The sequence below is a fragment of the Mytilus galloprovincialis genome, chromosome 6, assembly GCF_965363235.1.
Source record: "Mytilus galloprovincialis chromosome 6, xbMytGall1.hap1.1, whole genome shotgun sequence".
Taxonomy (NCBI): domain Eukaryota; kingdom Metazoa; phylum Mollusca; class Bivalvia; order Mytilida; family Mytilidae; genus Mytilus; species Mytilus galloprovincialis.
In genome coordinates, this window is record NC_134843.1 from 64,739,728 (window position 1) to 64,800,675 (window position 60,948).

The 60,948-nt window shown below is 31.8% G+C and overlaps 1 protein-coding gene across 4 annotated transcripts; it reads right to left on the bottom strand.

Moving 5' to 3' along the window:
• Positions 1-15,741: 15,741 nt before the first annotated feature.
• Positions 15,742-50,070, bottom strand: LOC143080110 (hemocyte protein-glutamine gamma-glutamyltransferase-like). Of its 4 annotated transcripts, none has more exons than XM_076255792.1 (16): positions 49,774-50,070; positions 35,315-35,527; positions 31,361-31,573; positions 28,514-28,771; positions 27,803-27,921; positions 26,503-26,610; positions 24,775-24,949; positions 22,897-23,035; positions 21,574-21,677; positions 20,769-20,931; positions 20,247-20,359; positions 19,572-19,654; positions 18,587-18,788; positions 17,662-17,822; positions 16,936-17,072; positions 15,742-16,069 (listed from the first exon to the last, which is right to left on the bottom strand). In XM_076255792.1, exons 2-16 carry the CDS (start codon positions 35,511-35,513, stop codon positions 15,928-15,930), a joined length of 2,316 nt encoding a protein of 771 aa, XP_076111907.1. In that variant the 5' UTR covers positions 35,514-35,527; positions 49,774-50,070; the 3' UTR covers positions 15,742-15,927. The 4 variants fall into 4 exon arrangements, with proteins under 4 accessions (XP_076111907.1, XP_076111906.1, XP_076111908.1 ...); XM_076255791.1 differs by lacking the exon at positions 49,774-50,070 and adding an exon at positions 38,014-38,160; XM_076255793.1 differs by lacking the exon at positions 49,774-50,070 and adding an exon at positions 37,266-37,381.
• Positions 50,071-60,948: the final 10,878 nt, after the last annotated feature.

Consider the following 60,948-nt stretch of genomic DNA (forward strand, 5'->3'; position numbering starts at 1 on the left):
TTGAAAAGCATGATAAATGCAGAGAATGTAACGACATCCTGCTTAGAGTTTAAAATTTAAACATAAACGATACGATATTCTTGTAACGGCGTTTTACTTGCTATGATCCAAGCTAAAACTACATTAAAGTTTATATCTATATATATAATGGAAGCACTTTTTTTTTTGCAGATACGCTTATCAACTGTCAATTTAATTGATAATGTCACCCATTATTACATGCATCTTGTTTGTGTTGATGTGTCGTGCAAGTAATGGTACCGGTAAGACTGTATTTTAATCATGTTCACGATTTTTAGCTACAAAATGTCAATTAATTTATGTTCGAAAGCTGATGGCGTTTTATTTTTAATAATCATAATAAATCGGCCTTAAAGAAAATAAAACTGTTTTCTATCAATTTCGGGTATACAAGGCGCTTTTGTGTTTACAATTATCAGAAAGGCTGTAACTCAATCATTTAAAAGCTATAAATGAAAAAGCCATCAGCAAATTTAGACACGCACGACCAAACAGGACCCAGCACATATCAACATGTCTCGAAACTCATTTAGGGTCCTTCTCCGATAGTCAACGTTTACTGCTGAGCAAATATTCTGTAATCATTGATTGATACCACAAAGTCGATATTTAAATATCTAATTAAAACGCTTGACAGAATTATATAATTCGTTAGTCAGCTAACTAAAAAAAATAATTTCTATGAATTAAACGCTTACTGTAAATAGTATAACTTAAAAGGATGTTTCAAGTTCTGTCAAGATTGATACGTTATAAAACAACTGGACTAGACAATTTTAGGAAACGTTCTTGATTGTAGTTGTTTCTTGTTTTTTAATTCGTATAAATTATAAACACAAGAATATTAAAAATCCTAAATTTACAGATCTTTTAAACATTGATAAAAAAAAAAATGTTTCATTTTATATAGAATATGAAGTACAACTGTTAATATCAATTCCAACAGAAATTGTCTACTGCAAATAAAACTAGAGGCTCTAAAGAGCCTGTGTCGCTCACCTTGGTCTATGTGAATATTAAACAAAGGAAGCAGATGGATTCATGACAAAATTGTGTTTTGGTGATGGTGATGTGTTTGTACATCTTACTTTACTGAACATTCTTGCTGCTTACAATTATCTCTATCTATAATGAACTTGGCCCAGTAGTTTCAGTGGAAAATGTTAGTTAAAATTTACAGATTTTATGAAAATTGTTAAAAATTGACTATAAAGGACAAGAACTCTTTAGGGGTCAATTGACCATTTCCGTCTGTTCAGGGAGAGCAACCCAACAACAGGTTGTCAGATTCATCTGAAAATTTCAGGGCAGATAGATCTTGACCTGATAAACAATTTTACCCCATGTCAGATTTGCTTTAAAGGCTGCGGTTTCAGAGTTATAAGCCAAAATCTACATTTCACCCCTATGTTCTATTTTAGCCATGGCGGCCATCTTGGTTGGTTGGCCGGGTCACCGGACACAATTTTTAAACTAAATACCCCAATGATAATTGTGGCCAAGTTTGGAATAATTTGGCCCAGTAGTTTCAGAGGAGAAGATTTTTGTAAAAGATAACTAAGATTTACGAAAAATGGTTAAAAATTGACTATAAAGGGCAATAACTACTAAAGGGTTCAACTGACCATTTCGTTCATGTTAACGTATTTGTAAATCTTACTTTGCTGAACATTATTGCTGTTTACAGTTTATCTCTATCTATAATAATATTCAAGATAATAACCAAAAACAGCAAAATTTCCTTAAAAATACCAAGTCAGGGGCAGCAACCCAACAACAGGTTGTCCGATTCATCTGAAAATTTCAAGGCAGATAGATCTTGACCTGATAAACTCTTTTAACCCTGTCAGATTTGCTCTAAATGCTTTGGTTTTTGAGTTATAAGCCAAAAACTGCATTTTACCCCTATGTTCTATTTTTAGCCATGGCGGCCATCTTGGTTGGTTGGCCGGGTCACGCCACACATATTTTAAACTAGATACCCCAAAATTGATTGTGGCCAAGTTTGGATTAATTTGGCCCAATAGTTTCAGAGGAGAAGATTTTTGTAAAAGATTTCCAAGAATTACGAAAAATGGTTAAAAGTTGACTATAAAGGTCAATAACTCCTAAAGGGGTCAACTGACCATTTTGGTGATGTTGACTTATTTGTAAATCTAACTTTGCTGAACATTATTGCTGTTTACAGTTTATCTCTATCTATAATAATATTCAAGATAATAACCAAAAACAGCAAAAATTCCCTAAAATTATCAATTCAGGGGCAGCAACCAAACAACGGGTTGTCGGATTCATCTGAAAATTTGAGGGCAGAAAGATCTTAACCTGATTAACAATTTTACCCCTGTTAGATTTGCTCTAAATGCTTTGGTTTTTGAGTTATGAGCCAAAAACTGCATTTTACCCCTATGTTCTATTTTTAGCCATGGCGGCCATCTTGGTTGGTTGGACGGGTCACGCCACACATTTTTTAAACTAGATACCCCAATAATGATTGTGGCCAAGTTTGGTTTAATTTGGCTCTGTGGTTTCAGAGAAGATTTTTGTAAAAGTTAACGACGACGGACGACGACGACGGACGACGGACGACGACGACGACGACGGACGACGGACGACGGACGCCAAGTGATGGGAAAAACTCACTTGGCCCTTCGGGCCAGGTGAGCTAAAAAGCATTCCATTTGAAATCTATAATACGTTATAGTTGTTTATCAAATTCTATATCACATTAAAAAAACAAATCTATATCACATAAGATTTTTATAAACATAAGTTGGAAAAATTTGACAGAATTAAGTGATGCAGCCAATACAAAATGTGCCTTTGTATCAACAAAACACGTATGGTAAATATTCAGAAATTATAATTATTTACATTGAACATTACAAAGTACGATAGAGAGTTTTATTCTAAAAAACTGTATGTGCGCATATTTTTATGTGTATATTGTACTTTTTTTACGATTTATAAATCTTTTTTCAGCTGGATTTACAGCAACATTACCTTTAGGTTTTACACCAGTGTCGATAGGAAGTAAAGTAAGATACAATCAGATCCTTCTAAATAAAGGCGGAGAGTATACCTCGGGTCTTTTTACGGTTAATACGAAAGGTCTTTACCACGTGTCTGTTTCCATGATGTTAGGCCGTGTAACCTCTCACACTACTCTAAAAAAAGAATGGACAAACTTTGGTATGGCTATACACTAATAATGAATATGATATGGCTTCCCAAAGTATCAACATTGAACTGATAGTAGGAGACGTGATATGTGTTCAATTAAACACTGGGTCGAACCTGTTTAGTGTTTATAACACTTTCAGTGCAGTTTGTATAGGCCAAGGTAGAGGAAGTGGATAATAAAATTGGGCTACACTTACAGGTGAAGATATAGTAAGCTAAACTATGTTACGTTTGAAACGAAACAAATGTAATCAATGAATGCTAATAAATACATGTACACTTTTCCATTTTGTTATTGTTGGACTTTTTTTAATGAGTAATACATGTATATATTCTACTCCGCGACTTTAGAAAGTCAATGTTTTGAATATATAGAAAGTCAATAGTTTTGAATATACCATGTCCTCATTTTTATTTTAAATTGTGAAGGTGAAGGAATTTGAAAATATCCGAAAAGTCCGAAACATAAAATTGTCATTCCCCCCCCCCCCCCCAAAAAAAATAATAATTGCAATGTTGATATGAATGTAGTTAAATGAGTTCTTCCAATTAAATATAGTCCATTATATAGTTACTTCCAATTTTTGCTAGATTAAATATTGCTTGAAATGTTTACATTTGTAAATTGTTTATTGGAGAAATCACAATTTATTGTTGAAATGTTTAGAAGATAAAGGTAATCATTTTCAAGATTTGCAGAATTTATCATATTAATACTACCCATCTCTGTTTTTGTATGAACGCCTATTCATACTGCATTTCAATAGACATGAACATAAATAAAGGCAATAACGATATACCGCTGTTCGAAATTCATAAATCGACCGAGAAAAAAAAAACAAATCCGGTTTACAAACTAAAACTGAGGGAAACACATTAAATATAAGAGGAGAAAAACGACACAACAGAAACACAACATTAAAATGTAACACACACAGAAACGAACTATAATATAACAATGGCCATTTCCTGACTTGGTACAGGACATTATAAAATAAATGGTGGGTTAAACCTTGTTTTGTGGCATGCCAAACCTACCGCTTTTATGGCAATGTTGACTATAACATTATAATGACATTATTTCATGATAGGACTACAATACAAATAAATAGGAAAACATATAGGACAGAGAAACACACGAATAATAGCTAACAAAAGGTGACAGGTTTAAAATTTAAAACGCCAGACGCGCGTTTCGTCCACACAAGACTAACCAGTGACGCTCTGATGAAAAAAGTTCGAAATTCGAAGAGCATTGAGGACCAAAAGTTCCAAAAATTTTTATAAAATGACTATATAATGGATATAAATGATAAAACAGGTGACTAACTATAAAATAAAAACAAATAGATAAATAACCTTAACCACTATATAAAAATTCGCAACCGCTTTAGCCAAATCGATAAACGCATACATTTAAGTGACGTCACATTTGAAGTTCTAAAAATTTCCCCATAACAGGATAGAATTAGGATAGAATTCAAGATTAGGTTTGTAATGTTGACATAACATTTATTAATAACAGTAAAAATTACAATACGAATTAATTTCAAATTGTAATAGTAATTAGATAATTAATTTATTATCTAGCTATGTCGGCATTTCTTCTAAATCAAACTGTAAACCAAATATATCGTATAAATTTTGTTGAGCCAAACTAAAATCTAATAATAAATGAACTGGATGATTAATTATCTTTACCATAACACACGAATACAACAGAAAAAAAATAAAATTTACAACTACAAACGATAAGACATTTGACAAAATCCGATGAGAATAACAAATATTGCATCAAAACTAAATACATGAATTTCAAATAGAAAAGGAACGTGGCACGTCTTATAGCAATGCGAATTCACACTCAGCAAAACAGTCACAATCGGGAATAACTCACGTTCAGTAATTAAAAGATCAGACGATGTAATGACAAACCACAATCTAACACGTTGTAAAAATGTCCTTAGTTAGTTTGGACAAAGACACATCGTATGGATCAACCAATTTGTGATGTTGTCCGTAAAATTTACGAAGTGTCATTTTTAATCTGTCTTCCACATGACTTTGTTGGAGCAGTTTCTGCGTAAGGAGCACACTCCTGTATACGAAGTCCGTATAGTGTGAACATGCACGAGCATAACGTATCAATTTGGATATGGAGACACCATACGAAGGGGCAGAGGGTTTGTTACTCACAAGGAAGCTATTCAACCAAGAGTTCCAAATGGTAAAGTTGAAATCATCTCCTATCGAGAGTTGGTGGACCGTTTTAACAAAACCAGACTGGTTATCAGAATCAAAACAAGGTGAAATCTTGACAAATCTTGAAATCTAAAAATGTATTTTCCAATGTCCTCACATTCTGATAGATTATTAATTAATTAATCGTTCTTCAAATCTAAAAAGTACCACCGAATATTTCTACTTCCTCAATCAATTTCATAATATTTTTGATTGATCAATTGTTTTTTCTTTTTGTTTTTCGCGGTTTTTGAAATCATGCCAAATTAATTGAGAAATTGTAAAAATATTGGAAGTCTAAAATGATAATTTTGAGATTGAATATAAAAACAGATTTGTTATGATTGCCAACGAAACAATTATTTTCCAGAGACAAGGCGATTAACCATTTGTTTCATTAAAAGGTATTGACGGCAATCTACTTAAGCAAGATATTTTTTTCCAAATCAGCCTTACTGGCATAAGTAGTTTGGTAAGAGAAAATAGAATTGTAGATTTGTTAATCATACTTTTACTTTTAATCACTTTGATTGCCAATGTGACATATATCCACCAAAGGTCAATTAAAGTGGAAGTCAGTAATTAAAGGCAAACGTACGACCTTCAACAATAAGAAACATGCATACCGTTTAATAGGTGTTCGTTCTAATTAAAAAGATAAGACTTATTACCACGTTTGACTGAATGCTATTGTAAAGGTCTAAAAACAGCTTTCAAGTTCATCCACTGACAGATATATCACTTTTGAAAAGACTCCCCACCCTAAATTATCCCTAAGTACTCTCGGTAACCATATATAAGAACCTTACACAGCTTAAATTAATTTAATAAAGGGCAGGTCATATTTTTTTTTACGTATTTGTATTTCAATCGAAAAATTACACATGGGTTTATGCCATGATTTATTCCTAGTTGATTCTAAACGTTTAGTGGCAAATATTTCATTACAGAGCAAGAAACGTGTTTATTCCGAACCAAATACCTCCTTCGACGCTTACTGTTCTTGCCATTATGAATCACTGTTCAACTAGTCAATCAGTTTCCTGGATTCAACTAAAAACAATCAATTGAAATCGAGCCATCACAATCATGAGCATATGCAAAATTTCTTACACTTCTGGCCGGAATTTAATGAAATCTCTACAAACTTTATTATAAATAGAATACATATCACGATGCTTGTTTCGAAAGTTTAGTTTGTTGAGAAAATATTTCGGTAGTTTTGATATTACATGGCAAACATTATACGCCTTAATTACCCTATATCAAGATTTGCTTTATATTTTTTTTTACTAGAACACTATTACTTAACATGTTGCATTAAAAAAAAGAACTTGAAATAAAATCGGTATTCCTTTTGCATTGATTTAACGATATAGTTACTATTGATAAAATTGAAAATGGAAATGAGGAATGTGTCAAAAAGACAACAACCCGACCATAGAACAGACAACAGCAGAAGGTCACCAATAGGTCTTCAGTGCAGCGAGAAATTTCCGCATCCGGAGGCGTTCTTCTTCAGCTGACCCCTAAACAAATATCTTTACTAGTTCAGTCATAATGGACGTCATATTAAACTCCGAATTATATTCAAGAAACTGAAATAAAAATCATACAAGACTAACAAAGGCCAGGGGTTCCTGACTTTGAACAGGCGCACAATTTAGGCGGGGTTAAACATGTTTTTTTTAGATCTCAACACTCCCCTATACCTCTAGCCAATGTAGAAAAATAAACACATAACAATACGCACAGTAAAATCCAGTGCAAGAGAAGTACGAGTTCGATGTCAAATGAGGTAACAAAAGAAAATAAAACAAAATGACAATAATACATAAATAACAACAGACTACTAACAGTTACTGACATGCCAGGTCCAGACCACAAATGAACTGATTGAAAAATTATGTCTACATCATATGTATATCAGGCAAAGTCCCTCCCATAAGGGGTTTAGTATTATTTCATCATAAAATATATGAGAAGAACATAACCCGTGTCATGCCAACAACTGGTTCTAATATAAATGTTTTAATTCCGATGCAAAGACCCTATAAGTGAATCAATATTGAAGCCAACATATGCAATCTTTAATGACCTGGTATACATGTACTTTTCTTTCTTTTATACTTTGACGTACTGTGGTTCTATTTTCGATCTCTTGTTTATTCTATTTTAGGATCATTTTTTCTCTCTCTTGTAATTCAATTGAGAAAAATCTGATTCAATCAACAAACTAAAAAAACGTTTGTATGTTCTTAAAGAAAATTGTGTATTCAACGTTACCCACAAGCCACCTTCAACAGGAGACATAGATTTTTTTTAAATACACTTCAGCGTTGTTAACACTCCTGGAAGTATCCAACATTTAACTAAGCGTACATGTTGTTTTGTCTTGTAAATAAACTCATCATAGATACAAGGATTAAAATTGTTTCTATGCCAAACGCGCGTTTCGTCTACAAAAGACTCATCAGTGACCCCTCGAATCCAAAAAAAAGTTTAAAAAACCAAATAAAGTATAAAGTTGAAGAGCATTGACAAAATTCCTAAAAGTTTTGCAAAATACAGGTAAGGTAATCTTTCGTAATATTCTTTCTAAATAGCTACAGTTCCAACTTAGTCTAAGAAAGATTTTCCTCCATGATAGGTACCCGACCAATCACGACTACAACTCCTTTATCATCGGTCTGAAATTTCATGTTATACATAGAAAAACATATTAAATGCAAAAATCGTTTACTTGAGATCATAAGACAAGCATGTTAAAACCAAGACAAAGCCCTTTAAAAAGTGTGCTCAGCGACCTAACAATGGGTTCATTTCGTTAGAATATTTCACGGCTGATACATCCTGACCTATTGCACATTTTTACTGCGGTGCAGATTTGATTTAAATACTTTTAGTTTGGGAGATGTGGTGGTAATTTTTGTTGATGGACCCAATCTTTGGATACTATTTAAAAGCTAAGGAACATACATTCAGTTCAAATTTGAAGGTATTTAGACCAATTGTTGCAGAGGAGAAAATTCTTGGAATAGTTTTCGACGACGACGACGTCAACGGACGACTTCAGACGTCAAGTGATTGCATAAGTTCACATAAGGCTCTTCGGACCCAAGTGAGCATAACAAGTTTTGCATGAAATATCAAAATATATGAACTCGATGAAATCAGAAAAGTTTACTAATTGTAAGAACATGAGAAGCATGTGATTACTTTTTTTTTTTTTGCCTTTTAATTCGAATTCGAATTGTTCAATGTCACGAAATATCGTTCAAGATATAAGTTAAAATGGTACTGACATAACTAGAATAATCAAAAATGATGGGTGACGAAGTGAGTAACGTAACACTGTCACATAATGGCGACAAAGGACATGACTTAGATTTGATTTTATTAAGGAAACAATAGCTGTTCAATGTTTATGAAAAGAAATTTACCCAAAATAAAACACTGTCAAAATATTAATTAGAATTTGACATATGGCTATGCATTTTCTATTGAACATACTTGTCCTCATATTTGCATATTTTTTCATTAATCTAGACTGGTAAAGTTCTGTTATACATTTCATATGCACGTTTTAGATGTGTTTGAGTATTGAACTTTGCCCTTTGTTAAAAAAACAGAAGATACCAGAGGGACATTCAACTCATAGATCGAAAATAAACTGACAACGCAATGGCAAATTAGACAAAGACAAACAGGTAAATAATAATAGACACAACATAGAAAACTAAAGAATAAGCAACACGAACCCCACCAAAAATTAGTGGTGATCTCAGGTGCTCCGGAAGGGGAAGCAGATCCTGCTCCACATGTAGCACTTGTCGTGTTGCTGATGTTATAACAAATCCGGTAAATAGTCTAATTCGGTAGGTCACATTCATGAAAGGGAAGGGGATTGTAGTTACGACGTAAGGAAAATATCCGATATCATTTGTGAATAAGACAATAACAATCAAAACCAAGGGGTAAACAAAGACTCACAAAGCAAAGGACATTTACATCAACAGTAGAAATAATAAATAAGAAACAACACGAACTCCACTAAAAACCGCGAATAACATATATATTGAAATTAAATGGCGAATATGTAACAAAAGAAACTGAACAGAATGACAATAATTCATAAATTACAAACGACAATTAGCAGTTACAGGCATGCCAGATCTATACCTCAGTTAAACTGATTTAAAGATTATGTCTTCATCATATAAAATCGTAAAAGTAATAGATGATTTTATATTCTGATAAAGAACTGAACTTTGTGCAATGATTGAAGAATCAATTGCAAAATGTTTCCTAGAAATAACATAATATGTATATTTGGGGATTGATAGAATATGAAGAAACTTACTTCTCTCTGCAAAAAGATAAGTTCTAAAACAGTGGAATATATGCAGAATAAATCACTTCAACTTATTAAAAATGGGCACATTTTTGGGATGGCGTTACAAAACTATGTATGTACAACCATGTAAGGAGCCAAAATGAAATCCTAATAAATTGAAACATAGTTCCAATGAATATACCTGTGAAAAACTTGAATGCCTGCCGCGTTATGTATGCTAACAGCAACAAACCAAAGACACAGTTACAATCGACTCTCCGTGTTGATTACTATGGATTCATTATTATTCGTTTGATGCCAATTTTCGTTTTTTTCGTGGGTACAGTTGAACCACGAATTTGAATTTTCAACGAAATACAAATTTCTATAAAGTTGTATTCGAACTTTGGTGGAACCACGAAATCATTCATCCACGAAAATTCAGGATTTCTGCAATCCACAGAAATAAGTACCAACAAAAAGAAATGAGTCCACAGAATCTTAAAGAAGGTGAAGAATATAAACAACACAGACATGACAAACAAAATATGAAAGTTGATATCGTTAATTAAATTTCATCTGATGTGTTGCTTTGACAAAAAATCAAATACCATAATTTATGAAAGCAAAATCTTTTCATTACTAAAACATATTTTATAATTTAAATAAACACTTTAGACATTGAACTTCTTCTTAAAAATTTTACAGACATGGAAATTCATCAACGTTATTATTCACAACAAGTATGATACGTAACATGTAACACATTAACTGTAAACATGTAAGCAAACGCAGCTGTGAAAACTTGTACGTCAATTCCGTGTCAAAATTACTCAATGTCTGTATAAGGAATTTTACGTATACTTTTGTAAATTACTTAATGAGCTATGCGATGTCGTTTGTGCGGACTTTTAAAGGTACATACAATTGTTCAAATCCTAGACAAAGGATTTCTGCAGAGTAGTTTCACAATGAATTCACCTCTTTGTTTGATACTGTTTTAAACAGAATATTTTAGAAATCTTTAGAAAGTACCAATGAAATTAATTTAAGGTGTGCTCTCTAAAAGGCCAATGTATAATTTTATAAATTTATAAGCACGGATACAAAAAAACCTAGTTTGTTCCTTTATCCGTTTAAACAACGTTAACCGAGTCCACCAATCTGTTTACCCTTCTAAAAATAAAATTAATGTGTAGTGTATAAATCTTTACAAAAGATTTGAGTTCATAAATGATCCTGTCAGGTAGAATATTTTTATTTGATGGGATTCACAATATATGATAGATACGATTTTTATGTCAGATGGGCTATGTTTATCAAGTGGGATTCAGAATATATGACAGATACGATTATCATGTCAGACAGATTATTCTTATCAGGTGGGATTCAGACTATATGACAGATATGATAATCATGTCAGATAGACAATTATTATCAGGTGGGATTCACACTATATGACATATACGATAATCATGTCAGATATACTATTATTATCAGGTGGGATTCAGACTATATGACAGATACGATAATCATGTCAGATAGACTATTATTATCAGGTGGGATTTAGACTATATGACAGATACGATAATCATGTCAGATAGACTATTATTATCAGGTGGGATTCAGACTATATGACAGATACGATAATCATGTCAGATAGACTATTATTATCAGGTGGGATTTAGACTATATGACAGATACGATAATCATGTCAGAAAGACTATTATTATCAGGTGGGATTCAGACTATATGACAGATACGATTATCGTGTCAGATAGACTACCTTTATAAGGTGGAATTCGTCATATTATTATAAACATCTTTAGGGGCCAGCTGAAGGACGCCTCCATGTGGGGGAGTTTCTGGCTGCATTAAAGACCCATTGGTGGCCATCGGCTGTTGTCTGCTTTACGGTCGGATTGTCTTTTTGACACATTCCCCATTTCCATTGTCAATTTTATCTTTAATACAATTTGATTTTGATTTTTGAATTCTTAATCATTTAATCATCAACAAAAAGGGTGCGGATGGTCAATAACTGAACATGCTGAAGGAGAAGATTAGGGAGTAAATTGCATTTAACACAACCAAAGAGAAGGAGACCAAACGCAATCATTCACATACAATTGAAGATGGTCATCCTTGAATGAAATGAGCAAATCAACAAAGCAGATGTCCTGATAAATCTACTGCCTACATTAAATGTATCGCAACCTTTGCATACAAAGCATTTAAGGTATCAAACTTGTTGCACAATATGAATACATTAACGGTTTACCTGACTATCAAACCGACAGTTTGGCCTGTCAAGGAAAAAATCCATAAGGAGCAGATTCAACAACTGTAATATATTTTAAGACCAGGTAAGTTGATGTTTATATTTCAAAATCTCAAATAATGGAATTTATCAATACATTTTTAAAGGAGTTATATATATATAACAATATTCTATTTGAAGATACTGACTAAAATCATTTTAATGTAATAAAAAAAAAAACATGCGTCCGAAGCAAAATTCCAGATTAACATTCATTTTTGTAACGTCGAATATTGTATGCTTCTTTGACATTCGTTTCGTGGTTTGATATAGTCGAATGTTTGGTTTTGTCTAGTTTTATGGACATTTTTTTAGCGTATCTTCGAGTTGTTTTTTGTTAAATTTGCTTGTTAATACTTTTTTCATTAATAAGATGTTTGTATTAGATACACCTTGAGGGTGTTAGACGAATGGTTACATCGAATTTACGCCAAGATATTATTGGCAATGATTAGTGATAGTTTTCAATAACGTGTATATAATTAGTTATCAAAGGTACCAAGATTATAGTTAGATACGCCAGACGCGAGTTTCGTCTACACAACCCTCATTAAAGACGTTCAGATAAAAAAGGTATAAAGCCAAATAAGAACAAAGTTGAAGAGCATTGAGAACCCACATTTCCTAAAAATTGCGCCAAATACGGCTAAGGTAATCTATCCCTGGGATAAAAAATCCGTAGTTTTTCGAAAAATTCAAAGTTTTGTAACAGGAAATTTATTAAAATGACCAAATAATTGATATTCATGTCAACACCAAAGTGTTGACTACTGGGTTGGTGATACCCTCGGGGACGAAACGTCCACCAGCAGTGGCATCAACCCAGTGGTGTAAATAGTTATCAAAGGTACCAGGATTATAAGTTAGTACGCCAGACGCGCGTTTCGTCTACATAAGAATCATCAGTGACGCTCAGATCGAAATAGTTATAAAGCCAAACAAGTACAATGTGTATAAAAAAGGGGTTCTTTTGGCCATTAACCATATGTTATTGAAAAGCGTGATAAATGCAGGGTATGCAATTTCATAACGACACCCTGCTGTAATTTAAAGGTATAAACATATACCTGTACGATATTTTTGTAACGGCGAAATACTTACAAGCTAAAACTATATACATATTTATAGTCATAGGACAAAAGTGAGTTCCTACTCAAAAATGTCTTATCATTTCAACTAAAATCGATATTTTTTCAAAAAAATATTTCAAAATAACTACTTAATCACATGCACGATTTTAAGTTACCAAAATGTCAATTGATTTATGTATTGATAGGTGATGGCGTTTTATTTTAGATAATCATGATACCTCGGCCTCAAAGAAAATAACACTTTAGTTTATCAATTTCGGGCATACAAGGCGCTTTTGTGTTTACAATCATCAGGAATGCTAAAACTCAATCATTTAAAAGCTATAAATAAAAAAAGCCATCAGCAAATTTAGACACGTACGACCAAACAGGACCCAACATATTTTCAACATGTCTCGAAACTCATTTATGGTCCTTACCCGACAGTCAACGTTTACTGCTGAGCAAATATTCTGTAATTATTGATCGATATCATACAAAGTCGCTATTTAAATATCAAGTTAAAACGATTTAAAGAATTATATAATTCATTTTTCATCTTATTAAAAATAAACATTTCTATGAATTATACGCTTACTGTGAATATTATAAATTACAATTATGTTTCAAGATCTGTTAAGATTTTTACGTTATAAAACACCATGACTTGACAATTTTCAGGAAGCGTTATTAATTGTGATTGTTTGTTGATTTTCAATTCGCATAAAATAATCTTTTTTTCAGCTGCATTTACAGCAACATTACCTTTAGGTTTTACACCAGTGTCGATAGGAAGTAAAGTCAGATACAATCAGATCCTTCTAAATAAAGCCGAAGAATATACCTCAGGTCTTTTTACGGTTAATACGACAGGTCTTTACCATGTGTCTGTTTCCATGATGGCAGGCCGTGTAAGCTCTCACACTACTCTAAGAAAGAATGGAACTGTTTTGGTATGGCTATACACTAATAATGAATATGATATGGCTTCCCAAAGTATCAACATTGAACTGGTACAAGGAGACGCGATATGTGTACTCGTGAACACTGGGTCGAACCTTTCTAGTGTTTATAACACTTTCAGTGCAGTTCGAATAGGTGGAGGAACAACACATGATAATCAAAGATTACAATTATAGGTGAAGATGTAAAAAAAATAATAATATTACGTTTGGGACACAACTAATGTAAGCAATGAATGCTTTTAAATACAGTTTGTAATTGTTGGACTAATTTTTAACAGTAAGACATACATTATGTTCTACTCCTCGACTTGAGAAAGTCATTAGTTTTAAATATGAAATTTCCTCATTATGATTTTAAATTGTTTAAGTGACGGATTTTGAGAAAGTCCGAAATCTAAAATAGTCACTTTTGCCCAAACTATTGCAAGGGATACTAATGTAGTTGAATGAGTCCTAGTAATATATGGTTCATAATATAGTTACTTCCAACTTTTGCTAAATTAAATAATTCTTGAAATGTTTACATTTGAAAATTGTTTATTTGAAAATATGAGTTTCTTGTTGTAATGTTTGGAATTTTCAATATTTGAAGAATTTTTCACATTAATACCACCCATCTCTGTTGATTGTATGAACGCCAATACATACTGTAATTCAATAGACATCAACATAATTGTTTTAACAAAACCCGATTAGTCATCAGAAGAAAAAGAAGGTGAAATCTTGGCTAATCAGAAAATCAAAACAAGGATTTTCCAATGTCCTCACATTCTGACTATGATGTTATTTATGTATTATTGTCATTTTGTTTATGTTCTTGGACTCGGACTTCTCTTAAACTGTGCGTATTGTTGTGCGTTTGTTTTTTCTACATTGGCTAGAACTATAGGGGGAGGGTTGAGATCTCAAAAAACATGTTTAACCCCGCCGCATTTTTGCGCCGATCCCAAGTCAGGAGCCTCTGGCCTTTGTTAGTTTTGCATGATTTTTCATTTTAGTTTCTTGAGTATAATTCGGAGTTAAGTATGACGTCCATTATTACTGAACTAGTATACATATTTGTTTAGGGCCACCTGAAGGACGCCTCCGGGTGTGGGGAATGGGGAATGTGTCAAAAAGACAACAACCCGACCACAGAACAGATAACAGCAACAGGTCACCAACAGGTCTTCAATGCAGCGAGAAATTCCCGCACCCGGAGGCGTCCTTCAGCTGGCCCCTAAACAAATATATATACTAGTTCAGTGATAATGAATACTAGGCATACTTTTCAATTGTGAGATGAAAAGGGAACAATGAGGATTAAAACATCTGAATCATTATATTTAAAAACTTTATACCATGGGCTATAATTTGATACTAGTTTGAACATTAGTGAACCTGTACATTTTGGGAAAATTCAGTAAGCGTATGCTGTTGTATTAATTCCCCATGTTATCTTATGTCGGCCATACTGGATTTTTTTCATGACATATTCAAAAATGTTTATAAGTATCATAACTAACTACATGTATGTGTGAAGTTATATGTTTTTACTTTAAAGTGATAAATTATATTGATTTCCTCAGGACAAGTGCAGCTGACATCAGATTAATCGCTTACATGTAAACTGCAGTATATTGTATTTTCAAATTAATATAACATAATTCATTTACATAAATATGATGCAATATTATTCGTATAAAAATGTAAAAAGCTACCTTTATATATAATAAAAAGGGTAAATAGAATCACACTAAAGCATTTCTAAAATATGTCTTAAAAGAAAAAAATGTAAATCAAGATGATCACTTAAGCGCTGACAGTAATTTCACAAGATCCTTCCACCATTGCTAATTCTCTTGAATTAAATGCAACGACTAACTCTTTTACTCCAACCTTACGCGGAAGGAACTCAATGGTTGTCATAAACGTCTGTTTGCTTTCTACAATGCTGAAATACGAAATTATTATTCAATTAACCTCAGTTACCAGACCATATGATTTTTTGAAAATATATTTTATGAAATATGCCTTCAGCATGTTCAGCTTAAACATTTGTTAAAGAAGATGATATACGAATGTCTAAAACAAATGGGTTCTGTTACCGGAATTATAAAATATTTTATCCTCATGTTGATTAAAACTGTTCGTCACAAAGGGCACCTTTCAGCGGTTGCCGTTATGGGTGCTTTCTTTGATTGTTTTTCGTTTATTTGTTGTAGTAAAAAACAGGCGGTTGCTGTTAAATAATATCAAATTTTATCAGCCCGAAGATTTTTTATAATTTACTTTATGGTTTGCGTTTGCATATTGTTGAAGGCCGAATTATAAACTGGTACCGAAATTGCTAACGTCTTTGTCCTTTGGTATTAGATGGCTGGTTGTCACATAATCAAACCACATATCATTATTGTTAGATAGGTTATCAGTATAAACATGATAAATGTATGATACGGATTTCAGTCTAAATGACACTTATTTCTTAGCATTCTTCAATTTTTATCATGAGCAAAAGTTTAAAAATTAACAATTAATTTTTGAGAACATTCAAATCAACCTGAAACGGCCACTTAAATATCATCAAATGGCCTAAAGTGACCAGCCAAACCCGTCTAAGCCAAACTTGTAACTTGATGGTACCACTTTTACAGGTGACTTTAGTTGTAATTTGAGTATAAATCTCTTAGGTCTAACACGTTGCATCGTCTCTAACCAATCATTGACTATAACTATGGTTTTAACAACTGCAGATGGCTGCAACTTCATATTTACATGTATAAATCCAACTTGAAATGTAATGCACTTCATAAATCATACCTTTGTTTTAGTACACTAGGTTCCTGAAGCCCTGGCCCTTCCACCGTTAACGTACAATGTGTCAGAGTACATGGTAATGGATTTGTAAAGGAAACATTTGCTTTGATTAGTTGTCCAATCTTCCCAGTAGCTGGTGCCTGGTGGACAACAGGTTTTCAAATTAAAAAATGATCATTTGACATAATTAGATAGTTAAGCATGGTACTTTGTACTTGACGTATAAATTATTTCCAAACCATGAAGGGTACATAACACATAAGGGAGTTAATTCTTCAAAACTCAGCTGAACGTTTTAATCATAGTACATATGCAATATCAAAATAAGCGTTTGTCAAACTGCTATATATTCTAATAAAAATATTCCTTTAAATTGTGTAGTTATAATATATAGTAAAACGCTTTACAACAGACTTCGCATTTGTCTTATAAATAAAACGCATCAAATACGTTAATTTCTTCTAAAAAAACATGTTATAAAAGAAAATAAATGCCAGTGGAATGATTGGCATTCGTACGACCTGATTAACAATGCGCAATAATTACCGTACTGTCTCGTGATCACAATTTATATGGCTTCATAACATGTTAAAATTTTCAGATACTGACAGGAAATAGCTTAAACATTACAGAAATGGAAATAGAGTCAAAGAAAACTGACACAAAGACAGTTTCATATTAAATATCTTTTGAATATGCAATGTATAATTTGATGAACAACTTGTATACCTTGATTAAAATGTCAGGTTTGAGTAAACGAAATGTGTCTTGATGGACGTATGTATGTTTGGTCTCCAAAACTCTACACATGCATGACATTTTCATATGACACTGTTCTACTAGTTGAGGGAGGTACTCATTAAATGTCACCTTCACGCTGATCACTTTCTCTATGTACAAAAAATTTTATCTATAATTAGGTTTACATATGCAACAAAAGTATTTCATGGCTTTTATATATCTCCTAGAGGTTTTGGTTAAATTAGAATACATAAATGCATGCAACAAAGACTGAGAAAACAATAAACGTCAAAGTGATAGGCATGATCAACGCTAATATTATTGAAATTTATGAAAAACAAAACGAAACACAGAAAAAAAAGTATGAAAATTCAAACCAAATAAAACAAAAACAAAAAAAAGTATTTTATGTATTAAGAATCTGAATTCATGTATATTGCAAAATAGCCAAATGTATCGCCCTTTCTGATTAAACTGAACATTCTCATTGGCATAGAATAAACAAAACAATGGTAATTGATATTTACAGACCGATTAACTGGTTACATTTAATTCATAATTAATATTAAATGCACATTTTAAAGTTTTTGATGGGTATTTATAAACGTCATCGAAATCGAGAAATTTTGCAATGCAGAGATAGTTCAATTGAATTCCAAACATTGATTATACTATAAGTTTTGTTTCAAAAAGTTGCAAAGAGAAATACTATCACAAGAAGTTCATGGATAATTACATATAAGGAAATGGCATACCATGCGGAAAAGAGTAAGACAAATACAGTTAACTTATCAAAGAGTTAAATACATATAGGAAACTATATGAAAACATAATGCCTGAAAAATTGTTGACAAACAAGTCTACTTGTAACATACCAGATACCAGAAAAGCCTAAAGATAAATAAATACTTGCCTGATGTTGCCTGAACGTTTTCTGCGTTAAGCTCTACAGACTTGATTTTGTTTGCTGGAACACCGGTATAGTGTATGCTGCTCGTGCTGATACAACCGGAGATAGTGCGTTCTTCTTTACTTGTATTCTTTATTTTCAATAAGATTTCAAAATCATTTCCAAAAGGAACTGTCTCTTTGTCAACCAGCTCAAATTCTACGTCCTGTGTGTATAATTTTAATCTAAAAGTCAACTTTTGTAGGTTTCTTAAATGTTCGGCTGAACAGGGTTTTTCATTTTTCTCAAAGAATTTAAAGCAATATTTTCATATAAAACCTAATACGCGATAAAACCAGGTTCAATCCACCATTTGAAAATGTCTGTACCAAGTCAGGAATATGACAGTTGTTGTCCATTCGTTTGATCATGCATTTTGTTTTGTCCATTTGATTGGGGACTTTCAGTCTTGAAATTTCCTCGGAGTTCAGTATATTTGTGATTTTACTGTTTTCATAACGTCTATGTCAAATCGTGGCATTCTTTGTATTGAAATTGGTGCGTACAATGAAGATGTTTAACCTGTTGAGGCTACTAGTCTCACTTCATTCGCAATTATTGTGATCCTTATTTTCATTTATCTCGTGTGTTTACATGTATACGATGATTGCAAGATATTTTTAATGGCATATTGTCATACTAGTAGTACCCTTAAATGATTATAGATTAGAACAAGAACATATGTTATTGATACGGGAACGTATTTCAGTTTGAGGGAATAAAATTGAAAATTTATGGAATGAAAATCGTACATAGGGGCATAAATATCATTAACCATCATCAACCAATAAGAAGAAACACAAATATATATTCTTGTTCGCGTTTGATATTTGGACTGAACGATCTCATTAGCATAAAATAAAAAAAAAACAATGGTAATCAATTGAGTGTAAGTGATTGATATAAAAAGGAGACGGTAATTCTTTAACATATAATAATGAACATTTACCGATTTTCTGCCTTCATCATACAGTCCTTTCTTTGTTGAGTTCTGATTTGCCTGCAAAACAGCTGATCTTTCTTCGTTAGATCCTATAGTTATGAAAGAAGATTATTGTAGTACTATGATGATGAAGTGTTTGACGACCTTGACTGTCTATACAGCACTCGCACGTTCGGCTGTATTACTACGCCTATAACATTCCAATTTACAGCACTAATAGTAACATCTTTATAACATTTTCTATTACAATGTCGTACAAACTAAACAAAAAAAATGTTTGCTTTGTGGTTTTAATGCATTTTAAAAGCCAGATTGATCCATGAAAGCGCTATTTTTAACGGAAGGAATGACGCCAACCAAATTCAAACTTGATCTGTGTTTTGTGGTAATATTACTTCTGTATTAATTTCATACCAATTGGTTGAGGCAAACTAAAGTAAGAGAATGGAAACTTATTTTTGGAGGTACGCCCAGACGGACGTACAGACAGAAGGGTAACCCTTATCATTACCCCTCTGCTGCGGCAATGGGAATACAAATATAAAATGTGTGAATGTAAACATAACTTAGACAAACATGACATAGTTATCATTATTCACAAATTCACCAGACAAACGACCACGCCTACATGTACTAATCAGCACACATATATACATGTAGGCAATACATTTGTGTGTTTACCTTCTTCGTATTTGTACATTCGAGTTACGTCTTCTCTTTGTATGTCATAACAGAAATGCTCGATGGAGCCTGATTGTCCTTTTGGTAGTTTGGTACTGATTCGCATTCCAACACTTAAAAGAAAAATCCATCAAATAATCAAATAAATATCAACAACAAAGTTACCCAAATCAATCTAAAATCTATTTGAATTCAATAATATAAACTGTCATAACTTTTGACTCTGCTTCATAATTACTTTTGTATTTAATGATTTATTTTTATTTTCTGTAGTTCAGAAATTAAAATTAGAGAAAAATCAGTCATAGTTATTCGTATAAATGGTTTACAAATGCTCATTAAACTTATCGGAAACGTTCGAATAGGTTATAATTATAAAGAATACAGAAGTTTGACAACATATTGCCTTACAAATTCTATTTGAAATTTCAGTTTTAAAAGACTAATAATACTTAAAATAATGATCTCACAAATTAGCTGTTCAAATATTTAATATCTTTTCGTTTGATAATACGTACTAACCTACGTCTTTCCACACCAACATTATGGGTTTCATCAACTTCATTTAATTCCCAATTGACCCGATCGGCATTAACTTCAGCAAAAATAAACGGTGTATCATATGGCATGTTTACCTCTCCCCGTCTGATAGCCTCTAAAGACGCAGGACCACAACAATATACACCTACAATTATTGCACAATATACTTGTGAAATAGACAGTAAATTGTTGTACGGGATACTCATCCAATAGCAATAACAACAGTTAAACTCAGTTGGTAAAAGATTGACATTGTTGCATTGTTGATTACATGTAAACAACTTCAAGATTGGTGCAGTAGAAAATGGAGCCAATCCTGCTGTTCATGTTTGTTCGTTTGTATAAAATAGATAAGCCTTTAAAGAAATGCTTAGAAGCTAACAGAACGTGAGTAAATCTATAGTTAACACAAGGTCTGGCAATACGTCATTGGAATGATATTGCAATACACATTCTGAGGTCACGCAGGTTCATGCAACACTCGTTAATAGCAATACACAATCGTAGGCCGTCAGTGGGCATTGCTTTAAAGCGATATTTGTATAGTATAAAGATAAAAATGTTGGCCTGTAAATATATAAGACACCCTATTGCAGGATAAAAACCAACACTCACAGAACTTATCATTGTTCTTATGAAAATAAGAATGTGTCAGTGTGTATGTCATGTGCACGCAGTAAGATTATGATTAACTTATGTAAGTATATACTATACTTAAAATACTTTCCGTAATTACGTGAAATTTTTCGGATAAACATGCTTTTCAACAAAAGAAAATAAACCTTACCGTCACTGGCTTCTTGTGGTGTGGCATCTATTGCCTGCCACCCACCGTATCCAGACGGTAGATCTGGTCTAGCCATCCATACATCATTCCACACGTGGAAATTCCTGTAAGATATTCAAACGCATAATTAATAAAGCATTAAGTTCTTCCAAGTACAACCGCTGGCAAGTATATCAATGTTGAATGATATCCACACCTATCATTGATTTATTGTTGTATATATTAAGTAAACGTCCAGTGGCAAACAATGTGCAGGGCGAGAACGTGTCAACACATGTAACACAACACATGGTTATTTGGAATAGTAGTTTATTAAAGACCAGTGTCCATAACGGACGGTCTCCCCCTCATACAGTAAAATACATAAGTATATATACAGAATATAAACAGTGTCAAGGTTTCTATTAATTTGATCATTATAGTTTTAATTCTAAAGAAACAGGGATGAATATCTATTAAGTTGACTCTAATTGACATGTTTTGACCAACCTGGAAATTGATGTTTGAAGAATACACGTATGTCCAGTGTTTTTACTAATTGCTATTGCAAACTGTCACCACCTGGTCTGCATGTAAACATATTATATGCAACGTAGCAGTCAATTGAACAACCTTTTACAAGGTCATGATTTTCTTAAGGGATATTCCCCTGTATTTATTTTTTTCAATTTAATAAACATTTTGAGAATATATAATCATCAATATAAATATAACTATATATATTTATATATTTTTTAAGCCCATCATATTGTCACATTTACTATAGTTCAGCTGTTGTCGTTAGTTCTTGTCCGTCATAGTTCAGCGGTTGTCGTTAGTTCATGTTCGTCGTAGTTGAGCAGTTGTCGTTAGTTCATCATGTCCGTCATAGTTCAGCGGTTGTCGTTAGTTCATGTCCGTTATAGTTCAGCGGCTGTCGTTAGTTCATGTCCGTCATATTTTAGCGGTTGTCGTTAGTTCATGTCCGTCATAGTTCAGCGGTTGTCGTTAGTTCATGTCCGTCATAGTTCTGCGGTTTTCGTTAATTAAGCTCATGTCCGTCATATGTGTTGGATTGATTTGTTAATTGTTTTGTCAATAATTAGGACGTTAGTTTTCTCAATTGCTTTGTTTTGTATTTTTCATGCCGGGGCTACTTATAGCCGACCACACAGTACTAGTATATATGTTTTTCATCATTGTTGAAGGCCGTACAGTTGCCTATAGTTGCTTACATATGTTTTAACTATTTTGGATGTTTCTCTCGTTGGAAATCATATCACATCTCCTTATCTTTTTATAATCCGAGTTAAATATCACTGTTTGCTGTTTTACTTTTCTTACCATACTGAATCGCTGTTCAACTCTTCGATTGGTTCTCCTGATTCTGACCAAAAACTATCAATTGAAATCGATCCATCACAATCATGAGCAGATGCAAAGTTTGTTACACTTCTGGCAGGAATTCCAAGAGCTCTACAAACTTAATAATAAATGAAATACATGCTAAAATGCTTGTTTTGAAATTTTAATTTTTTGAGGTTTTTTTTTCAATATCTGTGTACCACAAAAGATTGATTTTAGATTCATCAGTTATAATCTTATTTTAATATGGATGAATTAAATGTACTAGTCTTAAATGGGATTTATTATAAACAAATCGTTATGAAAATTAATGAAATTTATAAGATATTTGATTTATTTTTTCAAGATATTTCATGAATTTTATACTAAAAATGGAAATGGGGAATGTGTCAGAGACAACAACCCCCGAAGGCCACCGATGTGTTTCAATACAGCGAGAAACTCCGGCCCGCACCCGGAGGCGTACTTCAGCTAGCCCCTTAACAAAAATGTATTCTAGTTCAGGGAAAATGGACGTCATACTAAACTCCGAAATATAAAAAAGCAACTTAAATTAAATATCATACAAGACTAACACAGACCAGAGGATCCCGACTTGGGACAGGCAAAATTCGGCGGAGTTAAGCATGTTTTTTGAGATCTCAACCTTCCCCCTATACCTTTTGTCAATGTAGATCAGAATAATACACAGCAATACGTACAGTAAAGCTCAGTTTAAAAGAAATCCGAGTCAGATGTCAGAATAGGTAACAATAGAAACTAAACAAAATGAGAATGATACATAAATTAACAAAGGACTACTATCAGATACTGACATGCCATCTCTACATAATATATAGTAACTTCGTGTATATCCCTTCTTAATAAGTCAGTTTAATGGTTTTGTTAGCTTTTTAGGTGAATGCCGACATGTTTGTACTTTGTAAAGAATATTATCATAAAAGATTGGATTTGAAACACCTGAACGTATATGATTTATATTTACGAATTATGTCCTTATACCGATGACATAATTAATTAAAATGTTTAAACTAGTTAGTGATATCGAAAACTCTGGTGAAATAATTTTTCCGGAATGCATCAATTCCTTTCGCTTACTTTTTTTACGTTGTTACATACACGAGCGAATCGTACAAGTTGAGATATAAAAACACTATATGATGGTGACAAGGGAACGTCATGGACAATTACATGTAACAATAGGAAATCAAAAGTTATCTCTGTTATCATAAATTTGGTAATAAGCTTCCCGTTAAGGATAGAAATATTATAACTGAAGGAACTTCCTAAGCAAAATAAAATAAAAGGTTCGGGTGGTTGTTTTCGAGATATTAACCATTGAACATTTGGCGGGGGAAAATTCTCTCTAACTTTTTCGTACATTGAACATTCGCATCCTTTTTCATTTAAAGAATATGTATGAAAAAATAACAAAAATTCTATAAACTTATAATAAAATTATGATAAGAAAAGTAGATCTTAGTGGAAAACAAATTTTGATTGCAGTTCATGAAAAAACCCAGAGGATTCCGAATAGCTGGTAAAAAATCATAAACAATAGGACTGAACACTCTAAAGTTTGTACACAGGTAGAGAGCAGAAAACGGTTTGAATGGTTAACTCTGGTGATGGTTATTTTCTAATATACAATGACATCTTATTTGAAATTTTGTCGATAAACTGGACAGGGTAAAACTTTTCTCATGGCAAGTATTTCTTTATTTGAAACAAATATAAATTCTTCACAAATTTTTGAAATCCACCAAAGTAAGCCTCTTCTTAAAAGAACATTTTGTATCCACAGTTACCCACTGTCCACACAGCAGGGGACACATATGTCTTTTTCAATATACTTACGTGTTGTTAGCACTCCTGAGAATACCCAACATTGACCAAAGCGTACAGGTTGTTTCGTCTTGAAATATTCGTTTAAGATAGCCACACTTCCAACCCAGTCTAATGGAGATTTCCCTCCATGATAGCTACCAGACCAATTACCAACTAAAACTCCTTTATCATCTTGCGAGTTGGTCTAAAATTCATGTCATAATACGTATCGAATGCATCAAAAATGTTTACTTGAGACCATACAAATATTTTTGAGTGAAGAATTAAAATAAGCGCTTCGTGTGCGGGGATTTGTTTTTGATAACAATTAGGTGTATATATCAGAGCTTAGGTGGTCTCTGTTATTCAAAACCTGTCACAGTTGGGGCAATCAAACTCACTTCAATATTTAAAACTCTAACTACAAAATGTACAGTGACCTTTTTAAAATGTCGTTTCTGACTTATTATAACTGATTCGAATTAGTTGACGTAGATTTTACAGTTTAAACGTTTAAACAAAACACTATTATTTTTTTCGAGGCAATTGACATTTACAAAATTTATTAAACCTTTCTTTAATTTGATGTCATCTACATGTTATTTTACATATGGAAAAGGGTAACCGTGTTTCTTTCTATAACTTGTTTCTGTTTCAATCATTAATCAAGGTGTTGGTTGCTTTAATAAAAATGATAGGTCCTGTTGAAGCCAACTATATAGTTCCGGTTTTGCTGATGGTAAAGGCTGTATGTTGACCTGTAGTTGTAACATCTATTTCCTTCTGTCTCCGGCGATCATACTGCATTTTATTAATATTTACCGAACAGAAAGAAACATATCTAACATATACACACTGTTTAAAGTGAGATTATGTTATTTTCATAGAAGTAACGTAACGTCAGTAACGTGAGAAGAAGCTACACTAGACCTATTAAAAGTGCACAAAATACATTTATACAATAGAAATACAGGGATTCGGAAACAAGAAGAATAACTTATATAAACCATCTCCCTTAAACCTATTAGAAGTATTAAATGTAAAATGCATTCTAAATTGAGATTGAACATACATGTGTATATGTATTAATCATTTAAATTGTAATAGTCTCTGGTAGACGACGGCCGTAAATACAATCGTGTATAAAAAACTTAAAATAAGATGTTGCATGGTTGCGAATCGGACAACTCTCCAGTACAAGAGAGCAAATGACAAAGACATTACCAACTATGGTAACTATACGGCCTTCAATAATGAGAATAACCATTACTGCATAGTCCGTGATATTACAAATGTAAAACAATTCAAACGAGAAAACTAACGGTCTGATGAAAGAACTAAATAATGACCGAAAAAAAATATGATAAACAATAACAAACGACAACCACTGAATTAATGGCCTTTAACTAGGGACGACAGGCACATACAGAATGTGGCGGGGTTAAACCTGGGAAGTGGTTTAACATTTCAACCTAATAAAAACTGTAATAATCAGTTGAAAAAGACTAACTTATCAGACTGACACAAGGGAGAAATGCATCTGACAAAAACATTGAGTATATGGTTATATATGTACAAATGCGTGATAGTCCGAACTCTTAGTTATCTATGTAGCGTGTGTTTAATAAGTTATGTTGCTAGGGTTCTCTATTGACACATTATACAAATGTATACGATTACATTTTCTTATTTATATATAGTAGCAGATAAACATTTTTTTTTTTTAATCTTTAAAATTATAACAGCAACATAACTTACAATTGCTGACAATTTTCTGGCAACTTTAACTGGATCTCCTCTTACGGTCCATGCTAACTTGCTCCGATCCAGTAGGCACATGGCACAGTCAAGGATGTTTTCCTCAAACTACAATGTGAGGGCAATTTATACAAATCAAAATAGTATAATATAAATCAAAGTTGTAGATTATTATGTCTTTTCGTGTCAATTTCTAACTGAGATCATCCCTAGTTTTTGGTGGGGTTTGTGTTGCTTATTCTTTTGTTTTCTATGTTGTGTCATGTGTACTATTGTTTGTCTGTCATTTTCATTTTTAGCCATGGCGTTGTCAGTTTATTTTCGATTTAAGAGTTTGACTGTCCCTGTGGTATCTTTCGTCCCTCCTTTCTATTTTGCAGATATTTGCTTAGCATATATTTAAACTTTAAATGGAAAGATATTGAACTTTCAAATTTTATCAAGGTCCGCATTGTTCTGTTAAGTCTATTTGTTCTGTTAAGTCTATAAAAAGAATGACTAATTGCATACATTTTCATTCAATTATGTTCCTTGAAAGTTCGAAGTACAAAATAAAGTTATGATTATATTTAGATACGTAAAGCATCGTTAAATTTCAAAAACTTATCAGCTAACCATGTAAAAAAATCAATATAAAAATCCTTCAATTTTAAACATGATGGAAAACAAAGAAAAGTTAACTTTGACTTATGAAAAATATCACGCATTTCCCGCCAAAACTGAAAATAGTGTAACTGCTACAACCAAAAGGGTGCAACGTTGATTAATTGATTGACTGGTCGTTGTCTGCTTAACAGTATGTGATACTAATCTGTAAATATTTCATTCACACTATACAAGTCTACAATATATTAACAGTGAATAGGTAGGTCGACAACGGGGTTAAAGGGCTTGAAATATAGACTGTAATTTGAAACAGACTACATGTTTATATAGGGAAAACTACTTTTGCTTTGAAACAGACAACAATAAACAGATGCACATACGTGTCTAGACTACTGAAAAAGAAATTATTTATAATTGGTGTATTCTGCAGAGGTCCACTATTTCCTGTTTATTGTGTTTTTAGATGTTTACTTGCACTTATCATTAACTCTTCCGTTACATGAATCGATCTTTATTCTAGGGTTAATATAACCGTATAATGAAATTTAAAACTCAATCAGTCAACTGAAAGAAAGTACATGTTTTGCCTTATGATATATTTTTTTTTTGCGTAAATAAAGAATTATAATAAATGTTTTGTTTAATTTCTTTGAAGAATTTTCTTATACATTCTATTGTTTTATATTAATTTTACCTGGCCAAAGTTCCATTTTTTGCCGTTGATTTGTTTTCTATTTCCAGTATATATTTTCCCTGTGTCGTTCAAAATATACTCGTCCAACAACTGTTTGTCAGGTTGGTATACTTGATCATCTGGAAAATTAATCAATGTTCAAAGTTATGTATACCATTGCTACGTGAGTAAGCGTTCAAAATACAGAATAGATTAATGCTTGCATTTCTTTTCCAAATGATCTGGTTGTTTTGATATTACAAATATAAGACATGTCTTGGACTGTTAGAAGGGATTTGACAATGGTGATTGGAGTATTAATTAGTCTGCTAATAAAAGTTGTGTAAAAAGCTCCATTTCGGAACACATGAGATCAACCCCAGTTTTTTGGTGGGGGCTCGTGTTGTTTAGTCTTAAGTTTTCTATATTGTGTCTTATGTACTATTATTTGAATGTCTCTTTGTTTATCTTTCTTTTTTTTGCCATGACGTTGTCAGTTTTTTTTTTTCGATCTATAAGTTTGACTGTTTCTCGGTTGATATCTTTCGCCCCTCAATTTACATACTAGTACCTACATGTATAAGTTAGTTATATTTACGTATGTATTTATTTGTTTTTTGGTGGTCCGTATATATGCTGGATATATAAATTTGTTACTGGCAACAGTATAAGATTGTTATAATTACAAGTTGCAATTTGAACATTAGCTATTCTCTAGTTATAATATCCTACCTTTGCACCATGGATTAAACAAGATATAAATTTCTTGATCATGGTTATACTCGAATATAACTTTCTTATTGTCAGCCTTTTGTATAGTTTCTACTTGGAGTTGCCAGATCCCAACGTAACAAGTAGGAGGCGTGTTTATCCTAACTGTAAGTTCTTTGTCCTCGTTTTTCATTATCCATGCTCCCCATTCTTTTTCTTCGTCTTTGTCGGACAGGATGAGTGTAACTCGAGTACCTTTTGGCGGCGATGGATCATCTCCTGTACGGTTATTTGTAGTGGTTAAAAATAAGCAATGCATAAAAGAATCCAACAATATAGTACATACCCTTTAACCGACAAAAGGTACTGGAAATATAATAGGGAACACAGATAATCAACTGTGTTCGATGGCACAGTTAACTGAATTTTAATTTCAAACAACAGACAAAAATCTTATATACACTTTACCATAGCAACAATAATTGTTTTGAATGACGATGGGGGATACTCGACAGTGCAACTGTTGTATTTGTAGTGGTTGTAGCCGGTATTTATTATAAATAATGTATTGTCCATTGCGATATTGCTATCATGTTTGTTCAACTTTGCCGAGTATATTCCTGATGTTGGTTTAGCAAAATTTGTAAAGTACAGACCTTCTCATACATGTATATAGTCATGTATCAGTCGTTTTCGTTGTATGTGAGTAGAGAGAAACAGGGGGTGAAGGTAAGAGCAATGTCCAAAAACATAAATAAAGAAATCTGTCATTACAGCAACATATAGAGGAAAACGAGTATTATCGAAACTATTGCTTTTTTTATACTAAATTCAATAGAATCAAATATCTCTTCTGAAGCAGTTTTTCACGAAATTCAGAATTAAACAAAGTATATTTAAGAAACTATTTTTTCTTTCCCCAAATAGAATAATCAATTTTTGGTGTTTTATAACAGCAAACAACTTTGCTACATATTCAAAAGTTTAATCTTATTTATAGTAGAAAGGACACACGAGGGTAACCGTGTGGATGGTGGTTTACATAATAGAGAATGAATGGCAAAATATAAAGAATAGAAAACGGGAAGGGAATAGACGATAATGAGGTGATAAGATATTAAGTATAAAGATTAAAGAAAGTTGTATAAAAATAAAGAATTACAAAAATAAATGATCCCCATCCAGACTCTTATATATACGTTAATGAAACGGCTTTCAACATTTTATAGCTGTTTATGCGGTATGGGCTTTGTTCATTATTGAAGGCCGCACGGTGACCTAAAGTTGTTAATTTATGAGTCATTTTGGTCTCTTGTGGAGAGTTGTCTCATTGGCAATCATACCACATCTTCTTTTTTATATTCAACATAAATCTGCGTTTACACACTGTATCAAGCATGGGGAAGCTCTTCATACCCCTATGACTATAAACATCTGATATACTTCAACCCCTTAACTTTAAGCTATAATTAAAAACAATTAAAGTTGAGAAATGCACATGGACATTTGACTGGTTTGAAGTATTGCTTTTTCTTTTTAATATGTTCCATTTCTTAAATTCGGTCTAACCATATTCAACATGAATTCTATTAAATGAAAAACTTATAATAGATAACCGAGTTTATTTTGGTGTAGTTTGTACACTTAATAATTGCAAATATTTACTTTCTGTCTAGGTCAAAATTGTCAAGTATTTTACTTGCGATGATAGATAAAAACCTTTAAATAAATAAGACAGTCTTGTATTTTAAAGATTTGTCATTTATCTTAAAAATTTAATATCATTTATCCTTCGTGTACCTGTAAACTTTGGTATAAGGCATGTTTGTTTAAACTTTTTAAACCTTTTTTATAACCTCTTCTGTATTTTGAAAAATGTTTTGATAAATGCCTTATTCGTAAATAAATTTCTGTTTTACTATAACTTAATGTAACTAACTCGAAATGACGGAAACCTTACACCGCTGAACTAATACATATAATTTTTCAACACATACCTATATGAGAAGGAGGCCTTCTGATTTCGATTTTGTTGGTCAAACGCTAAGAAACGAACATTTCAGGTAACAAATACTTTGTCCTTTACTATACGAATGCGTAAATGGATTGGTTCATTATTGAAGACCAAACAGTCTTCTTTTCTTATTTTATAAAGTTCAACAGAAGGATTCAACCATGCTAGAAGGTGAGAACTTTTCATTTTGAGGCCTCTTATTGCTGACTATGCGGTATGGGTTTTGCTCATTGTTGAAGGCCGCACGTCAATCTATAGTTGTTAGTTTCTTTGTATTTTTTTCTCTGGTGGAGAGTTGTCTTATTGGTAATCATACTACATATTCCCGTAAATAATTTGAAAGTATCGGAGAAAAAAAGCATTTGTGACGATTGAGAAGTCTAGCATGGCGCAAACATTATCTTAACATAGATGTCGAATATTAAATCCATTCTGAATGGACGTGTCTTCTTGAAGGAAAATCTGTACCTGCTCGAGATATATCATTAGTTATATTATTAAAAGCATATAATTTAAATAGGATGTAACGCGTCTTCTGATTGGCTGACGTTATTTTGTTATGAGCCCATAGACATAATTTAGTCCTGTGACCGTGACGTCATCAACGTTTTTTCATGGTTTTCTACGGTTTAAAATGGAATTTAGAATTAAATTATAAGAAATGACTGTAATATTTTTTCTGTCTATTCGAAATAACATAAAAAATGTGGTGCACACTGTTAAATAACCCGCTACGCGCGTTATTCAGTGTGCACCAAATTTTTTATGTTATTTCTTCATAGACAGAAAAAATATTACAGTCATTCCTTAATTGAACAATAAATACAGGCATATCAAAATATTACTTAAATTACCTGCCAGGAAAACTAATTTAAGATCATCTTTCTTTGGATCATACTTTTTGTTAAACGCTATGGTTATGTCAAATGGTTGTCCACGTCTCACAACCAAATCTCTTACAGTCTCGCTTATATGATATTCGTCAGTCACGTGATTTTTGCTGTTGTTAAAGACGTTAAAATCTATGTCCTCCACCTGAAGGTCTTGGCTGACTGGGGGTTGTTGAACTGAAACAAATAATATCAAACGAAATTATTAAATAAAATGTTGGTGTTCTTTTGATGTTGGATTGCTGTTTAATCGCCATGTACCGCATATCTATTTTTATAGACATAAAAACGACAACAAACAAGGATCTATGTGATTATGTGGAAATCAATAAATTAAAGAAAATTGATAAAAAAAAATCAAAGCTCAATTTTTACTAATCCTCAACTTTATGACAAAAGTATCATGTTGAACAAACATACTGAACTCAAGGTTAAATTTAAAAAAAATGGAAGTCCTTAAAACCATACAAAACCAAATGCTCAACTATATGAACAACCAATGGAAAGAATGGAAAACAGTTGTCACATTCTTGACTCGGAAAATTGGTGGCTTTTATCTGGCTTAAAACATAAATACAACAGTACCGCGTACCGTTAGTTTAATTATCTCAAAATTATCTACCAAGTAAACTATAATCAATACTAAGTGATGATAGCTTTAATATGGCTTAAAAAATAACTCTAAAGATTGTTGCTGTGTTACATAATTGTGTTTCGTTCCTTTTTATACATCAATTAGGCCGTTAGTTTTCACGTTTGAATTGCTTTACATTTGTCATTTCGGGGCCTTTTACTGTTGACTATGCGGTATGAGCTTTGCTCATTGTTGAAGGCAGTATATTGACCTATTGTTGTTATTTTCGGTGTCATTTGGTCTCTTGTGAAAAGTTATCTCATTTGCAATCTTCCTTTTTAGAGAACAATAACCTGACACTTTTGTTTTTTAAAAGTAAAGATCTATATCAAATACTTTTTTTTGTATAACCAATGAAACATGTATGCACGCGATTATGTACCGTTGATTTATTTCCCTTAGTCATTTGTTTCCAATGCATTCTACACCAAATATATTTTAAGTAAACCAAAGCCTGCAAAATGATAAAGTTTATTTTTTTTTATTCTGATGTAAATTTAATGCATTCGCACTTATTTATTTTTGACACCAAAGTCTGATTCTGATCTTTAATCCAAGTTGTCGTGAAGTAAAACAATTTTTTTTTAAATTGAATACAAACTGTTGGCGTACGTGTAAACCGGCTGAATTTTATGTATCAAGTAATCCTTATGTGAATCTTTAGAAAACTTGTCATTTAATTTTACCTCCTAAGTGATATTATTTCGTTCAAGAACTGCACAATTACCTAGCAACAAAATAAACCATTAGATTTTGTTTGTACTTTTAAATACGCAATACAAATTTGAATTTAGTTCAACCCTGCTGAGTCAAATTGAAATCAAATGTTAAATTTAAATCATTTTTTTTTCTTAATATAGAGTGTTAGTGTTTAAAAGTGATATGAATATTTATAAAGAAACTCCTTCAACAGACATGTTAAAGTGTTTTATTAATAATGTCAAGGTTTTCCCTTAAATTATGTGCAAAAATGTCTAGCATTGTAATCGACAGCGAAATAGAAGCATAGTAAATTTCATTCATTAAAGAGTTTTGGGTTCCATCCTGCCATCTTTCAATATGAAGACTATGAATACAGGTGTATAAGTGAATTTATCCCATATTTGTACTAATAATTATAGCACTACAATTTTTTACCATGATCAAAACGACAGATTTACCTCTTAGCACCGAATTCTCCACTGCATTTTTTTTAAGTCGTGATGCTTTTTCTATCCGATGTTTCTAAAGCTCGTATAAAAAAAACACTTGTAAACATTCGACCATGTACTACGCAATTTGTATATTTACCGAACATTCGGTAGTCAACGCTGTTTTACAATCGGTTAAATAAACAAACAATCAAAGGAATGATTGACACATCATTATCATTATTTTGTTTTTGCAACCTTCGATTGGTATGTTTATTGAAATTTTCTCCGAACGATGTACTTTTAATTTTATAACTGACAAGGACCATTCGGCAGTGACAAGTCGTCCAAGAGGTACATTTATTTACACAATGTATGTAGCCAGTATGTAGCTCGTTCCTAAATTATTCTTTCAATGTATGATGAATCATACATGTACCTAAACTACCTCTGCCTAAAAGGCAAGATCATACACGTTTTCCAAAATTTTACTGCCAACGCCTTACGAATGTTCATTAAATCAACTGCAAATTGTCAATTGTTATATTATTATCTGAGGTCGCTTAAATAGGGAATGCAAAGTTGCAAATATTATTCAATCGTAAATAGGTTCGTTGATATTACCGGGAGACGATATCTAGGGGACAACAATATAACACCATGCATATTGTCAAAAAGAAAAAAAATGGAAAAGACAGAACAAGTCCACAAAAGATAACACTATACAGACAACTGATGATTAAGTAACACGAATCCAACAAAAATAAAATACGTATAACCACTGAATACAAAATATAATTGACTTGTTTGACCCACCGTAAAGGTACATATAAGTCGATTTTTTTTTACTTTGTCGAGACGAGACAAAAAGCTTGTAAAATTTGTGATGACATATATCGAAAGTCACCAACGAGAAAATAATGTTATGTAAGTAAACTTCACTACTTATTCATTTAAAGAGTTTTACAGTTACCGGGTAAACGATGGTCAAGTCTGTATTACCGGATAAACGATGGTCAAGTCTACAGTTTCCGTGTAAACAGTGGTGGTCAGGTCTGCAGTTACAGGCTTAACTATGGTTAAGTCTGTATTTACCGGGTAAACGATGGTCAAGTCTTTAGTTGCTGGGTAAACGATTGTCAAGTCTGTAATTACCCGGTAAACGATGGTCAAGTCTGTAGTTACCGGGTAAACAATATTAAGTCTGTAGTTATCGGGTAAACGATAATCAAGTCACTCTGTAGTTATCGGGTAAACGATTATCAAGTATGTAGTTATCTGGTAAACGATAATCAAGTCTGTAGTTATCTAGTAAACGATAATCAAGTCTGTAGGTATCGGGTAAACGATTGTCAAGTCTGTCGTTACCGGGTAAACAATGGTCAAGTCTGCAGTTACCAGGTAAACAATTGTCAAGTTTGTAATTACCTGGTAGACGATGATCAAAGCTAACATTGTTAAATGTACACGTGATATAATGCATATCATTTATACATAGTGTGAATAAAAAAAAAACCAAGAGTTATGAAATTCAAAAGAAAACATTATGAAATGCAAATTTCAATTTAAATATTTTTGTTACGAATCTTTCATTCCCAATATTAACATTTATGTCAAAACATGGAAATTTTTATTAACCAACAATGTCTGTGCATATACAGAACGTGCATGTTAATGTATCCGATTTGTTTTTTAAATCAATGTATAAATGTAAGAAACTTTAAAAAAGTACTATTACAAGGTCAGACGAACCCATGTACAAAAACACAAACAATAGAGGGAAAAACAAGAAATAAAACTTAACAGTCAGTGACACCAAATAAACAAAAAACTAATATAAAGACAAGAATGTGTCCATAGTACAAAGATGCCCCATCTGCACTATCATTTTCTATGTCTAGTGTACTGTGAAAATGGGGTAAAAACTTTAATTTGGCATTAAAATGAGAAAGATCATATATCATGGAATATGTGAACTAAGTTTCAAGTTGATTGGACTTCAACTTCATAAAAAAACTACCTCGACCAAAAACGTTAACCTAAAGTTTTAACCTAAAGCGGGACAGACGGACAGACGATCAGACAAACGGACGGACGAACGGACGACAGAACAGAAAACATAATCCTCATAATGGAGCATGAAAACACGATTACCTGTTGGTGGTACCAGTGGTCTTCTACCATGACTGGTGATGGATGTTCCTGGTTCACTGTTTGGTTGTCTATATCTATGTCCACGGCTATAAATAACCTCAGAAAATGTTCGAGATATTGAATTGGTAGGTGTTCTAGTATGCCTGCAATACGTTCTTCTGTATCCAGTTGTGCTTCCATTAATATACATTCTCCTCATCTTGTTAATAATTTCTGTAAGAACATGTTCAAATTATTTTTTGTGATTAATTAGTTAATTTTGTCAAAACATTACCACTGGTTTTTGTAAAAGTCGTATAAAACCATTATATCGTTATTTTATCTCCAGAACACTTGATATTCATGTTTTTCTATATATCACACAGACAATTACGAATTTTCTCTATCAACAATGCTTTCGATCAAAAGTATTTGGGAAATATAAATTCTTACCGAGACTGCTATCTGCCATATTGGGCTGTCCGTAACGGAAGTTACGCACAGCCGCTTTCCCCCCAGTAATTACAATCGTTGTCTTTTATACGATTGTAGGCCGTATGGTATCTTATATAATTGCTTACATTTGTACTTCCACTTAAATTGAACTTAAAGGGATCGTTGTCTCATTGGTAATCATAACACATCGCCTTTTTTTTTTATATCGAACAGATAAATATTATTATTAAAAGTGTCCAGTCATGTTCGAAGCGGAAAAAACGTATGGTAAACATTTAATTGAAAATCGATTAGGTGCACTTTAAGAAATAAATGATTTGTTGTATACTGGAGAGACAACAAAAAAAACTTTTTATGAAAGGAAAGCATGGATCTTTTAAAATAAAAAAAAATAAAAAGAAAGGCACTAACTTAAAGTTTTTTAAATGTTGAGAACTCTATTTTGACAATCGAGCAAAATAGACTTTACAAGATTGTTCATCTTTTTGATTTATTTGATGTATTGTTCAGCGTGTAGTGGCACGAAAGAACCGTAAACGAGAAATCAAAATGTATGAGTTAAATTTATTCAAATACTTAAGAAGAATTACTTTTAAAAGTCACTGGGCGTGGGCTATTGATAATAGTTATCATTTACATGTATGTTTAATCATAGGAATTATTAAAATACATAAGAGACGTTCCTTAATTGATTAACTGTCATGTCATGGGTTATATTGTACTTTCAAATTACTTTCACCCGGATCAAACAGTGTCAGAATATACATGTTTGAAGAAGTGAACTATCACCGAAACTAACAAACTTTACTCATATCCTGAGAAGCTACGTCAGCAACAACAAAAAATGAAACCCGTTGATTTTTCCCGGCTAGAAAAAAAAGCAATGACCTCCAGCATTTAAAGCGAGTCTACAAAGACGATTCTACGTCCTTGATTACTGCTACCTAGTATGTTCTGTTCAAACATTTTAAGGACAATTTTGAATAAATTGCATTTAAATAATTTTGACATTTAACACTGTCTATCATTCATTGTAGCATAATAAAAGATAAACAAAACACCAACAGAAAAACTACTGCACATGACTTTTTAGAACAGGAAAATTATGTAACAAATATGTATACGTCGTCAAATTTTAAGTAAATTAGATTTATCAAATGTAACTTGTAATTTACTGTAATTTAACACCAGACTTTTATTATAAACTGTATAGAATCCCGACGGTTACATGTAAACGGGAGCTCTAGAAAACTTACAAATCAGTAATGATGAAGGTCACTATGAGAACATCGACACACAATTATACTTTAGGTAAAGGCATCAAGCTTTCTTTGTTCAAAACGTTGTGAATCATAGTAGCTTCAATCATTTACTGATACAAACAGTTTTAAGATTTTTACTTACTAGAAACATGAACACATTCACTTTTTAAAACGTAATAATTATACATTGAAATGCATTAAATAATTTCTTTCACAAGGAATTGTAAGTTGTTAGTTATTTATTGAAAGCTCACCTTCAAAATATATTTTTCCTTATATATATGTTGAACAAAAATAAACCTCGTAAATACTCCTCAAAACTGTTATCAATCGTTATAGCGGACAATCATTAAGGTGTCTGATTTTATACCAGTAGCAAGGTAATTTTATAGCGAGCTCAACAGTAAAATAAGGCATCATAAATACCGAACTCCAACGAAAAATAAAATCGGAAAGTCCCTTATCAAATTGCAAAATCAAAAGCTCAAACACGTCAAACGAATGGACAACTACTGTCACATTCTAGACTTGGTATTGACATTTCCTTATGTAGAAAATGGTGGATTAAACCTGATTTTATAGCTAGCTAAACCTGTCACTAGTATGACAGTCGACCTAGCAACAAGGTATAGCATGCTATGCGAAACTGAATTATAAATAAGTTGATATCAAATGGATAAAGTTTAAAAACGTCATTACATTTCTAGAAAAAAAATGATCTTGCGCAAAAACATATTTAATCGATTTAGAAAAATCTTAAACTTTGCAATGCATTATACCATTCAAACAGCTTGAATAGAGATATTATCCTAACGGTTGTGATGGGAAGTTCTAAAAACTAAGCTCTTGCAACAATATTAATACATGTACTTTTAACAACTTGCACACAAATCTATACATGATATGCTTTGACGAGTTTCTTGACAGTCCAGTATTTGCTTTAAATATTTTTGTTTAAATATATTATATTTTCTGGTAAAATTATATATTAAAAGAACTTACCGAATTCGATTTAACAAGGTAACTTAAGATTCAATAATTTTAGCAATTTCCCTGTATGGTATATACTGTTTACTAGTGATATAAAAATGTGAATGTAAATATATCCACCGCATTCTGGTGTATTTACCGTTTTAAATCAAGGCCCACCCACATTACGAACGCCAACTGATGTCAGGATTGTCGCTGATTTGATGTTCCCTTTAATACAACAGTTATATGTATAGTGCCTAACAAGATTTTGTGAGGTAGACGAAATTGACTTTAAAACGATCGTATTGACTTTTGATGTGCAGAAATAGGCAGATCGGACATATTTTGACTTTAGTTACTTACTTCTTAAGTTTGGGATTAATTGTAATCAACATATTCCAATGAGACTGAAAAATGCTTTTTTTATTATGATAAATAATAATTTTACCTGCCGTAGTCGTGCGTAAAATATATTTCGGTATTTCTCTTACGAAAATGACTTGTTTAATGGAACAAAACGTATTATTTGTAAACTTTCTCTTTACTCTTCACAATAGGCTTTTAAAAAATAACCTTTCCAACTGTATATTCCGAAAATTTTGTGAAAATCGAATAAGTGGCAATTCTTACCTTTCATACCTTAACTTTCATTGATAAAACATAATATTGACTCGTCCAGTGTCCAGTTTGAAGGTCATTTTAGCTACCGGTCACATGATTCATGCACGTTCTAATTAATCAATAGTCATGTATGAAAAGCATAAACAAGTTTGAAGGTAAACTAATAACAACTTAATCCAATCAAATTGCCTACGATTCAATAACAATGACCAGTCCACATCATAAAAATGTATAGGGGTAAACTGGGTAGGGAGAAAATGTCAGATATATTAAGTTCATTATTTTGCAATAACGAGTAAAAATTAGTTAACCAATAGATTTGTTATAATTTCATAATCATGTCGTTATGTATTGGTATAGTTTTTGGATCTTTCATTAGCGTATTTAAGGCTGTAGAAAGTTTGGCCTTCAAAAGTCAACATAATCATTGACTTTATAAAGAAAATTCGCCTTTTTAAAACATTGAATGTTTCACAAATAATACGTGACAACAAAGCAAATCATTTCTTAAAACACTGCAAAAAAAATAATTCTGATTGATGCAGTGGTATTGTCATAAATTGCACTGGAGTGAACAGTGGTACATCAAACGTCGAATTCCCTCACACAATGTTATCACACACTATAATTAATATTGAACTTACAAAATATCATGATCAGTTATAGTGGATTTGGTTGCAAAATTTCAAGTTTTTAAACTGAAATATGGGTATAATTGTAAGTATATAATTTAGATAAATAAAGGCAACAGTAGTATACCGCTGTTCGAAAATCGTAAATCGATAGATAAAATATAGTATAGGCTTTTTACATACAATTATTAACCAAAATGTACATATAATAATTAGCGTCTATGTACAAAAAGAACTTTTATTTAGTGCACACAAAAGAGTACATAAACCCCGTATGAACGTAACGATGAAAAACGCTTTTTCGAACATAATGTATTTTTCATTGTTTTCGATACATAAGTCGGGTCCAAAAATAAAACATAAAATAAAAGAATTCTGCATAATTATACATATTTGGGATTTTATTATTGTTTCTAATCAAAGACATTTGGGTTTTAATTTCAGTAAAATATTAAACGGAGAATATTCACTTCATATGCACAAAACTGACACATCTGTAATATTTGCTACTGAAGTTTAACAAGCAAGAGTCATTGCATTGGATTGTTTTAAAATCTAAGCTTTTTTGCCTAAAAATGTGTATTAATCTCGATTAAGATTCACAATAACCCTACTTGTCAATACTAATGTACTTGCTGCATAAAAATGCTCATATTAAGCAGAAAATAATGTGAAAAATTTGTGTAAGTCGGCTGAAATGAATAAATTTGACTCGTCAAATGCAAATATAATGGCTTTTCAAAATCTTACAAAATGTAACGAAGTCGGCTGCTGTATTTGATAAAGAGATTTTGTTTTGCAAGACCAATAAAAAAATATGTTAATGTCACTGATACACACAGTTGAAGGATAATTTGATGATATGAATGCATTTACTTTACTAACGTTGAATATAATAGCTTATAATAAATTAAATGGTTTCTTTCACATAGCATTTTTATTTTTTCCAGTAACAGTATATGACGCTCTTTTAAGATATCTCGTCTTTTAAGCGACTAAACAAACATGTATCCTGGTACAATCTGCCAAAGTGTTATTAGTGGTTATTATTTTACCGTAGTAAACAAAAATGGATTTTTATGACAACCTGCTTTTACCATTTACATGCCTTTCAATAGCTAAATAAAGGCAACAGTAGTATACCGCTGTTCGAAATTCATAAATCGATTGAGAAAATAATAAATTACGAGTTACGAACTAAAACTGAGGGAAACTCATCAAATATAAGAGGATAACTATGAACGTGCTGACTGCTTAACGTCTGCTGGCAAGTTAAATAGACTTTTAAAATGTAAACATCATAATGATTTATGAATATTTACCCTCTTGTGAACAAGACCACCACACCCAGCGAGATTTTTAACGTGTATGTTTACAAGGGCAGTCTGTAGGCAGATGTGTCACCCTTACCGGATATATAATTGTGACAACGGGAAAAGTTTTTTATGTACTTTTACATACTTTGTTGGTATTGGAGAAGCCATATTTTCAAATATTTTGTTTGACTAGGTGGATATCGACTTCACAATTTCTGAACTATTGCTGCGGTTAGCAAAATTACGATGATAAACAGTCCTGGTATCTATGATGAGTTTATTTACAACCACTAGGTCGATGAAACAGCTTTGGAGATTTTGTTTCCCCGAGGGTATTACCAGCCAAGTAGTCAGCACTTCTGTGTTGACATGAATTATCATTGATATATGGTCATAATTATAAATCAACTGTATACAAAACTTTGATAAAAGTACAGAAGACCCAACAAAAAAACTAAAGACTAAGCAACACGAACCCAACCAAAAACTGAAGGTGCTCTGGAAGAGTTTAGCAGATATTGCTCCACATGTGGCACCCTTCGTGCTGCTTATGCTATTTGTCAAGTTAATCCATGGCTCTAAAACATTTTAATCTATACCAACAGTAATACAGATGCATAACATGTATGAGGTGTTTTCCACTAACCGTTAGCGATCAAGACACGATAAAATGTTAACCCCTTGCAAGAAATAAATGATTGGGTGAATTGTTTCATTTGAAAACTCTGTTGAAAAAAAGTTTGCATTAACAGCCATGATGCATCTGGGTAATTTTCCGTATCTCTTAACAATTATATATAAATAAGTCAAACCATAATGTTCTTTAATTTAACCCGTTTCATCTTTTCTATAATTCATTTGATTTCCTGTTTAATCGTAGGTCAGTATTATATTAATGGCGTTTTAGTTTTAAACACTCAAAATGATATATCTTTACACATTACTAGTGTATCGTGTAGTGTTTTATTCAACGAACATGCACTTGAGAAACGCATACTTTATATCAAATATCGATGATTTGGCGTACCCTTTAATAAATATGTTATGCAATATTTACATTGATCTTTAACACATAAGGAATCATTGTTGATATATATTCAGATAAGTTGTGTGTCAATAAATTTGTTATGCCGAATTTTAAATTAGTACTTGAACATTACGTGGCTCATAATAAGGTGCAGTGTATTATCTGCTATCAAAATCTATCTCTTTATACCCGACCTGGTTTTCTTACTGCAATAGTCTTACTATAAACAGACGAATGTTATATAAAATGGTGTTGTTTGGTTGTTTTATCTTTTTTATGCCATTTTTTGTCCTTTTTCTGTGATATACTTACTTTGATTGTCGCTTAAGTATCTTTCCCCTTTTTTGCAGTTGGATAACAGAAATAGACTGTTTGGTGTACTAAAACACTGTTTACACCAATATTTAGGGGATTTACAGTGTGTACAGTCTGATCCAAAATAAATACGAACGAGTCTCAAGTATTACAGATAGGCGAGATAAGAAACTTTAAAATTGCAACGTGAAAAAAATTGTATATTTTTTCGTGTTTTAAATTGAATACTTTTTGTTAAATGTTTACCAATTTGAAAATAGAAGATAACTATGATCCTGTTGTTTTTAATGTATTGCAACAAATATAGTAAACGTGTCTTTATAAATTGATAGATCGACAAGAGTCACTCCTACGAATAAATTAACATCCAAATTCACATCACGGAATATAAATCATTGTTGATCTGTGATCAAAGTATATTTGGGTATTTATAGATTTTAACCCAATTTTCACCATAGACGGATTAAGGATGGCTGATTGATTTTGTATATATTTGTGTATTAATGTTATGTCATGTTGCACTTTTAATGCATTAAAAGAAGATTTAGTTATTAAAATAGATCACTCTCTTGTGAAAAAAAAAAGAAAAACCACAAAAATACTGAACTCCGAGGAAAATTCAATCAGAAAGTCTATAATCAAATGACAAAACACATCAAACGAATGGACAACAACTGTCATATTCCTGAGTTGGTACAGGCATTTTCAAATGTAGAAAATGGTTTATTGAACTTTGTTTTATAGCGCTAAACCTATCACTTGTACGACAGTCGCATCAATGACAGTCGCACCAATTTCCATTGTATTGACAATATTGTGTGAACAAAATGTCACAAATAGGGGTACAAAAACAATACGATCCTCACCAAAAACTAGAAGTGATTTCAGGTGCTCTGAAAGGGGAAGCAGATCCTCCTCCACATGTGGCAACTGTCTTGTTGCTCATGTTGTTATAAAGTCGGTAAATGAAGGTTAACATAAAGAGATAAGAATGTTTCAGTTTTTTGCTCCCTGTTTAAAAACAAACTTTTTTAGCAATCAAAATAGACTTGACCCTTACTTATAAAATAATATACGCAAGATTCATCATTGACGTGTTTAAGCATTGACACTTGTTGAACACGGTAAACAATGTGCAAAAAAGTAGTTTCAGAGAAACACTTCGGTTTCACGAAATGTAAAGTGTTATTTTCATCATCAACGAAGGAATTTAAACTTGAGTAATAAATTTCTTTAAGGTAGTCCAAAGCCTTGATTAACTACCAAATACATTATTTTTACCAAACGCTGTGAAAATAACCTCATTACTAGTTCCCACGAGGATCTTCTGAATAGGGGTAAAGTACTGTTTGATGTTTGAAAGAAAAACTATCTGTTAATAGAAACATTTTAGACAAAAGATATAATTTTTGAGTCTTTTGTAGATGAAATGCACGTCTGACGTATCAAATTACAAGCCTGGTACCTTGGATAACTATATAGATATAGGAAGATGTGGTGTGAGTACCAATGAGACAACTCTCCGTCCAAATAACAATTTATAAAAGTAAACCATTATAGGTCGATGTACGACCTTCAATACGGAGCCTTGGCTCACATCGAACAACAAGCTATAAAGGGCCCTAAAATTACTAGTGTAAAACCATTCAAACAAAAACCACCGGTCTAATTTATATAAAAAACGAGAAACGAGAAACACGTAAAAATTACATAAACAAACGACAACTTCTGTACATCAGATTCCTGACTTAGGACAGGGGCAAAAGTTTTCAGTAGTATGTCGAAATGTATTATTGTATTGTTCATTTGTGTATTTCACTGTCTGAATGTTCTTGCATTTATTTGTATTATAGTCCTGTCATGTAATGTTGTCCTTTAAGTATTATATTAGCCATTGCCCTAAAAGTGCGATGTTCGGCTAGCCATAAAAACAGGTTCAACCCATCATTTTTCTTTATATGTCCTGTACCATGTCAGGAAAATGGCAGTTGTTATCTTATAGTTCATTTCTGTGTGTGTTACATTGTCGTTTGGGATTTTTTTCCACTTAGTGTTTTTGTTGTTTCGTTGATTTCCTCTTATAGTTGATGTGTTTCCGTCAGTTATAGTTTGTAAGCCGAATTTGTTTCCCTCAATCGATGTATGACCTTCGAACAACTGTATACTAATGTTGCCTTTATTTGTCAACTGAATTCACCCAGAGAAAACTTTATGTATTCATGTTTAAATGACTTGACACACATTAAAAAATTTTAATATTTTTCAGGTGTTAAAATGTATTGGATGTGCATCAGGTCAACACAACTTTTAATTATACTTTGGCATATGTTGGACAGTTTGCCAAAATAATTATGCTATGTTGGAATTGACATTTGATTTTTTTTTATATGCATGAATGTGCATTTCATATGCATGTCCATTTTTATTTCATATATTTCTACCTTGTTGTTTTTTTTTATGTTTTTTTATGATTTTTTCTGTTTCTTTTTTTGTGTTTGTATTTTTTTCAGTTATTTCAACCTGGTACATGTATCAGAGATGATTGTTTAAAGCGGTTTATAACAGCAAAGTTCCAGCACCAATCGAAACAAATCTTATCACTTCCAAGAAAAAAATCAAGAGCAGAATAGTGTCATCTGTAATCACTACGGAGTAATATCAATTGGAAAGGAATTAACCATGTATCTGGTTTCTTTGATTTTGGATACCTCTACCTTTTTCTTGTCTTTTATCAATTGTATATCAATTATTATGTTTGACAGTTAAACCTATTTGATCATTTTTTTTATTAATAGGGGTTTCGATAAATTAAAGATATAGATATACAAAACAAACATGATAGCAGGTTAGTTTTGAACCAGGAGTAAATGTTATATGATTTGACCTGTTATAATAGAACATGACCTTTTTCTTAAAAAATAATATCTAAACATATATTTTGTAGGTAATGAAATGAAATTACTACATTCATGTAAGGGATATAAAGTTAAATAGTGATTTGTAAGTGTAAAGGTTCAAGTATGCAACACCCGCAAAGCTGGTTGCCATTTTGATTTAACTTCCACTCCCATTATAAAATGTCAACCGATATCCGGATTATCGCTGATTTGATACTCCCTTTAATAAATTGGTTTTACAATATTTGCATTTAACTTAGAAGATAAAATGAGCCATTTATAAAATCAAAAGACTAAGTGTGTATTGGGTTTCAAACTGTCATTTATTTGAAAAGATATGCTTTTTGTATTCTATTTACATATAGTGCAGTAAAAGCTCTGTACAAATTGTTATCCAAAATAAGTTTGTAACTTGTTTCTGTAAAATAAAGGTGACACGGTAGTATTTCCTGGCCCATAATGGATAATGATAGCCTTTTTAGAATTTTCCCCACTTTCTAACACTGCAGAAAATTCTACATTCACAGTAAACTGAAGTACTTTCATTTTACTATTTAGAAATGAATTTGAATATGTATCATGACCGTTTACTTTTTTTGCTATTTTTAAAAACCTAAGCCCACTAATACATTTAGGTCTTTTATGGTGCAGTGAATACAAAATTCTCAAAAAATTATCAAAAATTTATTTTCATCTTTATGTAAAATTATTTCATATTTTTCTACACCTCATTCATCCCTCAGTTTGTGAAAGTATGTTCAGTTGATACTGTATTTGTTGTCCAATCACACTGTTTAGATACATTAACCTATGTAGGGTACACAAAAGAGCAACCTAAATTCTGGAATGCAAATACTACCGTGCCACCTTAATGAAGACATAACAAACTTGAAACCAGTCATGACACCTATGATGCATAGACTTCTTACTTTGGAACATATTACAATAAAGAATACTAGTCTACACTCATTTATTTCCCAAAACAAATGAAACATTACATCCCTACCCCATCTGGTACATTTTCACTTTTTTTTCATCTTACCATTTTTACTTAAGGAGTGTCCAAAACCCAAATATATGATATTTCAAATCAACACAGAAGTCAAACATGGTGATTCAGGAGAAATTATTGGATTGCCAACTCTATTTATGGTAAATTTGACTGAAAGAAACAGTTTAAGCACCAAATCATGAAAAATGATATTAAAGTCCATTCCACATTTTACAGCATGCCTTATACTGCTTCAAACATTTCCAGATAATGAGGGCAGTACAACAAGAGTCTTTAGATTGCAAATAACTATTATTCCAAAATCTTTTTCACAATACATGTACTAGAATACATCTCAAATTTGACTGTTTGTCTATTTTTCATGTATGCATTAAGGCAAATTGTGTCCCCTTACATAATCAATTTGCGTTTATTATGCTTTTCACTGTCAGAAAATTTTAACAATTAATGGTATTTGCATGGAAAATGAATAAACCATTTAATCTTGCTGATATGTGACCCGCCATGACATTTACAGGCTTATGGAGGTAGAACGTCATTGTTAGAAAAATTATAAACATGATAAGTATGATCGTGATTCAATGAAATACGTATTGCAAAGAAGCGATAAACATTTTCCTTGGCTTCTTTTTGCGAACGCCGAATTATACATCATTTATAAGTTTTGAAGAAGTTTCAGTTTATTGTTTGAAGTGAAAAATATTTGAATCTACATTTTAAATTGATACAAAAAAAAAATTCTGCTCTATAGATTTCCTTTCATAAATGAAGTCTTAAATATATCTATAATAATAAATGCACCGTATTAAATGCATTTAAGAGAACACCTACTTATAAACTGTTACGTGTTGCATACTATGTAAAGAGACATGCATAATAAATCTAAAAAAAAAAGGAATTCGTAAAGCTTATTTTGACAAATTTGAAACATATTTAAACAAGTTTAAATTACATGTTCTAAAATAGAGCTACAAACAAAACAAAAATGCTGAGACTGCTCTAAAGGTTTTTTTTTCATAAATGAAGTCTGAAATATATCCATAATAAATTCACCGAATCAAATGCATATATGAGAACACCTCATGAACTGTTACGCGTCGCATACTATGCTTAGAGACATGCATAATAAATCTAAATTTAAAAAAAAAGGAATTTTTAAAGTTTATATTGACAAATTTTAAGCTAACTTCATTTCAACAAGTTTAAATTACATGTTCTAAAATAGAGATCAGAATTGTTTGTATTGTAGTAAATTTAAGTCTTTGATATTTTATTCAAATACGCTATTGAACATCACTAAGAGCCAATAGATACAATTTTGTGTTTTATAAATTAGTGCCTTCAATAAATAAAAGTCGTCATCGAACAGTCTCATTTCCATACCAGTTTTCGAAATGACTCGTTGCTTTTACAACAAAAAATGTCATAAAAACATGACTAGATCTTCTGATAAATATACAAAAAGCAAATTTTAGACAATGTACCCTCCTAAGCCTTGAAGTGGCTAGTCACATATTGTTAATGGCGTTTTTCTCACAATGACTTTCTACCTCCATAAGCCTGGATATGTCGTGGCTGGTCACATATAACATCATAAAAACATTCTTTGTCAAAAATAATGTCTAGTCAATGTAAAGAAACCCCTATTTCTATCTCTATTTCAGACCAATATGAGAGTTAAATGAATAAGTAAGGACCCCTTAACCACTTACTGGTTCCCCAAAAGCTGCTACTGGTGTCATGTTACATCAGAACTACAAATTAAACCCGAAGAAAACTAGTAAAGCTGTACTTGTATTGAAAAAAAATAAGAAATTATGCAATTTATTTATTTCGATGTACATGCAACCGAAGAATGTCGCGTCTCAAAATTCAGTGGTTGCACATGTGTCAGACACTGCGAAAAATTAAAGCGAGCATTTATAATTGAAAACGTATTGCAAGTTACATAAAAAATGAAGTTCTACTTGCTAGATAAATTTTTACATTATTACCCACAGATCAGGCCAACTTTGCTGAATCAGCAATTTTTACTGTCAGGGGTGGAATTTAAGGCTTGTTTTTATCATAGTTGCCCTTAATCGACTTTTTATTGATGAACTTATAAATTGCATAGGTAAAAAAAATCCTTTAATAATTTAGTGTAAAAATATATATCCCCCTTCAGGTGGCACGGTAGTATTTCCTGGCCTATAAGGCATACTGATAGCCTTTTTAGAATGTTCACCACTTTCTAAAACTGCAAAAAATTGTACATTTACAGTTAACTGAAGTACTTTCATTTTACTATTCAGAAATGAAATCGAATATGTATCATGACCGTTTACTTTTTTGCTATTTTTAAAAACCTAAGCCCACTAGTGCATTTAGGTCTTTTATGATGCAGTGAATACAAAATTTAATTTTTTTTTTCAAAAATTCATTTTCATCTGTATGTAAAATTATTTCATATTTTTCTACACCTCATTCATCTCTCAGTTTGGGAAAGTATGTTCAGTTGATACTGTATTTTTGTCCAATCACACTGTTTAGATACATTAACCTAAGTAGGGTACACAAAAGAGCAACCTAAATTCTGGAATGCAAATACTACCGTGCCACCTAAAACTTGTTTCTCATTTGTAAGCACGTATACAAGAGTGTATATGTTCCGGACCATATAAGTACTTGGACCATACGAGTATGGTCATGACCCTATGTTTATAAACTGATGTGGTCCGATCATACGCGTATGATCCAGGTAAATTAAGTGATGATTGTTGACGTTGAAAAGGTGTCGCATGATTATGAATTCCTTAAAATGAAATGTTGACGTATCCAATCATATAATAATCAATGTTACATAATTAATCAAACAAAGTGAATTTTACTCAAAAGTAAAATTGATTGTGTTTGTTAAACTGAGATTTTTTGAACATTTCAAATTGGTTTTAGTTTTAGATATTTTATATGCTGTTTTGCTCTTACTAATACGATCTTGAACTATCATAAAGATCGTTTATATTTAGATGCAAGATAACATGATCATTTAAATGAAAATAAGTAGAAATTAAAAGAAATTTGTTTCTGGAATGATAATTTGAACACCACATTAAAAGAGATAAAAATTGATACATGTCTCAAACGCCTGTGGTTTCACTTACGGGCGAAAAGTCGAAAACCAGGAGAAAGGTAGGTTAAATTGGTGCTAGCGTTGATAAAATCACAAATACGCCAGAATTCAGACAATATTTGTAAAAGATAAAGAAATTTAATTAGTAACTTGTGACGGTTTTGGTTCAGAAAATGAGCTGTATGTTACTGCCAAAGGTAGAATTTATTCGAAAAATACCTAAATGGCCTGAATTATAAGATGGTCATGCCCGTTAATAACTAATATGGTAATGCCCGTTAATAACTAATATGGTAATGCCCGTTAATAACTAAGCGAGTATAATAAATAGTTCGACCATTCGCGTTTCGGCAGACCACATGAATATAAGCATATAGTCATAACCATACGCGTATTAGCCTGCTCTTTTTAAAATCTACATAGGTGTCTTTTACGTGCAAGAGATGTGGCTTTCTCTTAACACGGGTCAGCCATTTATCGTTCCCTTCCAACGGACTATCATCATTCTTGCCAATGGTGTCAAAGGAGAGCCGAAAATTCAATCCGAAAGTGAAAAAGTTCCTAACATTATTTTGTAATATTCATATACACTTACACATGCCTACATTGCTTGCTAAATTTAGCAAGTGACCGATCGCGAACAACACATTAATTCACGAATTCGCGAAGCGTATGAGTCTATTGTCGATGTAATTCCGTCTCAAGATAATTTTGTTCTCTTAAATAAGTAATGGGGTTAAAGCTTCTTCCAAATAGGTCAAAATTGTTACTTTATCTTGCAATATTTTCAATGATAATTATTTGAGATTTTTTTTTAAATATAATTTTGATGACATTTTGGAAAATATGAAAACTTACCTAAATACAAAGGCAGGATTCACCGTTTTTGGAAAGTCCATATGTTGCCGACTATTGGATTGTTCTGATATTCTTAATGCACAAGTACACACTCCATCTTAGTGATTGTTAGCCACTATTACAACCCCATTATACAATCAACCGATATCGGGAATGTCGCTGATTTGGTGTAGTCTTTCATTTTTCTTTTTATATTTTGTCAACTTCTTAATGTTGGTAATGTTTCAAATGCACGAAGGCATGATTCACCGATTTAGTCCTTATGTTGCCGATTCTTCTGATGAACTAAAATATACCACTACACATAACTCCTTGGTGATTTTTAGTTATTATTATACCCCTATCATACACAACGATATGCAGCTGTGGCTAATTAAGGTGTAGTCTTAAATAAATAAGTTACATGATATGTACATTATATTTGCGACATAAAAGGAAGCATTGTTAAAATCAGAATTTTTAATTTGTTTGCAAACTATCACATAACTTTAAAACAAATATGTGCTTATTTGTATATAAATAATTTGTTGTTGCATTCATGTAAGAAACATGTTTTGTTGTGGCAATTAATCAATAATTCAAAATACAACAGAGTTGAAATTAAAATGATTTTTACCATGACGCTACATCCATGTTAAATATAAGAGTGGCTGTTGGTTGATAATAACACTACAGGGACATAACTCCGGAAAAATCAGCTGTACGTTTTGATCACATTTTAGTGCTTAGCCAATATTAAGCTTCCGAATGATCAACATCAGTAGTTGTCAAACTGCTTTATAGCCAATAAAGTATTTCCGATTCAGGGTGTGATTTATTTTTTTGAAATTTTATAGGTCAAAGTATATCTTTTGTCATATTTTATGTCAATTAAACAAGCAAAATTATTGAAGTCAAAGTGCTTGGTACGTACAACATAAATAGGGGAGGTCTTCCTTTCAGTATTCCTTTTCTCATTTAATTCTTAATTCTCGTTCTTAATTCTTAATTTTCATTCTTAATTCTCATTCTTAATTCTTAATATTCATTCTTAATTCTTAATTCTCATTCTACATTCTTAATTCTCATCCTTAATTCTTAATTCTCATTCTAATTTCTTCGCATTCATCGTGCTCTGGATCCGTTAAATTTTACAAAAATCTGAAACAAAACTTTGCCAAAACCATCCTCGGGGTATCTGGTTTAAAAAGTGTCTAATTATTCTGCCTTCCGAGCAACATGGACGACATGGTTGAAGATAGAACATAATGGTAAAATACCAGATTTGTCTATCTTTACTTTAATTCCTACGTTATTTGGATTAAGTATACTAGTATGGCATTATGTTTTCAATTTACTGTAACAGTATGTACTATCAACTACAAACTATCAAACACGTTTTATTGGCGGCTACAAATGTCTTATTTGCAGTCAACTGTAATGAAATGTGTGGCATCTTTGTCATATGTGTTTGTTTGATACTTTTAGTCAGATGTGTTTTATGTTCGTTAAGTATGTTAACACAGTTTGGGCTGCTAAATACATTTTTTTTTCAGTTTATTTGTAAGATTCAAGTTTAAAGCACCTAAACGTACACGATTTATTTGTTTAACAATTTGATTCCGAAGATATACCGACATAGCTAGATAATACAATTAATCATCTAAATTCTAACACAAGTCTATATTAATAGTCTTGTAATTGTTTTATGATACACCTAATACCATAATTTAAAAAAAAACTGAATCTTGAACTACATTTTGTATATCGAAATTATTGAAATTTGCCAGTGACGTCACTTGTGTGGCTTCGATCTAGCTATCTTGTCGTGTGATAGACAATGCATGGTTCTGTTGTGATGTTTTTTTTTATGTGCTGTCCTAGGTTGTTTTACGTGTTCATTTTTATTATGTGGGTATTGGTGACATGAACATCAATTATATGGTATTTTTTTTTATAAATTTACTGTTTGAAAAAGTATGAATTATTCTAAACACTAAGGACTTTCTTATTCTAGGCATAGATAACCTTAGCCGTATTTTGGACATTTTTTTTGGAATTTTGGGTCATCAATGCTCTTTACCTTTATACTTGATTGGATTTTTGAATATTTCGATCTGAACTTCACTGACGAGTCTTATAAGATGTAACACACGTTTGGCGTATTAAATTATAAGCCTGGTACGTTTGATAATTATTAGAATGTCGAAATGTATTATTGTATTGTATATTTGTGTATTTCTCTGTCCCTAATGTTCTTGTATTATTTGTACTGTAGACCTGTCAGGTAATGTTGTCATTTAAGTGTTATATTTAACATTGCTATAATAGCCCCAGGTTTGGTTAGCCACAAAACCATGTTAACCCTCTGTTTTCTTAAAAAGTCCTGTATCAAGTCCGGAAAATGGCAGTTGTTGTTGGATTGTTTTCCTTTTATAGGTGATGTGTTTCTCTCGGTTTTAGTTTGTAACCCGGATTTGTTTTCTCTAAATCGATTTAGGACTTTCGAACAGCGGTATACTACTGTTGCCTTTATTTGTCAACTGAATTTACCCAGAGAATTTTTTTTTCAGGTCATATACTCCTTAGAAAGACCATCATAAATCGTCAGTTTCAAGGAAAATCTCAATTACCTCAATGAAACATGAACATTCCAGTTAGCTTTAGAAACTGGACTTAAGTCGACTTTCGGGACATTTATCTTATTAATATGCATGGCCTCAAAGTTTTATTTAAAGTCGATATTTAATAAACTACATAATCAATCACTAATAAGCTTCTTAAATCGACTGAATAACAAAATTCAGTCGAACCTGCTTAAGAGACCACCTGTATTTAGCAAAAATATGTGTTAAAAAACCACCGACTTTAGATCCCTCTGTAGTACATTTCATATAAATGAACCTGTATTAAAAGACCACCTGTCTTAAGAGAATTTTTTTTGCTATCCCTCTTAAAACAGGTTTGACTGTATATATCCGCATACAAAAGTCATCAAAATAACACACAATTTTAAACATGCAGTTCATGGAAAGACAAGATAGATGACACTTTTGTAACATTTTTTGGTACGCATTATCATTTAGATCTTTAACGATGAATCTAGGAACTCTTTTTTTTATTTTTTGCCTTTATTTAATTTTGTTTTTGCTACAGTTTTGTAAAATTACTGGACAGTAGTTAACATTCGAAAGACGGAATGAATAGTATATTGTTCATCTTCCTACGCTGTTTAAATAGTTACCCATTCTTTTAACATGTTTTATTTAATTGTTTTTATACCTTCTTATACATTTATAGATCTACGAGATATGATTTTTGAAGTTTAAATCCGAATCTATATAATTATTCTAAAGATGTTGACCATTTTCTTCACAAGAAATTTTGATTTCATTTAAATTGAATGTCAAATTCGGTGTATTTGGGTTTTTTGTCCAGTGGCTATTGCCTGGCATTTTTCAGGAATAGCCTTCATCAAAATTAAAAAAAAAAGTGTATTGGATTAAGCTTTAAGTTTTTAAACTTTTAACTACTTTATATATATCTTAATTACTTCATGATACAGAATTTTCATATTTAATATGTAATTTATGATTCAAAGAGACGGACCAAGAATTGACCTTTGTGGTACATGTACACATTTAAACATACTATACAATTCACTGTAAGAATTGCCAATTTCAAAACGTTGTTTTCTGTTTTCTAAATACCTTTGTAAAGCGTAAGAACAAATTTTGACAAACCATATGCATTCAATTTTAGTAAACATAAAATGTGCGAAACAATCAAATACTGCATGTACTAGTTAATCAATGAGATTTGAAGCAATAAATTTGTTGTCCCTTATGGCTTGCCTTGAACGGAAATACACCACTAAAATTTCCCAAAAACACTTTTTGATTCAACACCTATATCCCAATAGTTTTCTTCCTCAAAGACTGGACCTCACGCAGCTTCAGAGAAAAATGTCCTCAATAAGTCAAATAATTATCAATGGCCGATTCAATGGTACCAAGATTATAATTTTATACGTCAGACGCGCGTTTCGTCTACATAAGACTCATCAGTGACGCTCAGATTCAAAAAGTTATAAAGCCAAACAAATACAAAGTTGACGAGCATTGAGGACCCAAAATTCCAAAAAAGTTGTGCTAAATATGGCATAGGAAATCTATTCCTGAGATAAGAAAATCCTTACTTTTTCGAAAATTCAAAGTTTTGAAACAGGAAATTTATAAAAATGACCATATAATTGATATTCATGTCAACACCGAAGTGCTGACTTCTGGGCTAGTGATACCCTCGGGGACGAAACGTCCCTCAGCAGTGGCAACGATCCAGTGGTGTAAATATTTATATTTTTATAAATGTAAAACAATAATTGCAAAACGCATTTAACTTATGAATAACTCCATTCAGGGTATACATTTAGCCTCTGTCATTGTGTTAATTTTGCTACTCTGAACAGACTATGCATAGGAACTATTTTGTTTTAAAATATGTATTACTTTCCAGTTTGTTCTTTTTTACCAGGCCCGATTAGGTGATGATGTTTCATCTTACAAAATCTATCTAAATTATTTTTGCAATAAATTCCGTTCAATCCGGTGCTTGGTGCCGTCTTAAACGTGCAGTGTGGTGACTTTTTTCGTGTTGAATACCTCACACATGTTGTCTTTACTCGTTTAATAGTAGTAGTAATTATAATAATCAAATATATATATTGAACACAAGCGACCTCTCGCATAATTCAAAGGTGAAAAACGCAAGGAGACACTTTAGTCAAAGAACATAAATTAACGAAATAGACCATCTATAACACATGTTACTTTCTTACGATTTCATATAACAGGCAAAGTGATTAAGGAACATTTCAACATTTTGAATTTCTAAACGAAGATGGGGTACATGTATCTATAATCACTAAATCTAGTTCAAGATTTCAACTGTCAACCTTATAATGGTCTTTTGAAAATTATGTTGAGGAGGATGGACAGAGACAGTGTAAACCAACAAATATATGTATGGGAAAAGGAAAAAATGAAATACATGAAATAAGAGCATTTAAATTTCGTTAATTTATCAGAATCTAAAATTTAATAAAAAAAAAACCTTTAAATTATCAAATGTACAATTTTACCTATTAAGAAATTAAATTGAAATGTAAAGATAAAGATACTCGATATCTTGTTTTCATTATTGTATGTTTTTGATCCAGTTTAAGATAATTATTATCTCGGCATTTAAATTATTTCAATGATATGTGTTACATTTGATTTGCATTTCATTATATCCTCGGGTAGTAAGGTCGTCATATCGAGGAGCGTTTAGTACAGTGATTTGGTCATAGTTTGGATAAGTTTGACATGGTTAATTTATGTTACTTTCCGAAACTATTGCCTCAGTTCTATTTACACGAGCAGATGAAAAGCAAATAAGATGTTTGAATCTGTAATGGAGGTCAAACGATCTACATTGGAATTGTTGTTTCACGAAATTAATGCAGAATAAGCAAGATATCGGAATGGCTATGGTTTTGTTAAGCGATTGACATGGTTCAGTTAAGAGTCTAGAAATTCGTCATGGTTTAGGTCAAGTTTGTCATGATTTAGATCGAAATAAATATATATGTGTTTCACTTTAATACTGAAAGTTTGCTTGATAGCGTCTGTTATTGAACGATGTTACACTATATATGCCAAAGAAGAAAAAAAAGCTTGTTTAACAAAATGTAGTGGGTGTAATTGTCAAAGCGTAAATTAAACATGTTACTTATCGTAAGTGACGTAATTTTCATAATTTACTGCGTTGAGGCCTGGACTGAGTCGGGTGTGTCTATTCTGTGTTGGTCATTCATTATGTATTCGTGTTTGTTTTATGTAATGAGTTAATACTTCAGTTTCATTATGTATATCTGTTATATTCATTTGATAAAATTTACTTTTTGCAATAGCATTAATTGTTCTAAATAATAAGCATGTTCTTATCCCAAGCATAAAAACTTAGCCGTATTTGACATAACCTTTTTCAACTTTTGATCTTCAGTGCTGTACAACTTTGTACTTTTTTTCGCTTTCGATATTTTATATCTGAGCGTCACTGGTGAGTCTTGTGTGGACGAGGCGCGTTCTTGGCGTATTAAATTTTAAACAAGTTGCTTTTTGTTATTCATTAATCATGTGTTTCTTTGTCTAATACGTTTTCCTATTTATTTGTATTGTAGTCCTGTAATATTATGTTGTCATTTCTATGTTATATTTAACATTGCCATTAAAGTGCGAGGTTTGGCATGCCACAAAATCAGGTTCAACCCATCATTTTTTCCTTTAAAAATGTCCTGTACCAAGTCAGGAATATGGCCATTGTTATATTATAGTTCGTTTCTGTGTGTACTTCAAAATTGCAAAAAATAGCGGCTAGTCAAAAAGAAACTCTTGTTTTTACATTTTTTCCTAGAAAACTATACATTTGTTTGTTTTTCTTTATTTTAAATTTTGAACCAGTTTATGATGAATAATAGAAGATATGGGGTTATAGGTCCATGATACAGTAACCCAGCTACAAAACTAACCAAAAGATATTAAGATGACATCATAATTCTTCAACCATTTATCGAATCGTTACTTATCCGATTTGAAATATCTGTAGCGTTTTAGAAAGCCCTGACAGGCCTTTACGTGATGAATCTAGTGTTAAAACATACATTTAGATCAATTATTTCGTACTTTCAAAAAGTTAACAAACGCAGTTTGTCCTGTCATCCTTTATTCTACAATAGACATACTCGCATATATAACAGTGCATGAAAATGAACAAAATGAATTCGCACTTTATGGCAGTAATATTGTATATAAAAAGTAAAATCACAAAAATACTGAACTCAGAGGAAAATCAAATAAAATGCATCGTGTATAGTATCACTTAATTCTTTCAAATATTTTACTTTTTATGTAATGATTTAGTATGGTGTGTCCTAGAATTGAAAATATGTCTGAATTGTACAGCTCACAATATCGGCAGGAGAATTCCATCCTGAAATTTTAGAGGAAGCTTTCTTGGAATCATGATTTTTTATAATTTGTTATTGGTTTGAAACTAGGTCCCACTAAATCAACTTGATTTTATTGTTTAAAACCGATCTGTTAAATCTTACATGTCTGTCATGGTTAAGGCGAAGAAGATGTTAAGGAGCCCGCAATCATGTTTAAACTCTGCAATATTTTGTATGTACTGTCTCAAGTTAAGTTTCTGTAATGCCGTGAATATTGTTTGTAACTATATATCATATTTTGCTATTTATTTTGAACAGAAATTAGGCTGGTGGTTTCTTATTGCATTCCTATACATTGAATTTTGTCGCAGCCTTTTATAACTAGCTAAGAAGTATGGATTTGCTCATTGTTGAATGTTGAAGGTCTCTTGGTGACATATAGTTGCTAACATCTACATCATTTGATCTTAGGTGGATAGTTGTCTCATTGGCAATCATATTGCATCTACTTATAACATATTACTACTTTGTATGTGCGTTGTTAAGCCCTTTTGTTGTTGTTAATTTTGATAGTAACTCTTCATTATACACGACAAGAATTACATAACTGAACCATGTCTAATATGAACTAAACCATGACAAGAATTAACCAAACCATGACACAGATATTTCAGTAATTTTGAATTGAGTGCAAAAGTAGGTATTTTTTAGAATAATTGACGGCAGTAGAAAAGTGTGAAGTAAAAAACAGACAGAAAGATAATAACGTTTTTAATGCACGTTAAACCAATTAGTAACTTTTAAATTTTGACATTCGCAAGCTTTGTTCTGTGTTAAATCATTAACTTTATGATACAACTTGTGATGTACTAACATATTTCCTTTATACAAAGGTACTTACCAGCTTGAATTATTGATCAGAAGTGCCTTTAACAAAATATCCGAATGTTTACATTTTTGCATTGATTGTCATCAAAAACACTTAACACCGTCATGTCAATCTTATCCAAACTATGACAAAATCACTGTACTAAACGCGCCGCGATATGACGACCTTACTACCCGTGATATCACCCTAAACGGAGTTTATGTGACGTATTGTTATTGTACGTTTCTTTTTTTTTCTTATTATTCTTCCACTTTATTTTATCCAGACCTTTTCTCAGAATTGTATGGACCAATCTAAAATTGTATGGTATTATACAATATGTTAACCAGTATGCGCAGATGTGATAATAAGGGTTTGTATATTGAAGATTGCTACCGTTGTCATGGCAACAGAAAAATGCAAAGAATGATTAAATTGTTCCAAACTTTATGAAAATTAACAGAAATGTTTAACGGTCATCTTCGTACTCTATTTGGCCTTTTAAACTTTTTTTGCTTCGAGCGTCACCGATGAGTCTTATGTATACGAAACGCGCGTCTGGTGTAAATATAAAATTTTAATCGTGGTATCTATGATGAGTTTATTTGCAACCACTTGGTCGATGCCACTGCTGGAGGAGATTTATTTCCCCGAGGGTATCACCAACCCAGTAGTCAGCACTTCCGTGCTGACTTGAGTTACATCGATATGTTCATAATTATAAATTAACTGTTAACAAAACTTTGAATTTTTGAAAAAAGTAAGACTTTTCTAACTCAGGAATAGATTACCTTAGCTGTATTTGGTAAAACTTTTAGGAATTTTTGGTCCTCAATGCTCTTCAACTTCGTACTTTATTTGGCCTTTTAAACATTTTTCGATTCGAGCGTCACTGATGAGTCTTATGTAGACTACACGCACGTCTGGCGTAAATATAAGATTTTTAATCCTGGTATATATGATGAGTTTATTGGCATGTGCAAAGTTGCCCTTTGACTTTGGAATTTTGGAAATGACTGCCATTACAATGGAAACATAAAAAAATTATAAAGCTCCAAGCTACAAGAAACTTTATATTAATGTTATGTGGCAAGTGAAGATGACGGTTTTGACTTTGGACTTACCAAAATGGTCGCCGTTGCTACGGAAACATAAAAATGTGTAAAAATACAAAAAAATAGTCATTTTTTCTATTTGTTTACAGAACATAGTGTAGCCATACATATATGCATTCAATGTGTAAATTTTTCGATATGGTTGCCACTTTGTGGCAATGGGGGAGGGTGACATCCGCTATTGCTTGCAATGGCAAATCTAGTTATATTGTATAATTCTGCTAAATAACGTTTGCAATTCCTTATCGAAAAATTTACCTTAATTAGTTTTTAATCTGGTTGTTTCGGCTCTCTTGTGATATGTTTGCTCTCAAACATTTGTCTATTTTTTTCCATTTAATTTTGCGCCAAAATATTATATATTTTCATCAAAGATGCTCGAGTTTGATTATGTTGTCAAAATATAAGAATGAAAGTAGAAAAACCAAAAGAAAAACATCATTTATTGAAACGTCCTTGAGATCTACTAAGACTTTTAACCATTGCTCATCAAACTTCATGTCAGCTATATATCATATTATGCTGAATTGCATTGCATGAGCTACAACAACGTTTCCCACATTTAACTTTTCGTCAACAGAAGAACTGGTTCATAAAGGCAACAGTAGTATACAGCTGTTTGAAATTCATAAATCAATTGAGAGAAAAACAAATCCGGGTTACAAACTAAAACTGACGGAAATACATCAAATATAAGAGGAGTGTTCATAAAATCAACATATATTAGTTTTTTTTTTTTTTTTTCTTTTAATGCATTTTCATATTTGACGACCACACAAATTCGAAAAGATAATACTTAAAAGTACATGGAGTATAATTCAAACATAAAGCTCAAACCTAAAATTTCAAAACAATTTGTCATAAATATTATCATCTTGTACTTTAAGACAATTTTATCAATGTAGGAACATATTATTGACAAATTAGGTTGTATAAAAGTGGAATTTATTTATCACGTAAATTTCTTTGCATTGTTGAATTGAAATCTCATTTATCTACACCTACGTTTTGTTGAATATTAAATACATTGAATTCATTCAGTAGAAACTAAAATAAATACTTTCAAATTTCAAATTGACAATTTCAACTGTGAAGAAATTAAATAGTAATGTAATGAAAAAGGTACAAGATATTTTGTTTTGATTATCATATGTTTTTGATGCAGATAAAGATCCTTTTCCGCGTTGGAATTATTTAAATGATATGTTTTCGCTATTGATTGCCATTTCATTATATTGGTATAATTATGCTAGATAAAAGTTGCAATTCCTTCCGGAAAAATTACTTTAATCCGTTTTAAAACTGTTTGAACTAGCTCCCTTGTGAAATGTTTTTGTCTCAAACATTTTGTTTTTTTCGTTTTCAATTTTACGCTAAACTAAAAATTTAAGCATTTCATCAAAGATGCCAAAGTCGATGAAATGATTTAATTGCATGATGTATTTTCCCTTTTGATTGACATTTCATTAAATTGTATAATTCTGCTAGATACCAGTTGTAATTCCTTCTGGACAAAATACTTCAATCAGTTTTTAAACTGTTTGATGAACTAACTCCCTTGGAAATGTTTTTGTCTCAAACTTTTAGTTTTTTTTCTATTTCAATTTTGCGCCAAAATAAAATATTATTAAACATGTTATCAAAGATGCCCAAGAGGATAATTTTGTCAAAATATTAGAAGGGAAGTAAAAATACCAAAAGAAAACACCATTTATTGAAACTCCTTTGTGTTTTACCAAGACTTTTAACCATTACTCATCAAACTCCATGTATGTCAAACTATCAATTTAAGTCTTCCTGCCATTATTTCAATACTATATAAACAGATTTGGTGTAAATAACTTAAATGTGAAGACAAACTAAAATAAACAAAATACGCGATTATTGTATTTGCCAGATCGATATTTAATGGGTTCCACGGAAAGTATCTGTGTCTTTGTAACAACATCAAGTTTTACAAAATGACTAACCAAAACAAAAACTAAACCATTAGAAAAACATTAGTTATAATCATTCGTGTATAGCATATTCACACAGTAGGTAACTTGTTGAAGTTACAGTTGTGTGTAACTGTGCATGTCGAAGTAATGTTAAATCACTAAACGTTTAACGTGCTCAAATTTTAACAATGAGCTGCAATCAATGTGCATTTGCTTGCATTAGGAAAATTATTCGGTAAACGTAATAAAAAACTATCTATTAAAAATTTCTCATATTCGTGA

Coding starts and splice junctions, on each gene's coding strand:
- LOC143080110 (XM_076255790.1), bottom strand. CDS start 37,199: ATGTATAATTATTACGTTTTAAAAAGTGAATGTGTTCATGTTTCTA. Junction 24,950..26,502: donor CCAGAAAATTGTCAGCAATT/GTAAGTTATGTT, acceptor CATGAATTTTAG/ACCAACTCGCAAGATGATAA. Junction 17,823..18,586: donor AAACGTTCAGGCAACATCAG/GCAAGTATTTAT, acceptor TTTTGTACATAG/AGAAAGTGATCAGCGTGAAG.